General features: G+C 38.0%; 1 protein-coding gene across 1 annotated transcript; it reads right to left on the bottom strand.

Moving 5' to 3' along the window:
- Positions 1-22,310: 22,310 nt before the first annotated feature.
- On the bottom strand, positions 22,311-41,048 carry LOC138898767 (uncharacterized). Its single transcript, XM_070184864.1, has 3 exons — positions 40,629-41,048; positions 23,539-23,686; positions 22,311-22,468 (listed from the first exon to the last, which is right to left on the bottom strand). Exons 1-3 carry the CDS (start codon positions 41,046-41,048, stop codon positions 22,311-22,313), a joined length of 726 nt encoding a protein of 241 aa, XP_070040965.1.
- Between the last annotated feature and the right edge of the window lie 25,340 nt (positions 41,049-66,388).

Here is a 66,388-nt window from a genome sequence, read left to right as displayed (position 1 = left end):
TGCTATAGTATAATATAAGGATCTGCATGGCCAACTCACGTGTTTCACAGACAACTCACGTGCTATATAGTATCAATATCTCACTATCAGGCCCTCGACCTCACTTAGTCATAAATCTCTCCAATCTCTTGGGCTCTCAATAATCATGAAATCAGCCCAAACAATAATGATATGATGTATCAATAATAATAACAAAGACCGAGATAAAATGTGCAAGTAAAAATTGAGACTGAGTACATATAGCATTTAGCAGGCAATTCAACAAGCACGCGACCTTTATGGGTCCCAACAGTACTATCGCATAGCCTAAGCATGATTTCTAACATGATTTACAGTCAAATTTTATCAACACATAGAGAGCATATAGCTAACAACAAATTATTCAACTTTACAGTTTCCCAGGACGGACCAAGTCACAATCCCCTCGGTGCACGCCCACACGCCCGTCACCTAGCATGTGCGTCACCTCCAAAATAATCACATGATACCAAAATTTGGGGTTTAATACCCTCAGGACCAGATTTAAAACTGTTACTTACATCAAGCCGTGAAATTCTTATTCCGCAATTTCCTTTCCTCGTGAATTGGTCTCCAAACGCCTCGAACCTGGTCTTAAATAATTCGTTTCAGTCAATAAAATTCATTGGAATTAATTACATAAGAAAATAATGATTTTCCATAAAAAAATTCAAAACTTATCTCAAAAATTGCATGTGGGGCCCACGTCTCGGAACTCGACAAAAGTTATAAAATCCGGAAGCCCATTCAACCACGAGTCTAACCATATCAATTTTCCAAAATCCGACCCCAACTCGACCCTCAAATCTTCAATTTAAACCAAGAGGGTTTTCAAATTTTCCCAACTCAATTCACCAATTATATGATAAAAACAACCATGGATTCAGGTAATTTAACCAATATTGAGTTAAGAACACTTACCCCATTGTTTCTTCTGAAAATCACCCAAAATCGCCTCAAATCCGAGCTCCAAATCGTCAAAAACTAAAAATGGGACGAAGTCACATTTTCAGAACTTAAACTCACTGACCAGGCTTTTCTTCTTCGCGAACGCGGTCAGTGCCTCGCGTTTGCGAAGCACAAAATATCTCCCGTCCAAATTCCTCCTTCGCGAACGCGACATCACCCTCGCATTCGCGAAGCACAAAATACCTCTGCCTCAATGCCTTCTACGCGGACGCGTTCAACCCATCGCGAGCGCGATGCTTCGTCCCCCCTCACTACGCGAACGCGACACCCCTACGCGAATGCGTAGACCAATTGCCTGGGGTCCTCAACTGCTTCCTCTCTTCTTTGCGAACGTGTAACACCTCTCGCGTTCGCGATGCACACCCAGTCCACCCTTCGCGAACGCGTGCTTCTCTTCGCGAACGCGAAGAGCAAATATTGCCAGCCTCTCAGTTCCTCTTCGCGAACGCGAGGCTCCACTCGCGAACGCGATGAAGAAAACTAGATGGTGTATCAGAAAAATTCCGGCAGAGTTCCAAGTCCAAAATCCAACCTGTTAACTATCCGAAACTCACCCGAGCCCCTCGGGACCTCGACCAAATATACCAACAAGTCCTAAAATATCATACGAACTTAGTCGAATCATCAAATCACCTCAAAGAATGCTAAAACCATGAATTACACCCCAATTCAAGCCTAATGAACTTTGAAATTTCTAATTTCGATAAACGACTCCGGAACAGAGGTATTCCAATTTTTAGAATCGGATTCCGACCCCGATATCAAAAAGTCAACCCCCCATCAAACTTCTCAAAAATTAAAATTTCGGCATTTCAAGCCTAATTCCTCTACGAACTTCCAAATTATATTTCGGACACGCTTCTAAGCCCAAAATCACCATACTGAGCTATTGAAATTATCAAAATTTAAATCCGAGGAATTTACACATAGGTCCATATCCGGTCCACTTTTCTAACTTAAATTTTTCAATTATAAGACTAAGTGTCTCATTTCACTCCAAGTTCCTTCTGGATCTGAAACAACTAACCCGATAAGTCACAAATCAATTGCAAGACATAAATTGAGCAGTAAATGGTGGAACGGGGTTATAATATTCAAAATGAACGGTCGGGTCGTTACAAAACCCCAGTCACGGGTAGATGCCAACTACCCATAACCCCATGAGTCCAAATATGTATTTGGTTTTGACTACGTTGCAGCTCTATCGACTAAGTTGACTCTGAAATGTGTTCCTTTAAGATGGTCTCATGAAGATGAAGAGAGCTATCAGAAGCTCAAGGTTTCTTTGACTATAGCCCTAATGTTGGTAGTAATAATAATAATAATAATAATAATAATAATAATAATAATAATAATAATAATAATAATAATAATAATATAATAATAATAATAATAATAGTAATAATAATAATAATAATAATAGTAATAATGTAACAACCTGACTTGTCGTTTTAAGAATTTAAGCCCTATCTGGCGGCATAAGGCCCTGAGCAGCTTCTTATTATGTGTATTGACTTGCGTGCGTGGTTGAATTCAGTTACTGGATGGTTTGGAGTGATTTGGGACACTTGGTCCCCAAAACGAAAGCTTAAGTCTTAGGATTTTTACCGTAGTCGGAACTGTGTGAAGACGACTCCAGAATGGAATTTTGATGATGTCAATAGCTCCGTATGGTGATTATGGACTTAGGAGCGTGCCCGGAAAATTATTTGGAGGTCTATAGAGGAGTTTGGCTTAAAATGGCGAAAGATGAATTTTTGGAAAGTTTGACGGGGGGGTTGACTTTGTTGACTTTTTAATATCGGGGCCGGAATCTGATTCTACAAATTGGAATAGCTTCGTTATGTCAATTATGACTTGTGTGCAAAATTTGAAGTCATTCCAGATTGATTTGATGTGTTTCGGCACAAGATATAGAATTTAAAATTTCAAAGTTCATTAGGCTTGAATTGGGGTATGATTTGTGGCTTTGATGTTGTTTGATGTGATGTGAGGCCTCGAGCAGGTTCGTGTTATGTATTGGGACTGGTTGGTACGATTGGTCGGGGTCCCGGGGGCCTCGGGTTTGATTCGGGGTGGTTCCGGACCAAGTTTGGGTATTTTGATGTTGTTGGTTGCTGGTTGCTGGTTCTGGTGTTGTTCTTCGCGTTCGCGAAGAAAGATTTTGCTGTTGGGACTTTGTTCTTCGCGTTCGCGAAGAGGTTCTCGCGTTCGCGAAGAAGGTAATTTTGTTGTTCGTCGTCTCACTTTAGAGGCTCATATCTCGCAATTTATAAGGAATTTGGAGATAATCTAAAAATAAAAGTTGTAGCCCTTTATGTCTAGTTTTCAGAAAGGTAAACCATTTGGCATTTGGAGTTGTGTACCAAAGGTTGTGGTGGATACACTACAAGCTGTCTGTGAAGAGTTTGAAAATCTTTGTTGCATAAAGCTAACTTTGGAAGCTTATATTTCGCAATCTATAAGAAATAAGGAGATGAGCAACAAATAAAAGTTATAGCCCTTTGAGTCTAGTTTCTAGAAAATTAAACCATTTATCATTTGGAGATTTATACAAAAAGTTATGACCCTTATACTAGAGGCTGTCTGAGAAGAGTTTGAAAATGGTTGTTGGAGAATTTGTTCATCGCGAACGCGAGGGAAGGGTCACGAACGTGAAGAACAAAACCCTGGGCAGCAGAATAAAGTCCAAATTTGTCTCATTCTTCCATTTTTGGACCAAGGAAGCTCGGGTGAAGCAATGTTTCGAGATTTGTTCAAGGGAAACGTTGGGGGTAAGAATTCCTAACTTAATTTTGGTTAAATTACATGAATCTATTGTTGTTTTTATCACTAAATTAGTGAATTGGGTTGAAAATGGTAGAAATCCTCTAGACATTAATTTAAGATTTGAATGGCGATCCGCTGTCGGAATTTGATAATTTTGGTATGATTGAACTCGTATCGGAATGGGTGTTCAGATTTCGTAAATATTTTGTAGGGTTTCGAGGGGCGGGCCCCGCGCTGACTTTTTAGAATAAAATTTTAAGTTGGTATTTTATTATCCGGAATTGTTTTCGATGAATTTTAATGAAGTGATACAATTAATTTGGATAGATTTGAGTTGTCTAGAGGTCAATTCAAGCAAGAAGACGATTTTGGAATATCGACACAACTTCAATAACGTAAGTGTCTTGCTTAACCTCGAGTGGGGGAAATACCTCTTAGGCATTGCGTATTATGTGCAAATTGTGTAATTGAAAACCATGTACGCGAGGTGACGAGTACATACTTGTTTTATATGTGTAAATTTTATTGATTAAAATCCTTAAACGCCCTTATGCATTAAGTTGAAAATTATTGGCACTTATTAAATCCTCTATTTGTCATGCCTAGATCCCTGTTTGTTGAAATTATTTTTATATGATGATTTGGTGTGATTGCCACCTTGAATTTATGTGAAATATTATTTTCTTTAGTTGTTCACTCCCGGATATCTTTGTTAAGATTTTTGTGCACATTATGGTCGAGCCATGGGCTCCTTATTGTGAAAAATAATGTATTGTTAGTTTCTGTAGCAAGTTGAAATATTTGAGCACTTGATGAGCTATTTATGATATGTGAGCACTTGATGTGCAGTTGTTGAAATCATATTTACTTTGGGACTATGGAACGGTATTCCGGGAGATCCTCCTGTCCTGCATATTTAATTTGGGACTACGGAATGGTATTCCAGGAGATTCCCCTGCCCTGCATATTTACTTTGGGACTACGGAACGGTATTCCGGGAGATCCCCCTGTCTTGCATATTTACTTTTGGGACTACGAGGCGGTACCTCGGGAGATCCCCATGTCTTGCATATTTTTCTATGGATGCACTTGCCGTTGGTTATTTTGTTTTTCTGTGATATGTAAATTATTTTGTTCTTCCGTGATGTATTATTTGATTTTATTGTGTGTTTTGGTATTCCTTGTTGTATTGTGTTGGCTTTGGCTCTTTGTACAAGACTCTGTAGATTTATGTTTATGGATTTTACTGATTTTCGAGAATTGAGTTGTTTCGAATAAAAAAAATTACTATTATGTTTTAATTTAATAAAATTTACATCCAAATTAGTAGTCGTCGGATGCTTCATTTTAATTGAAATGTCATTTTCTTCAGCCAAACGAGTTAAAAAAATAAACTCATTTCTTTGATGATTTCTTACTTGATTTAAAAATTCTAAACTCACTTTAGTGGAAATATATTGATCATATGGATCTTATATACATTGAGGATATTGGCATGTGAATTATCCATGCAGTTGTGATATGAAATGAGGGCACGAGGTGCCGGGAAAATATGATGATTTAATTATGGGCACGAAGTGCCGTGGAGATATGAAAATGGGCTGAGACCCGTATTTTTATGATTTTGAAATGAGTTATCAGATGGTGACTTTTTAATTGAAAGAATTATATTTGAAAGATATTTTATTTGAGGAAAATTATATTTGAAGGAGAGTTATTTGGTAGAATTATATGTGAAGGACATTTATTTGAAAATTTTGATTTAATTGGGTGTACTTGTATTTATTATTTGTTGAGCGATATTAAATGGTGTTTTGTTGTCTTGATGAGCATATCACTGGTTGTTTTATGATGTTCTTATTGTTATCTGCTGCCTACTATCTTGTATATTATATTGCACGGGGTATTAGACTAGTGAGTGTCTTGACTGTACCTCGTCTCTACTCCACTGAGGTTAGTCTTGATACTTAATGGGTACCGACCGTGGTGTGATCATACTACACTTCTGCATATTTTTGTGCAGAGCCAGGTATTGGAGATATCGTACTTGAGCAGAGTTAAAGCGGGACCGTAAAGATTCAAGGTAGAGCTACTTGGTCGTCGCAGTCCCTTGGAGTCTTTTCATTTCATTGTAATGTTAATTTTTAATCAAACAGTATCGTATATTCGGTCCTCGTGATCATACATGTATTCAGTTAGAGTTCGTGACTCAGTACTACCAGTCTTGGGAGGTTGTATATTCTTATTTGTTCCGCTGTTAGTTTTGATTACTTATTTAATTCAAAAACAAAATGGCTTCAAATATGTAATTGAAATTGGTTTACCTAGTATTAGAGACTAGGTGTCATCACCACACCTGTGGCGAGATTTTGGGTCATGACAAGTTGGTATCAGAGCTCTAGGTTCATAGGTTCTACGAGTCACGAATGAGTTTAGTAGAGTCTTGCGGATCGGTACGGAGACGTCTGTACTTATCTTCAAGAGGCTACAAATCTAGTAGGAAAAAAAAATCACTTCTTTCATTCCTTATTGTGCGGCATTTATTCAGCTTGAAGCATATATCTTATGTTTTTTTGGATCCACTCGTGTATAAAATTGCACACTCGTTATCAACTATGTGCCAACGGTTTGTGATACTATAGAGGGGTTATAAGGTTGCCAGGGTTGTTCAACCATTGTTAGAACGTGCCATCCAGATCGAGGATGCGGAAGTATTTAGAGATCATTCAGTTGTGCACATGAGGGTGCAACAGGTTCTGACATCTGGTTAATAAGTATGATCTTAATAAGGTTTAACTAATTTCCTAATCGTCACAATCGTGGTAGGGTCATGAGGTGGATGTAGATATGAAGATAGTTGGTGGTGTTAGAGACTATGTAGTTCATATGGGATTTCTATTTAGCGAAGGGTACATACTAGCATCCAAGGCACTAGAGAAGGCGAAGTTTAACTATCACGAGGATGACATGCGCCAAATAAATGACTTGAGGTATCTTATGACCGGTGTCCTACGATCGATAAGGTTAGTATTGTGGATCATCAGAATGTGTCCTATGGCTTCGCGCCAAGTGAGGGGAGTCCATTATCAACGATCAGATTGCGGGGTCATGTGTTATATCAGTTTTGGCCTAAGATGTATTTATGTGGTAATGAAAGGTTCTACGAAACTTGTATATGATTAAGAGGTGAGATTTCTATGGGATGATATTGAGGCTTGCGGTATTCCTGCGTTCTAAATAATTCTACATTTCAGTACCAGCGGGGTCACAAAAACAATTTCAGAATATTCAGGGTGCTACAGTAAGTTCTTTTAATGCACCACCGGCTTGGGGTTCTTACAGTGGTTATTCCAGTTATTCGCCAGAGATTCAGTATGAGCAACCACGCCCACAGAGGGGTTGTTATGAGAGTGATGATACTAGACACATCAAGAGAAATTGTCCCAGACTTGGGAGGGGTGGATTTCACCAGAGCACTCAAGCTACAAGCTTTATTCCAGTTAATACTCCACGTGCACAGTCTGCTAGAGGTGGAGGACATACGGGTAGTAGGCGCCTAAGAGGTGGAGACCCGACCCGTTAATATATTCGCTATGATTTGGTCGAGGCCAATACACCAGATGGTGTCGTTACAGGTACGATCTTGATTTTGTTATAAAAGGATATTTTCCTTTAATTTAATTCGATTCTGAATATTGAGGTGAGTTCTCCTATTATGCTCTGCTTATGGGTGAGCTTCATAATTTTTATGACCCATTTATATGTTTATCCTTGTTGGGAGATTTAAAGATATGAGCCCGTGTCTATCATTTTATTTTTGTACACCATTGAGGGCTATAAGTCCAAAAAGAAATTTTATTATTCATTATAATGGTTTTAATGTGTTTCGGAATAATTGATTCTAATTTTTATGAATTATATTCCCTATCGATATGGGGGTTCATTATGTGTTGTGAAAACTGTTTATGAAATATATTGAAAAGAAGAAATAAAGAAAATTGAAATTTCAGTTGGCACAATGTGCAAAATACTTGTGATTCGGAGTTGAGGACGAGATCCCCGCATTTTTATATGATGTGAAATATTTAAATCGGGCTACAAGACGCGATGGAAGTTATATAAGGACGAGGTCCTTGTGGTGAAATATTTATGAGTTTAAATTCTTCTTTTGTGAAATTAAAATTTGTACTATAGTATTAATAAGGAATCATGCCTGTTAGGCTTATTTGATAATTCCTTTATCTGTTTCTACGCATATTTATCCATAATTGTAAGGAAAATATTGAGTTTTAGCCCACGAGGTGAGTGTCCAGGCGGCGTTAAATGTGGCTTGTTAAGTCCGGTAAATAGTTATGAGGTCTTCATGCCTCACATTTTGTTGTCATTGTTGTGAAAATTCGAAATGAGGTTTTTGGTTAATATGAGGTTAATTGACGATGTTGTAATTGATTATGAACATCTATTAATACCAGAGATGTGGTTATGGACATACGTATGATGTGTGCGTAGGCACGTGTTGCTACTGCTTATTGAGGCTAATACCGTGCATTGATATGAAAATCAGACTTTTTGAAAATGTTTGGAGTGTAAGAAATTGGTCTTAAAGTTTACAAATATGAATAAAAGAAATAATCTCAAATGAGATGGTGTTGTCGGGCTTATCTCAAATGCGGTAACGTGAGATCAACCGTGAGTATATGTGTAAAAGTAAAATCATAAATTTGGTAACCTCAGAATAATTCTTAGCACGTTCGAGGACGAACGTTTGTTTAAGAGGTGAAGAATGTAACGACCCGACTTGTCGTTTTAAGAATTTATGCCCCGTTCAGTGACTTAAGCTCTCGAGCAGCTTCACAATATGTATTATGACCCGTGGGTGTGGTAGAGTTTGAATTACTGAAGATTCAGAATTTAATTAAAAGAACAATCCTTATTTAGAAGCTTAAATGAAAAGAGTTGGCCGGAGAGTTGACTTTTGAGCAAACGACTCCAGAATAAAATTTTGATGATGTCAATAACTCCGTATGGTGATTATGGACTTAGAAGCGTGTCTGAAAAATTATTTGGAGGTCTGTAGTAGAATTAAGCTTGAAATGGCGAAAGATGAATTTTTAAGAAGTTTGACCGGGGGGCTGACATTTTTATATCGGGGTCGGAATTCAGTTCTGAAAATTTTCATAGGTCCGTTATGTCATTTATGACTTGTGTGCAAAAGTTGAGGTCAATCGGACTAGATTTGATAGGTTTCGGCGTCGAATGTAGAAGTTGAAATTTTTTAGTTTCATTAAGCTTGAATTGAGGTATGATTCGTGGTTTTAGCATTATTTGATGTGATTTGAGGTTTCGACTAAGTCCGTAATAGGTTTTGAGACTTGTTGGTATGCTCGGACGGGGTAGCGAGTAGCTCGGGTGAGTTTTGGGGTGGTTTCAGACCCTTTCTAGACCATTTTTAGTTGTTGGTTTTTGACCACAGAGGTATGCATCGCGATCGTGGACAAACGGTCGCGATCGCGAAGAGCAATTTTGCTGTTTGGAGACTGTGAATCGCGATCGCGGAAGACTTTTCGCGATTGCGTAGATGAAACTCCTGCCGCACTGATCCAACTTTGGAAGCTCATATCTCGCAATTTATAAGGAATTTGGAGATAATCTAAAAATGAAAGTTGTAGCCCTTTGTGTCTAATTTTCAGAAATGTAAACCATTTTTCATTTGGAGGTGTGTAAAAAACGTTATGGTGGATAAACTACAGACTATCCGGGAAGCGTTTGGAAATCTCTGTTGCATAGGGCTAACTTTGGAAGCTTATATCTAGAAATATATAAGGAATTGGAGATTAGAAACAAATAAAATTTATAGTACTTAGAATCTAGTATTCAGAAAGTTAAACCATTCATCATTTGGAGTTTTGTACAAAAAGTTATGACTATTATACTAGAGGTTGTCTGGAAGAGTTGGGGGCTGAAAAATTGTGTGTTTCGTGATCACGAAGAGTAAATACCTGGGCAGTAGCTATATTTCGAGGTTTCAGCCATTTTTAACATATTTAGAGTTATGGAGCTCGGATTGAAGAGATTTTTGAGGCAAATTTCACCAAATGAATTGGGTCAAGTGTTCTATATCCTAAAGTGTTTATATTTCATGAATCTATGATTATATTCATCGTTTAATTGAGATTTTAATAGAAAAAATCGAGATTTTTGTAAAAATCCTCCAAAAACGAATATTTAAGATTTGGAGGTCGAGTTGTTATTGGAATTCGATAAAATTGGTATGGTTGAACTCGTATCGAAATGAGTGTTCGAATTTCATGAAAATTATGCTGGGTTCCGAGGGGCGAGCCCCCCGTTGACTTTTGTTGTCTTTTTGGAATAAATTTTTAAGTCGATGTATTGTTATCCGGAATTATTTTCGATGAATTTTAATGAAGTTATACAATTAATTTGGATAGATTTGAGCAGTCCGTAGGTCAATTCAAGCAAGGAGGCGATTTTGGAATATCGGCATAACTTCAAAAAGGTAAGTGTCTTGCTTAACCTCGAGTGGGGGAAATACCCCTTAGGCATTGAGTATTATGTGCAAATTGTGTGATTGAAAATCATGTACGCGAGGTGACGAGTACGTACTTGGTTTATATGTGCATATTTCATTGATTAAAATCCTTAGACGCCCTTATGTATTAAGTTGGAAATTATTGACACTTATTAAATACTCTATTTGTCATGCCTAGATCCTTGTTTGTTGAAATTATTTTTAAATGATGATTTGGTGTGATTGCCACCTTGAATTTATGTGAAATATTATTTTGTTGAGTTGTTCACTCACGGATATTTTGTTAAGATTTTGTATACATTATGGTCGAGCCATGAACTCCTTATTGCGAAAAATAATGTATTGTTGATTTCTGTGGCAAGTTGAAATATTTGAGCACTTAATGAGTCATTTGTAATATGTGAGCACTTGATGTGCAATTATTGAAATCATATTTATTTTGGGACTACGGAACGGTATTTCGGGAGATCCCCCTGCTCTGCATATTTACTTTGGGACTACGGAACGGTATTCCGGGAGATCCCCCTGCCCTGCATATTTATTTTGGGACTACGAAACGGTATTCCAGGAGATCCCCCTGTCTTGCATATTTACTTTTGGGACTACAAGGCGGTACCTCGGGAGATCCTCATGTCTTGCATATTTTTTTATGGATGCACTTGCCGTTGGTTATTTTGTTTTTCGGTGATATATAAATTCTTGTGTTCTTTCGTGATGTATTATTTGATTTTATTATGTGTTTTGGTATTCCTTGTTGTATTGTGTTAGCTTTGACTCTTTGTACAAGACTGTGCAGATTTGTGTTTATGGTTTTTACTAATTTTCAAGAATTGAGTTGTTTCGAATAAAAGAAATTACTATTATGTTTTAATTTAATAAATTATACATCCAAAGTAGTAGTAGCCGGATGCTTCATTTTAATTGAAATCTCATTTTCTTCACCCAAACGAGTTAAAAAAAATAAACTCATTTCTTTGATGATTTCTTACTTGATTTAAAAATTCTAAACTCACTTTAGTGGAAATAAATTGATCATGTGGATCTTATATACATTGAGGATATTGGCATGTGAATTATCCGTGCAGTTGTGATATGAAATGAGGGCACGAGGTGCCGGAAAAATATGATGATTTAATTATGGGTACGAAGTGCCGTGGAGATATGAAAATGGGCTGAAACCCGTATTTTTATGATTTTGAAATGAGGTGTTACATGGTGACTTTTTAATTGAAAGAATTATATTTGAGGAAAATTATATTTGAAGGAGAGTTATTTGGTAGAATTATATGTGAAGGACATTTATTTGAAGAATTTGATTTAATTAGGTGTACTTGTATTTATTATTTGCTGAGCGTTATTAAATGGTGTTTTGTTGTCTTGATGTGCATATCACTGGTTGTTTTATGATGTCCTTATTGTTATCTACTGCCTAGTATCTTGTATATTATATTGCATAGGCTATTAGACTAGTGAGTGTCTTGACTGTACCTCGTCTCTACTCCACTGAGGTTAGTCTTGATACTTACTGGGTACCGACCGTGATGTGCTCATACTACACTTCTGCACATTTTTGTTCAGAGCCAGGTATTGGAGATATCGGACTTGAGCAGAGTTAAAGCGGAACCGTAAAGATTCAAGGTAGAGCTGCTTGGTCGTCGCAGTCCCTTGAAGTCTTTTCATTTCATTGTACTGTTAATTTTTAATCAAACAGTATTGTATATTCGGTTCTCGTGATTATTCCGTGTATTCAGTTAGAGTTCGTGACTCAGTACTACCAGTCTTGGGAGGTTGTATATTCTTATTTGTTCCGCTGTTAGTTTTGATTACTTATTTAATTAAAAAAAATGGCTTCAAATATGTAATTAAAATTGGCTTACCTAGTATTAGAGACTAGGTGCCATCACGACACCTGTGGCGGAATTTTGGGTCGTGACATTAAGGGGAATGATAAGTGGAGTGATTTGATTATATATGGACCTTTGAAAACTTGTCACTTAAACACAAAGTTTGAATTCGATTCAGTCAGGTAATACTCCTAGCGTTTTAATCTTCATTTTTATCTTGAACTATGGTGGGTAATTAGTTGAGGTGAAAAGGTTGATTATAGAACTTATCATTTATGAAGGGAGACGGGCAAGAAGATATATGCGTTGGATCACAGAATAGTTAGGCTCAAAGGAATGGCCGAGTCCTTATGTAACGGTTGGCCTATTTGGGGCTCTTAAAGCCACTGGGCTGAACTTAAGACTCAAATTCAGAGCCCAATTGGCAAGATTTTTTATATGGATGATCTCTTCACAAAAATTATTCTGATAACTGATAGTACTGCTTGTTTATTGCAATAATAGCACATTTTATTACACATATAGTATTAATTAAAATATAATTATGTAACGACAATTCCTTAAATGCCGCTACAATAGGAATCCCATTTGAAAGCCAAAAGGCCAGCATTAAGGAAACCATTTCCATGAAAATAACCTATATTTAAGGAAATAGTTTTCATCTCTACCAACACTAAAAATATTTCAGATTCTTCCCGAAAAAAAAAAAAAGAGATTCCATATTTTCTCTCTTTCTATAAACCAAAATATACCAAAAATCTCAAAGAAATTTCCCTTTATTTCGTTGATTTATGCTATCTTTCTTCTAAAAGGATAGCATTGTGATTTATACACTATTAAATACCATTATTATGTTGTGTATATTAATATATTAGAATTTTATTGTAATTCATACACTATTAAATAAAATAGGAATTTTTACTTTCCTATACTACATATGAAACTTTATTACCCTCCCTAATCAAGTTTTAACTTAATTACATGGCCATATACAATTTATCAATTATATACAAATTAGTTTTAAATGAGTATCCCTTTATATTAGGAATTGAATAAGTAATCAGTTATTTCACATCCCTATTCTCTCTCTCTCTCTCTCTCTCTCTCTCTCTATTCTTTCCCCAATTTTTCTTCATCTGATGTTCTCTATTTTTATCTTTTCATGTTAAATATATTTTTAATGGAATTCATCAATAGATTTCAATCGTTTTACTATAGAGTTTTAACTTAGCAATTTTCTTTCATGTTGCACAATTGGTATTCAAATTGAAATTATCAATCAATAAATTTTGAAGGTGTTTGACTCTCCACCATTGACAACCATTAAAAAGTTTTGAAGCTTTGAATTCGAATTTGGGTTTTCAAAAACCATTATTTGTTTGGATTGGGTGTTGTTGCAAATAATTGGGAATGTTTTTTGGAGTTTCTATCTCAATTTTGAGGGTGTTTGGTGAATATTAGACTTGATTTTAGCTGAATTTCATATTGAAACTCGAAGAAGAAGAAGAAGAAGAAGAAGAAGAAGAAGAAGAAGAAGAAGAAGAAGAAGAAGAAGATATAATATACAATATACTTACAAAATTATAGTAAAGTTGTATTATAATTGTATGTAAATTGTATTCTGTTGTAGTATATATATATATATATATATATATATATATATATATATATATATATATATATATATATATATATTTTATTTGTATATTATATGAAAGTTGAAAAATAATTGTATAATGTAGGAATCATTGTATAAAATTTGTATTTAAGTTGTCAATACTATTTTTTTTTACATAAAATTGTTGATATGTATCAAAATTGTATTAAGAGAGAAAATTTTGATTGGAATTTTAGAGAGGAAGAAGCACACACCACATACAAAATATATACAAATCAGATACAAAATATACAAAAGAAATATTGTATAAAATTTATATGAAAATTGTATTTAAGTTGTATGATGTTGTAGATATATTTTAACTGGTAAAAATAATGTGTGAAAGTTGTAGATAAGTTGTAAATAAGTGTATACTATATAATTAGTTGTATGAAATTTAGTTTTAGTATGTATGAAAGTTATGTATGCCCACTAGGTGTTTGGTAAATTGTCTAAATGGCCTAAACTATGGAATCGATTACTAATGTTGGTCCCAATGGATGTTGATATTGTAGATTAAAGTTGCTTAGTATAGCAGATTGTTGTAGTGTCATTAAGGGGTGAATTTCAATTTTGGATCGTTGGCATTGAATTGAGGAGACAAGAAGGCATTCAAAGGTAGATACGCACGAAATGGAATTTCCTGAGTATTGATTAGCTTGCTCGACGTTGGGTTCATCTTGTTGAGGTAAGTAACACTTCTAAACTTGGAGCTGAGGGTATGAACCCTGAATATACGTATTATGTGATTTGGTTGGAGGTGACGCACATGCTAGGTGACGGGCGTGTGGGCGTGCACCGTTGAAATTATGACGTAATTGATTCCGTGGAATTTTATAGTAAACTAATCTTGGAATTTTCCTTGTATTGTCATATGTTAAAGGAATATGAGCTGAGAATCATGTTAAAATCATGTTGAGGCTATATGCCAGTATTATTGAGACCCACAGAGGTCATATTGTTGTTGAATTTGTTTAAATTGAAATTTGAAACTCAGTCATGTTCATCCATTTATATCATATCTCAGTCTCTATTGTTATTTATTGATACATCATATCATCTTTTTTGGGCTGATTTTCATGACATTTTTGAGCCCGAGAGACTAGAGAGATTGATGACTGAGTGAGGCCGAGGGCTTGATGGTGAGGATATTTATGGGATCGGGCTGCACGACATATCATGTTTTATTGATTTATGCCATGACTGGCTTGTTATAGCTCTTGGGATGAAGGAGCCCCTCTGGAGTATGTACACACCCCCAGTGAGCGCAGGTACCTACTGAGTGCGAGTGCCGATTGCGAGTGTCGAATGATTTGGGAGGATTGAATGATTGTGAGGCATGAGTCACTGTGAAGATTGAGTGATTGGGAGGACTGAGTGACAGAGAGGATTGAGTGACTGGGAGGACTGAGTGAATTGATGCTCTGAGAGTATGCATATAGTTTTATCACTATATTGTATTGCATTGGCATGCACATTGGCATGTAGGGATATAGATGTACTTTCCTCATGCCATTCCTATTGTGGAAGAAAAGTTTTGGGAAAAATCACAGTTTTCAGACTTACTCATATTTTGGTGATTTCGGTGAAAAAAATTGAATTTTACTATTATACTTGAAAAAAAAAATTATTTTTCCAGAACTGTTGACGAGCCGAGCATCTTATTATTGAGTTATTTTTTGTGTTGCCTCAATTTTATTGTTATGAGATGTTATTGGATATGGGTGTGAACTCTAACATTGGTATAAGCTCGTCACTAGTTTCAACCTAAGGTTAGGTTTGTTACTTATTGAGTACATGAGATCGGTTGTACTCATACTACACTTCTATACCTTGCGTGCAAGTTTTGGATGTTGATGTTGTTGTGCATGGCGGGAGCTAGCATTGAAGATGTACCTGTGATCCAGTCACAGCTGCCTTTTATTTCACACCAGCTTTGTAAATTCAAATCTTAGTAGCTCATGATTTGTACTACCAGCCCTTGGGGAGTGTATTAGAGTCAGTTAAATATTAATTGAATCGCATTGTTATTATTTGGCTTGTCTAGCAGATGAGGTTAGGTGCCATCACGGCTAGTCGAATTTTTGGTCGTGACAATGCTGAAGTTATTTAGTTCATTTGCTAAAACTTCATACCAAAATAAGTTGCAGTTTTGTAACATAGTCTACAGTTTTGTCATGAGTTTTATCCGAAACTTTAGTCTAAACAAGCTGATGTTTTTAGTTCATTTGCTAAAACTTCAGCCTAATCATGCTTAAGTTTTTGACCTGCAGTATGTAATTTTCTAATGAATTTTTTCTAAACTTCATACTTATACATGCTAGTCTTTTTGTTCATTTTCCTAACACTTCACACTAAACATACTGAAATTTCCATTCTGCAGGATGAGTTCGATTTGCCTTGTTATTAATTTCAATGGGAGGTGGACTTTTGATTACAATTACTTGGATCATGATATAAAACTTGTTCTAGTTAATAAACAAGTATCATTCAATACTTTTCTGAAGAAAATTAGTGAAGTTACAGATTTTGATTCAACCAAATATTCACTAAAAATATGGTTTGATATCAAACTAAATACAAGCAAAGGGATGCTTGTAACTTCATATGAAGAACTCAGAACCTGTATACATTTGCTAAAAACTGATTCAGCCTTCAAGAATTGCCATTTTGTCGTCGAAAAAATATAACTACTTTCTGACAGTAGAACTGCTTCAGAATATGCAACATTTAAACCATCTCTTGCACATACAATAGATTCAGAACAACTTGCTAATTATCAGCATGAAGTAAAACAACCAATAATGGAAGTAGACAACGAGCGACAACCTTCTAACATTATAGCTGATCCAGAATATGGTGAGGCCTAACAAGAAGAAGGAAAACTAATAATGCAAATAGACAAACAACACACAATCCAACAAAGTTTTTTGTTATCTCATGCAAACATAAGCAACAACCAAGATGAAGAAAATACAAAAATTATATTGAAAACATCAGATACAATTGAAGAAAATGCTGAAACTTCTACTGCTTCTAAGAAATGAAGAAAATGAGTGAGAAGAAAGCTGAAAGAATCTCTATCATATAAAATACTTAGGCACGATGCATTGCCTGAGGAAATAAAAGTAAGATCAACTTTTGAGAACAAGAAAAGCATGACTAAATTTTTTTGAAGCTTGGAGATAAACCAAAAAGTTGAATCCACTGTTGTTAGATCATGTTCAAAGAGATACGGGCTGAAATGCATCGTGGAGAAATGTGGTTGGATTGTACGTGCTACCAGAATAAAAAATTCCACACTTTTCAGGGTGATAAAATTTCATAACAACCATGAATACTCGGTTGATACAAGAAAACCAGATCAAAAGCATGCTACATCAAATTTTATAAGTGAGCAAATTTTAGAACATGTTCGGGATAAAAAGATTGAGGTTACACCAACCTTTGTAGAAAGTGAAATGAAAAAAAAATTGGAAGTGACATTGGATATCACCAGGCATGTCGCGCTATTTAAAAAGCTATTGCTTGTATAAGAGGAAAATCGGAAGAGAACTACCAGATTCTTCCTTAATACCTACACATGATGGTGCATAGAAACCCAGGGACGTACACTAACATAAAAAGAGATGAGTAGAATCGGTAAGCAAAACAATAGTAACCATCAGTTTGAAGTTTCAAATGTTCCTATATGAAAACTTCACACCTTATGATTTTTTTTTTTTTTTTTGTGTTTCACCTGTACAGGTTTGCTTACATGTTCTTTGCTCCTGTGGCATCAATAGATGGTTGGCGTTACGGTAGACCCGTGATTGCAGTTGATGCAATATTTTTAAATTCAAAATATCGTGGTATTCTATTTGTTGTTGTATCAAAGGATGCAAACAATAAAATCTTTCCTCTATCTTTTGGTGTAGCAAATTCAAAAAACAATGATGCATACATTTGGTTCTTCGGGAAAATGAGAAAAGCAATTGAAGTCCGTCGTGAACTGGTTTTCTTATCAGATAGAAACTAATCGATCGCAAATGGGATTAGACAAATTTATCTTGAATCTCACCATGGTATTTGCCTCTATCACTTTGAGAAGAATTTAAAGCAAAGACATGCAAAAAGCACGATAATAAATCTTTTCCAAAGTGATGCAAGGTCATACAAACGTGAAGATTTTAATCAGTTAGTGTCCCAGATCAAAAGTGTTGACAAGAAAATATACAATTACATAATGGAAGATCCACCAGAGAGATGGGCTCGATCGTGGTTCCCACGACAACGTTATGATATGCTGACAACAAACATGGTAGAATCAATGAATTCTGTATTACTAAAAGCGAGAGAGATGCCTCTTTTAAGAATGTTAGATTTCATCCAAGAAAAGTTGGGAGAGTGGTTTTACAAATGGAGAAAAAAAGTACATGAAACTTTTCACAAAGTATCAATATGGGCAGAAGAAGAGATGAATAAGAAGATAGACTTGGCTTGCAAAATGTTTGTAAGTATATTTATTACCTTCAGAATTTACTTCAGCATGTTTTCTCTGAAGTAATTAACGAATGCATAATCACTTTAGCTTTTTATGTCTGCAGTGATTTACTGCTTATAAATAAAAAAACTTCATACTTTTTCTTTTTTGAAGCAATAATACACTAATATAAAAATTTTTACTTTGTATTCCTTCTTAGGTGTTCAACCTTGATTCAATGTTGTTTAAAATAAATAATGAAGGAATGAAATTTATTGTGGACTTAAATAAGAACTTGTGACTGCTTAGAATTCCAACTTGATGAATTGCCCTGTCCACACGCAATTGCTACTATCACTAAGAGATATTTGCAGAAATCTGATTACTGCTCAAAATGGTATTCAAGGAAAACATGGTTCAAAACATATGAAGGACATGTCAATACTGTGGGAGATCAAAATTCATGGGATATACCACAAAATGTAGAATCTAAAATCACAAAACCTCCCGATGTAGTGATTCTACAAGGAAGAAGACAAAAAAGAAGAGGTATATCCCTGCGACTGAATCAGTACGATTGAAGTCTACCAAATACAGTCACTGTAAACAAATTGGGCATAACAGAACAACTTGCTTGTTTTCTCCAGCACCTCATCCATATTCCAAGAAACACGCTAAAAAATACTCCAACGTTCAATAATCCTTGGGGAAAAAAATCATTCTAAAATAAGATAGATATTCTGAATTTAGACTTTCATTATTGATTGATATATGTGAAATGTGGTTGTTTTCATAGAAATAAAAAAATTAAGCTCTTGGATTGAAAAATACTCGTTTATATATTGCTTGAAGTACAAACCACTCATTTTTGTTGGCGGCTTACAGGTTTGGTTGCATTCTAAAAAAGTACGCAATCACTTCAGCGAGAAAAAACTGTAAGTGAAATACATATCTTTAACACACACACACACACACAAAACACATATATATAATTAAAAAACTACACCTGTCTGCATGAAGTATTTATATTGTAGGACAAAACTTCAGCATGTTTAGTCTGAAGTTTTAGCAAATGAACTAAATAACTTCAGCATATTTTCTCTGAAGTTTCGAAAAAACTCAATACAAAAAATTGTAGACTGCTGGACAAAACTTCAGCATGTTTAGTGTGAAGTTTTAGGAAATGAACAAAAACATTTCAACATGGATAAGTCTGACTCTTAAAAGATATAGTTACAGCCTTATATATGCCTATTAACGACAAATGTTTGCAAAAACTTTCAGCCTATAAAGTGTGACTGTCAAAAGCTATAGATGATAACTTCAGAACAAAAAAGGTTCAAATTTCTACCTTATATATGCTAACTTCTGCTTATAAGGCATGAAGTTTTAGGTTGACACGTACTATATTATTACATTAAAATGAGAATGCATCCTTCAAAATTGAAAAAAATCATACAAAAAAACAAAACAAGAATTTTATTTATATAACATATTACGAGATAAAAACCACACAAAACAAAATAAGAGCCATAAAAAACATTAACAAAAATACAGAAGAAAAACATAAAAAAAAAGATTTAAAAAACTAAGCATCACCATCATCATCAGAACAATACTCCTCAATTTCTCGATATATCTTATCATCATCCGAATCAGAGATAATTATAGGATACCCGGGCAAAAGATCACAAAATCTCATGAGATCGCACTTCAACTTGTTGAATTGATCACGCAACTGATTTTGTTCAATTATTACTCTGTCCATAAGATAAGGAAGACTCTTCAAGCTATTTTCCATCTTGGAATAGTCGTCCCTGATGGGAAACTTAAAAGAATCAAACTGCTGGACAATCTTGTCGAACGAGGTTGAATAACCTTCACAACTGCATTCGAGGTTCAACCTATTCTGGAATAATTCATCGGCAAAAAATTGTGGTCTGTTTCTTTCCCTATCAGCCTTTATTTGCTCCCACTTCTGCATAAGATTGTCCATTGGTACGTTACTATTCCAATCAGACTTTAGACTCTCCCACTTATGCATAAGTTCATCCATTGTAAGCTTCCTACTTCCGCTAGTATCAGACATTGTTTCTTTAAAAAATCTAAAAGGCTATGGATGAATATAAATATAAAGAAATATGATAGAAGTCTATGGATAACTATGAAATTTTCAAGTGAAGAGATAATTAATATAGCCAAAGTGTGCACTCAATCAATTTAATATCTATAAATGCAAAGGTAACTTTTCAGGTCTGTTTGTTATTTTACGTTCAGAGAAATTGAATGTATTAAGATAAGTAGGTGGTAAAAGACAACAAGTAGGTGGTAAATGCAAAAAGAAATGTAACTTCGGCCGAATAAATCCATAGTTTTTCTATAGTAAAAAAATAACTTCAGCCTCAAAAGCCAAAAGTTTTCACATAATCAAATTGAAAGACTTCATTTACTATTTGTAAATACAAAAGTAACTTTTTAGGTAATTTACTATATGATCAGACAAATTAAATGTAAGATGAAGTAGGTGGTAAAAGACAAAAAGTAGCTAGTAAATACAAAAAGATAAGTTTCAAGTTAAAAAATACTAAAAATCCTGAAGTTTTGTCCTGCACTCTGCAGTTTAGCAATGAGATTTTCCCTAAATATTTCAGACTAAACATGCTAAAGTTATTTAGTTCATTTGCTAAAATTTCAGACTGAACATGCTGAAGTTTTCTCCTACAGTACGTAATTTTCTATTAAATTTTGCTTAACTTCAAACTAATCCATGCTAAAGTTTTTTTTGTTCATTTCCTAACACTTCACACTAAACATGGTAAAGCTAAAACTTCATGCTAATGTAGCATGAAGTTGTTTCACATTGAAGCTAAAACTTCATGCTAATGGATGCTGAAGTTATTTAGTTCATTTGCTAAAACTTCAAACATGCTGAAGTTTTGTCCTACAGTCAATAATTTATCGTGAGTTTTATCCAAAACTTCAGTCTAAACAAGCAGAAGTTTTTCAGTTTATTTGCTAAAACTTCAGACTAAACATACTTAAGTTTTGTCCTGCAGTATGTAATCTTCTAATGAGTTTTTGCTAATGCGTTCTGAAGTTAAACATGCTGAAGTTTCACAAAACATGCTTAAGTTCTTGATAAAAGAGACAAAAGTATTTGATACAATCTAAGACAACTTCAGACTAATTAACGTGAAGAGAGCAAAAATTTTAAAGATAGAGATCACATAATTCACAAAAATAATGTATATTCACAAATCCAATTTTGTTTTCACTTACATCATTGAAAAAAATAACAAAAAAAAATTGTTTTTCATTTATAATTTATTCTCTATCGAAAAAGTTCACATAGAGTGTCTTCATATTCTCGATAGTCATGTCCTAGTTGCTCTTCAAGAGTTTCATAACCACTATTTTCTTTCCACTTTCCTTGAGCCCAAAGATTCGTAGCCAATTCTCTCCTGAATGTCAACGCATCACTTTATTTGAATTTGAAGACATCATCTTGCTTCAACCGCATCTCAAGGAACTTAAGAGCAAATATACCACAATCAACACTATAAAAAGAACATGAAAAAAATTGAAGATTAGTTAACACAATAACACAAAAGAAAAAAGGATAAAGATAAGATGCATGATAAACATATGCCAAACACGTACTTTTTTTCCTATAGGGGCGTGTTTATCCACTTAATCGTAAAACTTTCCACAGGATTTTCCTGATAAGTTTTATTGCATGTGGCAAAATTCAAGCATTTGAGCAAGTGTGGGATCAACCGGGCATAATTTTAGACAAGTTCAACCACACGCTCATATAGCGAATTGCTCAAGGAATCTTACACATATAGTTTTAGTTTGAAAGTGCAGAATTCCAAGAAAGTAGTGCATAGATGACTGGCCAACACTTGGCTTAAGTCGAAATGGTAAAAATACGTTTTCAGCAGATGCCCATGAGATACCACATGAAAGGTCAATGCCTCTTACGTAGTTGGCCACCTTTTCAGAAGTTGATTCTTCAATAAACCAGGTAAATTCGGTAAGTTATTCAATCTCCACTTCTTCTTCATAATCCACAACTTTCTCAATCACCTGTTTTTTGACAGCCCGCTTTCTCTTTGATTTACTCTTTTTCTCTTCCATTTTTCTTTTCTCCTCTTTTCTCTTTTCCTTCCTTATTCTAATTTTCTCCTTCTGTTCATCTTAAAGATGACCACTAGCCAACTTAGTCATATACTGATCAAAAAGTAAATTTGTTACTGCATATTTTTATTTTGGATAACTTGGAAGGTGATAGCAATATTTTTTGCGCAAGAAATATTCGCCCCCTTCAATATGCTGCAAATGAACAACAACAAAAGAAAATATGCAAACTTAACCACAATATAATTCAGAGTAAACAAGTAGTTTAGGTAATGAACTAAAAAACTTCAGCATGCATAAGTATGAAGTGTTAGAAAATAAACCAAATAATTTCAGCATGTTTGATTTAAAGTTTAGAAAAAAAACTCATTACAAAACTAGAGACTCCATGACAAAAATTTCAGCATGTGTAGTCTGAAGTTTTAGCAAATGAACTAAACAACTTCTGCATTTTAAGTCTGAAGTGTTTAGGGAAAAACTCATTGCTAAACTACAGACTGCAAGACAAAAACTTTAGCATCTTTTAGTATGAAGTTTTAGCAAAATAAACTAAAAAACTTAAGCATGCATAATTCTGAAGTTTACCAAATTACAGTACAAAAACTTTAAAACAAACATAAGGCTGAAGTTTTAGGAATACAGTTCAAAACCAATTCAAAAAACAAACTTAATAACTTACTTCATCCGCAAGATCAGAGGTAGGGTCCACAAGCTCGGTAAATAATGACTTTGGAATATCGATTCCAGCTAATCTAAATGGCTTGGAATCATATTCCCTAGAATCCGTATTCAACCAGTCTGTAAATCTCTGCATCAATCCACTGTCGTGATTGACATAATGGAAGGGACACCTTCGTGTAGTCTTTCCTGCTTTCAAATCTTGCCCTCTTGCCTTTTGTTTAGGAATGCCGTAAGGAGATTTCAACCAAATTCTCTAAATACGAATCATTTTCCCTACTTTAGCAGGTTTTCTTTTTTGCTTGATGTTTCTGCTGCTCAGTCGCAACTAACTGCTGCGGTTCAGCAGCAGGGGAAAAATCCACAGCCATAAGGGCAGATACTTGACCAACTCCCTATTGTTCATGATGTTCTTGTCTCTCTTCACCACCAACAACAATAGTAGAATTACCTTCTAAACCAGTCTTTTGTGTACTACCCAGCGAAAATGAACATAAATTGAAGTTAGGGATATCACTGGTGTCAAGCAAAACATTAGGAGAATTGGACATCTTCCTTCTCTTAGGATTTGGAAGAAGTTGTGATGCATCAGATGAGATCTGCAAAAAATAAGGAAAATATATACATAAATACAACTGATACAAATATACTGTAACGAATCGGCCGGTTGTTTCGAGAGTTATAACCCCATTTTCCCCATTCCTACTTCTTTTTGGTATTATTCAGCTATATTATGTTATATCGGATTAGTGGGTTCGAGTCCGGAAGGAACTCGGAGTGAAATGAGACACTTAGTCTCATAATTGAAAAAAAAAATAATGAGTTAGAAAAGTGGACCGGATATGGACCTATGTGTAAACGACCTCGGATTTGAATTTTGATGATTTCAATAGCTCCGTATGGTGATTTTGAGCTTAGGAGCGTGTCCATAATATTATTTGGATGTCTGTAAAGGAATTAGGCTTGAAATGCCGAAAGTTTTATTTTTGAGAAGTTTGACCGGGGGGTTGACTTTTTGATATCGGGGTCGGAATCCAATTCTGAAAATTGAAATACCTCTGTTATGTCAATTAGGACTTCTGTGCAAAATTTGAGTTCGCAGAAGTGACGTCGCAGAAGCAACCTCGCAGAAGTGGCTTGGGAAGCCTTGGCGTGTAGTTGCAGAAGCGAGGAAAGGAGCGCACCTGCGAAAGCACAGGTGCGAGGCATGTGACCGCAGAAGCGGGCAAGGTCGCAGGCGCGACACATACACCGCAGAAGCGGGCAAGGTCGCAGGCGCGACACATACACCGCAGAAGCGGGATTGCAAAAGCGAGCCTTTGTACGTAGAAGCAGAAGTAGGCCATCTGGGGCAAGGCCGCATCTATGATGCATCTTCCTACGGAGCCGCATAAGTGGCCAATTCTCCGCAGAAGTGAAAATCAGTGGGCGACAATGAGGTCCATTTAAGACGGGACTTAGGCCGTTTTGGTTCATTTATTTCACTTCTTGGGCGAATGTTGGAGCTTCTTAGACAGGGATTTCCACCTAGCTATTGAAGGTAAGTAATTCCTACCAATGTAAGTTAAATACATAGATTATGGGTAGATTTTAATATTCAAAATAGTGGAAATTATGGGTTTAGTTAAAAAACTTATGTTTTGATAAATATGAGATTTAACCACGAAAAATGATTAGGAAATTAGGTGAAAATGATATATTTGAGTTCGTGAGTTTATGGGTAACAATTATCTCTGAAATTTCCGGAATCCGGGCACGTGGGCCCGGGGGTGCGTTTTAGGAATCTTCCAAATTGGGTTGGGTAATTACTCCAATGGTTAAATTATGAACTTTTGAGTATATATTTATTTATTTATATAATATTTGGCTAGTTTCGGGTTGTTTGGCACCAAGTTGAGGACTTAGAGCGTATTTGTAGACCGAAAGTGAGCTTGAGAACGAGGTAAGTTTCTTGCCTAACCTTGTAAGAGGGAACTCATCCCCTTAGGTGTATCTTGTTGTGTGTTATTTGTGTGGGGAGTTACGTACGCACTAGGTGACGAGAGTCCATGCGTAGCTATATTTAATGAGATGTTCGGGTAGTCTTAGATTTACATCCTGCTTTAATTAAACTATCATATTTTATATGCATATTAATTATCTTGAATAGAGTTGAGACTAGAGATTTTAAAGTTGAAAACTTCCAATTTAGAATTCTTATTTTGGGGAAGAATTGATGAATATTTAATATCTCTGAAAAATCCATGTCCTCTCGCGTCGCAAGTACTTCCGCGAGCGAGGTAAACTTCTCTATTCTCATTGGAGCAGGCCGTTCTCCTCGGCAGTATAATAGATGTATCTATGGTTCGTGCCGTTCGACCCTCGGCAATGCACATAATATATTTTTGGATCGGGCCGTACGACCTTGTCATAAATCATGCGTGATAATACTCGGAGCCTGATTACACTTGATATTTCTTTATGGCTCGAGAGGTTATAATTTATTTAATGACAGAAATTGATTTGGGATTATTAGATGTTGGCTAGAGATTTTGGAATTCATTATCAGTTGTTGTTGTTGTTGTTTGTTGTTGTTGTTGTTTCCATGTCCCATACCTGTTTAGAATCTCTGTATTTTATTGTTGGCCCATAGTAAATGTCGATGTCGACCCCTCGTCACTACATCTTCGAGGTTAGACTGGATACTTACTGGGTACATGTTGTTTATGTACTCATGCTATACTTTTGCACTAATCGTGCAGGATCTGAGGCAGGTGCATCTGACAGTCATCCCGTCGCGCACCCCTGATACTCCGAGACTTAGTGTTGGCTGATTTTCGAGTCCATTCTAGAATTTAGCATATAGCTTCATCTCCCTCAAGGTTCAGAGCACGATCCTCAAGTACTGCTCATGCTCCTCTCAGTTGTTAGAATACACAAATATATCATCATTGAACACAATGACAAAGGAATCAATATACGACTACAACACGATGTTCATCAAGTGCATGAAAGCTGGTGAGGCATTTGTCAGCCTAAAAGACATGACCAAGAACTCATAGTGACCATAGCGGGTCCTGAAAATCGTCTTCCGCATATCTAATGCACGGATCTTCAACTGATAGTATCCCGATCTCAAGTCAATCTTTGAGAATACCCTAGCACCCTAAAGCTCATTAATACGCGGTAGTGGGTACATGTTCTTGACGTTAACCTTGTTCAACTGTTGTAGTCAATACACATCCACATAGAACCATCTTTCTTTTTAATAAATAGAATTGGAGCACGGCAAGTCAAAGTGATATGGTGGATTAGGGATAGGCTGAGTGCAACTCATGAAGTTGTTCCTTCAATTCTTTTAACTCTTATGGTTCTGATGAAACCCTTATCATGCAACTCATGAAGTTGTTCCTTCAATTCTTTTAACTCCACAGGTGCTATGTGATATGGTGGATTAGAGATAGGCTGAGTTCTTGGCACTAGATCAATACCAAAATCAAAATCCCTATCGAGTGGCATGCCTTGTAGGTCTGCTGGAAACACATCTGGAAACTCACTCACTACCAAAACGGACTTAATGGTAGGAGTATCAACACTAACATCCCTCACAAAGGCTAAGTATGCCAAGCACCCCTTCTCAAACATCCATCGTGCCTTCAGAGAAGACACCACCTTACTAGGAACATGATCGAATAGCCCTATCCAGTCCAACCTCGGTAACCCCGACATAGCCAACGTCATGATCTTAGCATGACATTCAAGAATAGCGTGATATGTCGACAATCAATCCATGCCCAGATTCACATCAAAATATATCATATTGAGTAATAAAAGATCAACCCTAGTCTCATAGCCCGTAATAGTGACAAAATAAGGAACAATAGACCCAATCTACTACAATAGAATCAACAACGGATGTAGACACATAAACATGAGTATCCAAAGAATCACGAGACATAACCAAATAGGATGACACATATGAATAAGTAGATCCCAGATCAAATAAAATTGATGCATCTCTATGAAAGACCAAAGCAATTCCTTTAATAATGGCATCTGATGCAACTGCCTCAGTCCTACTAGGGGAAGCATATTTCAACTAAAGGGTATGATGTCAACTTGTGTGAGAAAACTCAATATGCTTAAGACTCTTAATTGCTCATATGTGTACTTTAAGTCTTGATTGGAAATATCTTATATTTGATAACCTATAAATATGGTTGGAAGTGAAATAAGTAAATTGGGGATATAAAGTGTGGCCAACGTGCCAAGAGTGAAAGTTATACTTGTGGCCAATGGTGCCAATGAATGAGATAATGTGAGAAAGATTATGAAATAAGCTTTGATTCAACTATTCTTAAATTGACTTTGAAAGTAGAATTGCCTAAAAGCTAATGAACCAAAAGTTATGATTTCCGGAATATTGTATATGTTGATATTTAGGATGATGATCCATGAAAGGAAAGATATGAAAGTGTAGAATATGAAATACATCTATTGTGCCATGAAAGAAGAATCATATGTATGGCCAAGAGAGCTAATGAAATAATAATGTTGTAAGTGGTTGAAAGTACGGATTAAGTGATATATGGTGTGAAGGTTATGAGATGTACGTATTTGTACTTTTGTTTCCAATGTGTTATAAACCCTTACGTTCTTCTGAGTAAAGACTACGATGTTTCTAAACGTTTTAAATGCTCTTAATGTTGTATGATCACCCATGTTAAGTACGAGTAAGTGATAGTATGAACATCAAATGTGGTATTCTGATATACCTTCACCTGTATATATTGGGGTGAGGCGGCATGACCTCTTTGTGTTGGGATTATGGTATTATGATACACCTCCACCTGCACATACTGGGGTGAGGTGGGATGACCACTTTATGTTGGGATTGTGGTATTGTGATACACCTCCAGCCGCATATATTGGGATGAGGCGGCATGACCGCTTTGTGTTGGGATTGTGGTATTGTGATACACCTCCACCCGCACATATTGGGGTGAGGCAGCATGACCGCTTTGTGTTGGGATTGTGGTATTGTGATACACCTCCACCCGCACATATTGGGGTGAGGCGACATGACCGCTTTGTGTACGGATTGTGGTATTGTGATACACCTCCACCCACACATATTGGGGTGAGGTGGCATGACCACTTTGTGTTGGGATTGTGGTATTGTGATACATCTCCACCGGCATATATTGGGGTGAGGCGGCATGACCGCTTTATGTTGGGATTGTGGTATTGTGATACACCTCCACCCGCATATATTGGGGTGAGGCGGCATGACCGCTTTGTGTTGGGATTGTGGTATTGTGATACACCTCCACCTACGTATATTGGGGTGAGGCAACATGACCGCTTTTTGTTTGGATTGTGATGTGGTGATATACCTCCACCCGCATATATTGGGGTGATGCGGGAGGGTCGCTTTTTGTAGAGGTTGTGGTATCGTGATACACCTCCACCCGCATATATTGGGTTGAGGCGGCATGGTCTCTTTTTATAGAGGTTATGGTATCTTGATACACCTCCACCCGCATATATTGGGGTGAGCTGGCAGGGCCGTTTTGTGTGAGGGTGGTTATAAAGGATCCTGACTTAATATCGATAAATTTGAATGGAAGCTCTTAATAAATTTGCTTGATGTTAACGTCTATCTAACCCATTTATTGTTACCATGATTTATCATATTCATATTGTATTCCCAAGCCCTTGAATAGGGGTATTTGTTTTTTTGTAAGTGAATGCTGTGAACGGTCTATGAGATGCATAGGTATATAATATGACATGTGCACACAAAGGACGGTCTACAAAATATATATGTGTGAAATAAGGGAGGAAGGTGCCACTTTCGTTTGCATTGTTTGTACATGTTGTTACAATTACATTATATTATGTATTCCACGTATAGTTCATATGGCGTAGTTGATCCTAAAAGAAGGATAGAATAATGCAAGTATAATAAGATTTGAAATGTGATTTTATTGGATGTTTGGTAGTTTTTGGATGTACTTTATTTGCCTCCTATTTGAGTTGCCATATTTTCATATGTTGTTTTGACTTCCTAACATACGAGTACTATTCCACATGTACTCACGTCCCTTTTGCCCGGGGCGTTGCATCTTTTAATGGATGCAGGTTTACTTCTACAGGATGATATGGATCATTGATAGGGATCTTCTTCACTACTCAGCTTATGGCAAGCCCGCCACAGTTCTAGTGGGTGTTTGGGTCTAGTTGGTTTTATGTAGATAGGTATCCATTGTCATAGAAGCTCCATGTACACTGTGGGTCATGTAATAAAAGATTTGAGTTTTGTCATGTATTTATGTTCACAGTATTTATAGCTATTTATAGAGTTGTGTAACCACCACGAGAAAGAAAATATGGGCCATTGAGACAAGTGTATTTAATATGAAAGTCAAGTTCTTATTATGTTATGGTAAATCATGAATGAATAATGATGAGAGGTTAATGTAAATTAGGCTTGCTCAACTGGGTTTACTCGGTTGAGCGCCTGTCACGCTCCTTGGTTTTCGGGCATGACAAACTTGGTATCAGAGCATGGTTTAGGAGTCCTAAGGTGTCATGGAGCTGTGTCAGTAAAGTCCCTCTTATCGATGTGTTTCCGGCCACACTTATAATAGGGAGGCTACAACGAGATTTAGGAAATGTTTCTCTTCTTCTATCCTCGATCGTGCGTAAAGGTTCTGAGTTAGTCTCGGAGTTCCCTTGTTAATACCAAGGAATGTTGCACATCGTGTTACGAAATAAGAAAGGCCTAAGGATTAAAGGGATGACACACATGACCGTCATAATGTGTGAGGTACCCAATTGTCCTCGTAATGGAGGAAGGAAAAACGAATGACACGACCAAAGGTAAGAAAGATCATAAAGTTTGCCTCGAGAGTCAAAATTGTTGATTTCATATATATATATATATATATATATATATATATATATATATGGTGCAAAGTGGTATTATCTATATGTTGTTTAGGATTGATTTCTGGGATTCTCTGACAGGTGGATAGGCATAGTTACAGGAGAAACTCTGCCAAAATTTTTAAGAATTTGTAAAGATAGCCAAATATTAAGGGCCCTAAGTAAGTTGAGCTTTTGGATAGGAAGTATAAGACCCATGTAATCATAAGTTCCTACACATAATGGTTTGAGGTAAAACGTTGGTAACTCACACGAATATTAGAGGTGACTTTTAAAACATTCGAGGACGAATGTTCTTAAGTGGGGGAGAATGTAACACCTCGAAAATATTTCGAAGTACTTATGCGCTATTAAGAAAGTTGATGTGCACAAATTATATTATTTTGTGTGTAAACAAAGGGAATATTATATGAATAACATCAATTAATCATGATAATATATGTATAAAGTGCATTAAGAATGATTTATGGTCTAAGAAGAGCACCAAGGCTAAGGCAAGTGGAAAATTTCATGATAGAATAAAGTTTCAAGTGAGTTCGCACAAGACCTAATTTCAAACGATCATATATCTCTATATATGAAGATTTATATGGTGTAGTACCTATCAAATTAAAGCCCTTTGAGTCTAGTTTTCAACTCTTCAAACCGTTCATCATTTGGACATTCCTACAAGACGTTATGACCAAATTACCAAAGGCTGGTAGAATGCGATTTTGCGACCATTATGCGATCGCAAAATGGTTATGCGATCGCAAACTGGTCGCAGAATGGACCAGAACAGCCCAGTTCTGGGCACCAATTTGTGCAACCATTTTGCGACCCGCACACTAATTGTGCGGTCCATTGTGCAACCGCATGGCTGAGTTCGGAGGGTTAATTTTTCTCTTTACATAACCCGACCCTATTTTAATAAATAGGCTTTGGGGCTTATTTTGGGTTGTTTTTCTCAGGGTTTTAGAGAGAGGTAAGAGCATTTTAGAGAGAGAAGGAGGGAACCTAACATTATAATCATCCAATCTTGCACCAATCTACAAGAATCAAGGAAGCTAATCACAAGATCTTCATCTAAAAGGTAAGGTTCCATACCCTAGTTTTCAATTTCGAATTTGGGTAGAAGATGGTTGATTAGGAGTATGATTCTTGGGTATGAGAGTATTATTTATACATGTATGCACCAATAAGATTTTTGGGAAGATTGTTGGTCTACAATAAGTAAAGATTGGGTTGATGAGTGAAGAAAATCTTTAGAAGAACCTTATAGCCAAATTGGCACCCCTAGTGTTTGATAAAATGCTCAAACGAGATGAGACCATGAATATCTTCCTAATTATGGTTCAATTTTGTTATGTATCAAAATCGATTGAGATTTCTAGAATTTTCGGAACATTGTAGTAATTTAAGGAAAGCTCAAAGCGAGGTATGTTGGCTAAACTTCCTTCTTAGAATTGAATTCAATGATGTTCCCATAAGGATCAAGTATGGATGTCTCAAGTTCCCTATTCTATGTTCCGGGTTGTTCACAATAAACTCGATTGTCCCGAATAAGCAAAGTGTTGAGAATTATGTATTCAAAACGTGTTCTGAATGTTCCTATGACATTATCTTATCTTTTGGGAATGTGTTCAAGAATGATGTGTATTAAAATGCTATGTCTTTGAGTGTTGTTTCAACTAAAGGGTATGATGTCAAATTGTGTGAGAAAACTCAATATGCTTAAGACTCTTAATTGCTCATATGTGTACCTAAAGTCTTGATTGGAAATATCTTATATTTGATAACCTATAAATATGGTTGGAAGCGAAAGAAGTGAATTGGGGATATAAAGTGTGGCCAACGTGCCAAGAGTGAAAGTTATACTTGTGGCCAATGGTGCCAATGAATGAGATGATGTGAGAAAGATTATGAAATAAGCTTTGATTCAAGTATTCTCAAATTGACTTTGAAAGTAGAATTGCCTAAAAGCTAATGAACCAAAAGTTGTGATTTCTGGAATATTGTATATGTTGATATTTAGGATGATGATCCATGAAAGGAAAGATATGAAAGTGTGGAATATGAAATATGGCCATTGTGACATGAAAGAAGAATCATATGTATGGCCAAGAGAGCTAATGAAATAATAATATTGTAAGTGGTTGAAAGTACGGAAGAAGTGATATATGGTGTGAAGGTTATGATATATACGTATTTGTACTTTTGTTTCCAATGTGTTATAAACCCCTACGTTCTTGCGAGTAAAGACTATGATGTTCCTAAGTGTTTTAAATGCTCTTAATATTTTAAATGGTTTTAATGTTGTATGATCACCCATGTTAAGTACAAGTAAGCGATAGTATGAACATCAAATGTGGTATTGTGATATACCTCCACCCGCATATATTGGGGTGAGGCGGAATGACCGCTTTGTGTTGGGATTATGGTATTGTGATACACCTCCACCCGCAAATATTGAGGTGCGGCATGACCGCTTTGTGTTGGGATTATGGTATTTTGATATACCTCCACCCGCATATATTGGGGTGAGGCGACATTACCGCTTTATGTTGGGATTGTGGTATTGTGATACACCTCCACCCGCACATATTGGGGTGAGGCGGCATGACCGCTTTGTGTTGGGATTGTGGTATTGTGATACACCTCCACCAGCACATATTGGGGTTAGGCGGCATGACCGCTTTGTGTTCGGATTGTGTTATTGTGATACACCTCCACCCGCACATATTGGGGTGAGGCGACATGACCGCTTTGTGTACGGATTGTGGTATTGTGATACACCTCCACCCACACATATTGGGGTGAGGTGGCATGACCACTTTGTGTTGGGATTGTGGTATTGTGATACATCTCCACCGGCATATATTGGGGTGAGGCGGCATGACCGCTTTATGTTGGGATTGTGGTATTGTGATACACCTCCACCCGCATATATTGGGGTGAGGCGGCATGACCGCTTTGTGTTGGGATTGTGGTATTGTGATACACCTCCACCTACGTATATTGGGGTGAGGCAACATGACCGCTTTTTGTTTGGATTGTGATGTGGTGATATACCTCCACCCGCATATATTGGGGTGATGCGGGAGGGTCGCTTTTTGTAGAGGTTGTGGTATCGTGATACACCTCCACCCGCATATATTGGGTTGAGGCGGCATGGTCTCTTTTTATAGAGGTTATGGTATCTTGATACACCTCCACCCGCATATATTGGGGTGAGCTGGCAGGGCCGTTTTGTGTGAGGGTGGTTATAAAGGATCCTGACTTAATATCGATAAATTTGAATGGAAGCTCTTAATAAATTTGCTTGATGTTAACGTCTATCTAACCCATTTATTGTTACCATGATTTATCATATTCATATTGTATTCCCAAGCCCTTGAATAGGGGTATTTGTTTTTTTGTAAGTGAATGCTGTGAACGGTCTATGAGATGCATAGGTATATAATATGACATGTGCACACAAAGGACGGTCTACAAAATATATATGTGTGAAATAAGGGAGGAAGGTGCCACTTTCGTTTGCATTGTTTGTACATGTTGTTACAATTACATTATATTATGTATTCCACGTATAGTTCATATGGCGTAGTTGATCCTAAAAGAAGGATAGAATAATGCAAGTATAATAAGATTTGAAATGTGATTTTATTGGATGTTTGGTAGTTTTTGGATGTACTTTATTTGCCTCCTATTTGAGTTGCCATATTTTCATATGTTGTTTTGACTTCCTAACATACGAGTACTATTCCACATGTACTCACGTCCCTTTTGCCCGGGGCGTTGCATCTTTTAATGGATGCAGGTTTACTTCTACAGGATGATATGGATCATTGATAGGGATCTTCTTCACTACTCAGCTTATGGCAAGCCCGCCACAGTTCTAGTGGGTGTTTGGGTCTAGTTGGTTTTATGTAGATAGGTATCCATTGTCATAGAAGCTCCATGTACACTGTGGGTCATGTAATTAAAGATTTGAGTTTTGTCATGTATTTATGTTCACAGTATTTATAGCTATTTATAGAGTTGTGTAACCACCACGAGAAAGAAAATATTGTCCATTGAGACAAGTGTATTTAATATGAAAGTAAAGTTCTTATTATGTTATGGTAAATCATGCATGAATAATGATGAGAGGTTAATGTAAATTAGGCTTGCTCGACTAGGTTTACTCGGTTGAGCACCGGTCGCGGTCCTTGTTTTTGGGGCGTGACACCCGCAATAAACCTCTGCAATATCTCTGCATCAGTGGGGAGTATCATAAGTGCATGGCGATACAACTCAGAGAATCTCGCCTCATAGTCGGTCACAGACATCTGACCCTGCTGGATCCGCTCGAACTGACCCTGTAACTTTTCCCTCTTAGAGGGTGGGATATATCTCTCCAGAAAGAGACGTGTGAACTCGTCCCAAGTCAAGGGAGGAGAACCTGCTGGTCTGCTCAGAAGGTAGGACTATCACCAACTACGGGCCCTGACCTCCAGCCAAAAGGTGGTAAAGTCCACCCCGTGGGACTCCAATACTCTCATGTTGTGCAGTATGTCCCTGCAATGATCAATAAAGTCCTGCGGGTCCTCATGTCGCTCATCGCCAAAGGTAGGAGGATGTATTCTGGTCCATCTATCCAAAAGCTTATGCGGCTCGCCGTTCACGGCTGGTCTGGGCTCTGGTATAGTCGTTGCACCTGGCTAAGCCTCGCTCACGGGTAGTGCACCCAGAGTCTGATATAAAGGCAGCAGCATGCGCTGGAGCCTGAGCGGTAGGGTTCTGTGCTCCCCCTCCCTCCTGAGATGTGGCTGGGTCCTCTGGAAATAAACCAACCTGTATCATAGAGTCCATGAACCACAACATACGGCCCATGACCTCCTAGAATCCTGGTGCAGACATGAAATCCGCTGGCGCCGGCTCAACTGTAGGTACCTCGCCCTTCTATTCGATAACAAGATCCTACACTGGATCCACTGATGACATAACTATAGCTACCCTAGGACGCCCTCGTCCTCTGGTAGGAGCTTGAGCCCTCCCTCGGCCTCAAGCAACAGGGGGAGAAGCTCCTCCATGGTTGGGTACATCTTCCGTGCACGTTCTCACTATCTGTGAGATAATAAGAGAAAGATACTTAGCACAACATCACCTGCACGATAGGAGATGAAGAAAGAGAAGTTTCGTAACACCTTATAGCCTCTCGAAGATAAGTTCAGACGTCTCTGCACCGATCCGCAAGACTCTATTAGTCCTGCTCATGACTTGGGAGACCTACGTAAATCTAGTGCTCTGATACCAAGCTGTCACGACCCAATTTCCCCTATAGGCCGTGATGGCGCCCAACGTTGCCATTAGGCAAGCCAACGGTGAACTAGTCATGTATTTGTTCTTTTTAAAAATTTCAAAGTATTTGATTTTATTTACTAAGATAATGATTAGTAGGAATTTATAGAAAAGTAATGCATAAACTAACGAAAGAGTAAATACAGTGAATTTAATAATCAAAATCATAAAGTGTCTACTAGAATATTCCCAAAACCTAAAGTCACAAGTGTATGAGCAATTGGTAGAATATACAAAACCTCCTATACTACTTTCTGGAATAAGATAGATAGAAAATAAATACAAAAGAGAGACTGCGGGCGCTGCAAAACGGGCACAAAGAGTAGCTCACGAATATGCCTCAGGGTAACGGGGCACGAGCTTGAATGACCACCAGATGCACCTACCTCAGATCATACACGGTTAGTGCATAAGTGTTGCGTGACTACATAAACAACATGTACCGAGTAAGTATCTAGTCTAATCTCGAAGAAGTAGTGACAAGGGGTCGATATCCACACTTACTATGGGCCAATAAATAAAGTACAAAAATTCTAAATAGGCATGGAATACATCAATAGTAATAACGCAATAATGAATAGTAAATAAGTGATTCTTTAACTAGATGTCAAAGTAAATGAAATTCGGTCTTTACGAATCATTTATCAAGTTTCAATATAATTTAAGAACTTAAATTAACAAGTAGAGTGCAATTAATACAAGTATTACATGATAGTGTCCTAAAACTACCCGGACATAAGCATAATTTGTAACTACGCACGGACTCTCGTCACTTCGTGCCTACGTAACACCCACAATTAAGCAAGAGACTTACTTCATTCCAAAGTACACTTTTCGGTCGCCAAATCACTCTAAAATCCTCATGTCGGTGCCGAACAATCCGAAACTAGCCAAATATTATATAAATTAATCAATATATACTCAAAAGTTCATAATTTAGCTATTAGAGTAATTATCCAACCCAATTTGGAAGATTTCTAAAATTCACCCACGGGCCCACGTGCCCGGATTCCGAATATTTTCGATTATAAAAGCTATCTATGACATCCCGAACTCAAATATATAATTTATTCCAATTTCCACCACCAAAACCATGATCAAATCCCATTGTTTACCTAAGCCTAGTTTCTTCACAAAATCCCACTAATTTCACAATTTTCATGTTAAATCTACCTATGATTCACGCATTTAGCTAAAGAATATATAGGGATCACTTACCTCTTGATGTTGATGAAATTCCCCCACAAAAAGCTCTCAAAATCTCCCAAGACCTAGTGTAAAATGAGGGAAAAGAAGCTAAGTCCCATAATAAAAGCCCTTGCACCAGTCGCAGGTGTCGCATTTGCGACATCTTGTTCGTAAATGCGATGGTCGAAAATGCGACAAAGGCATCGCAAATGCGAAGACTGGCCATCTCTGCCAAGGTCGCAATTGCGACCAAAACCTTTGCAAATGAGAAGATGGGCAGCTCGCAAAAGCGGCAAAAATATTAGCAAATTTGAACCCAACATCGCAAATGCGAGGTTCGCAAATACAAAAAAAACCTCGCATTTGCGAGACCTGAAGCACCAGATCAAAAACCATAAAAATTGAAGTTCTTCCAACACTCCGAATGCCCTCGAAACTCACCCGAGCCCCCGGGGCTCCACACAAAACATCCTTACAAGTCTAAAAATATCATACGAACTCGCTCGCGTGATCACAACACCGAAATAACATCTAGAATCATGAATAGGATGCTAAAACTCAAAAAACTTCTAGAAACACTTTCGCGCGTCCGATTCCTATCGAATCAAGTCGGAATGACGCTAATTTTTGCGTACAAGTCATAAATGACATAACGGACATATTTCCACTTCCGAAATTAAAATTTGACCCCGATAACACCAAAGTCTACTGCAAACCAAACTTAAAGAACTTGAAAAAAACCTTAAACGCGCCGACTTTCAATATTAAGTGCCGAAACACTCCCGGGTCATTCAAAACCCGATCCGAACACACGCCCAAGTTCAAAAATTATCATACGAACCTATTGGGATCGTCAAATCCCGGTTCTAAGGCCGTTTACTCAAAACGTTGACTCAAGTCAAACTTGGCCATTATGGGCCACTATTAAGGAACTAAGTGTTTCGATTTCAACCCGAACTTTTCAAAACCTAAATCAATCATCCCCGTAAGTCATAAAATAGTAAAGACACATATGAGGAGTCTTATTAGTGGAACGAGCATCTAAAAAGTAAAATCACTGGTCAGGTCGTTACATGCGCTTGACCTCTAGACCAAGAATAATGATGATGATACCGTAAAATGGTCATACATGCCACCAATTTTGATAGAGTACAAAGAATCCCTGAGGATTCGACTTTGCACCAATTAGTCTAGGGTTTCGAATTAGGGATTTTGAAATCCAATTAATAAAAATGGAAATAAAATCTCAGGCTTCATAACCTAGGGACGAGGCAATTGATTCCGCCAGTTGGATTTGAGAGCAAAGACGAAATGGAGCTTCGATTCTAAGGTCCAGGTTCTGGCATTTCAGATTTGGCGAACAAAAGGTAAAATCAGCGGGATTTGTGGATAAGGAAGCATGTAAGGACGATTTGATAAGGAATTTCATGACCTTGAACGAATTTGTGCAAGGTCTGTTGACTGACACTCATGAGGGATTGAGAGATGAAATAGGGAAAGAGGAAAGGGAGGCAGTTGTGAGAGTTGCAAATGAATTAGGGTTAATAGATTGGGGGGGGGGGAGGGCTTCTCCAAATTAAGAGTGAGGGGGGTAATCTGGGCAAATCAATCTTTTAGTTCAACGGTCCTAGTATTTTGGTATTTAAAAAGCTTTTTCTGGGAAAATTTGTTGCCGTTAGATTGTTGTATTTTTGAAGGTGGAGATGATATCCGAATGTGTTTTAAAATTAAAGGGGAAAACATAGATAAATTTTGAGTCGTCAATTTAAAAAACACACGACTTGGGTTTTTTATGTTTGTTTTGTGAGGTTGGGAGACCGGTGATGTGGCGCGAGCAGATTGGTTTAGAGATGAGGTTGTGGATAGACAAGGTGGCAAATGAGGGTGGACCTGGACCGGGTTAATGGCGGATTAGGCTTGTGTATTGGGCCAAGATTAATTTAAAACATAGTCTATCTTCATTTGATTAAAGAATTGCAACCATAACCCTTTGGCTTTTTAACCTTTTTGAAATTAATTTAAATAATATTAATTATTTTTAATAAAATATAGTAAAATTATAACTATCAAATATGCCACTAATTATTGTAATAAATTCTTTATAAAATACTTAATTTTCAAAATTTTAACACTAGTTTTGAATTATTAGCATAGTAATCTAGTTAACTGGAAATTAAGGAGTAGTTTGTTAAATTAATTATAAAGCCTTTGTGATGTTTATTAAGGTTATTTTAATAATCTTAAAATAGTAAGTATATCTTTAATTACATAATGCTAATACTAGATTATTAATTTCAAAACAAATACTTGTTAATTTGCAAAAATAGGTATTTATTGACAGAAAATACTTTCAAAACATTCATTGTAAATTATTAAGTATAAGTAAATTAATTTTAAAAGGGAGGGTCAAAATTGGCCGTCAACAATCCTTGACACAAATTTTGATTAGCACTATCATATGTTATCAATATAAACACTTGCAACTAAAACTCATGACCATTCCCCCTTTGTTTTTTTAAAAACTTTTGGATAGAAGAAAAATTATCAAGCTTTGGTCATAAAAAGTTTAGAAAATTCTCGATTCTTGGGGATGTTAGACAAAATAATGTCCATTATTTAAAAGAACCCCTATCTATTTTGAAACAGTTTCAAAGCTCTGTAAGATGCACATGAAAAGTAATACTCTAACAGAAAAATTAATGAAGAAGTAACCTTCTTGTTGTGAAACCTTGAGCTACAAGTTTACCCTTACACTTCATAGCCTTACCATTTCTGTCAAGTTCATTGTTGAATATGCATAATCGCAGCTTGTTTGTCTTGGTAAAAGATTCCTATATACTCTTCTTTTGCTTGTGGTCAGCTACTATTGCGTTGTTAGAAACCATCATCCATTGTACAATGACTTAGTAGTTTAGCTTGTATGGATGCACGAGTACCAATTTATTGCTTTCTGTCCATAGTAAGTTCTTCATCTACATTTATACTTCCGCTTAAAGAAATATTAGTATAAAAATAATGTATATAGATTAATTCACAATAATGCTATAAATTCATAAGATTTGCTAGCGGTAAAGGCCGATAAAAATACCATCAATCTTACCAACTTTGTCTTTTCCATGATAGTGGATAGACATTTGACCAAAAGGAAGAACATAATCAACAATTAATTTTTCGTCATATCAAATCTCATATGAATTGTTCTCCAATATAGATCCAGAACATAACCCAATTGAAGTGAATAATATTCAATTGTAGAAATACAATACGTTTTGTCTTCAACCTTTTGAGTATTGCATGAATTATTCTTTTCATGTGCAGAAGTAACATCAAGGTTGAATAACTTTCTTGGATTGAATGAAGAATTAGTATTCTTACTAGGAAAGCAAATATCACATATAATTCACTTCAAGAATAATCTAAGACACATATGGGCATAAATCAAGTTTGTACGATATCAATAAAATTGCATGCTTGCTTGTCCTAATATCTTATGCAAATGACATAGTAGAATAACATTGTGACATAAAATTACGTGCAATACATGTAATCAAGCTATTTAAAGTTACTAAGTCATGGATAAAAAAATAATACCAAGTAGAATAGCAATGTGATATAGCTAGTGGACTCAAAGTGTATATAGATGACTAATATGTATATGCCAGGCTATACTTCACTAAACTAATAACTAGATATGTATCATCTAATGCAGCGAGAAGAACTTGAATAAACCTTGGTAACACCAGTCACTTCAGCTTTAGATCACACCTATTATTTCCTTCATCCTCTGTTAAATATATAAGAACTTTGAAGCATCTTTAAGCATGTGCCTCCACCAGCCAATATGCAAACAACATTGATCCTTTTTATTGCTGGACTAAAGAATTCCTGCAAAACAAATTAGTTTGTTTTTGGTACCCACACCTTTTTGGGTCCTTCATGGTTAGTAGCTTGTATAATTAGAGATACATGTAACTGTTTAGGTCTCCAAATAAATTTTGATCTGACTTGACTTTTTGCATAATTACATGCAAATGCCTTATGTCCAAAATTATCACAATAGTGACATGTAATATAAAAAGTAGAGTATTTACAAGCAGGTACCTTAATCGACTTGAAGATTTCCTGAATCGACTTGTTTGAAGTAGGGCGTCTACTAGTAGATCCTTTTTCAGTCAACTTGGAGTTATTAAGAAAATGAATCCCTTTGTTCGGCCGATCAAAATGATGACGAAAAGATTTATACAAATTATTTATTTGTTTGCAAAGTTCCGCATTTTCTTCTTGAAGTAAATCATTTTCAACATGATATTCTTCGAGTAGAATATCCCACTCTTTCTTTTCATTTTTCAAATTGGTATGTTCATCTAGTTGGGTCTCCCAGTTCTTCTTCTCTTGTTTAATCTTCTCAAGCTCATCAAATATTTTTCTCATATCTTTTAAATCCTGCTCTATGATATTTTGAAGTTCATTACATTTATCATAGTCATGGAATCTTATCTTACTTGTTTCACTTGGGGCCATGAAGCAGTTGCTTGTAGATTCCTCACGACCGTTGTCGATATATCTTCATCACTCCGGGCACCAAAGGATTTTTTTTTCTCACTTGTTTCACTTCGTGCCATGAAACAAAGGCTGGAAGCTCCACTTGATCTTTATGTGGTACATCTTCATCACTCCATACACAGAAATATTTTCTCTTCTGATCGCCCTTGGATAGTTTCCTTTCTAGTCCTGGACACTTGGCTTGGATGTGACCATACTTCCCGCATTCGAAGTATTTTCTATTATAATTTTTTGGCTCGCTTATTTCATTACCTTTTTGTCACGACCCGAAATTTTCACCGTCGGGACCGTGATAGCGCCTAACATTTCACTTGCTAGGCAAGCCAATATTAGAATAATTTATTCTTTTTTAACAATTTAAACTTAATTAATGAAGAAGAACTGATTTAACTGCAATAATCCAAATATAAATGCGGAAGCTAAAATCGAAAAAAAAATATCTGCTACAAATTTATGAACCCAGTGTCACAAGTGCACGAGCTTCTAGAGTAATATATACAAGGGACTGAAATAAATACAAAGTTGTCTGAATGAAAATACACAGCTAAATAAAAATAAAGACGGGGACTTCAGGAGTTGAGGGCGCTGAGCAGCTGTACCTCAAATCTCCACAGGCTGTCCAATCCGAACTTTCTAGTAGCCGCCGCTGGGACCGTCTCCAAAATCTGAACAGTATGCAGAGTGTAGTATCAGTACAACAGACCCCATGTAGTGTACTGGTAAGTGTTGAGCCTAATCTCGACGAAGTAGTGACGAGGCTAAGGCGAGTCACCTACACTACAACCTGAACGCAGTATATAATAATGACAGAACAAGGGGAATACTGAACAGAATTAAACAACCAACTTAAAATAATAACCACAACCTCAAGAATAAACCAGTGTCGTCCAAAATCACCAATCTTTAATAATTACGATACAAATACCAAAGAGAAAACCAACATAGCTCATGAAATTGAAACATATAGGTTATTGTAGCGCGCAATCCGATCCTACCGTACATCTCATACTCCTCACTTATTTCCTCATAATAGCATAAATAACAGTGAATATAAATAAAAGTGTTGCGGCGTGCAACCCGATCCCACTATATCACAATAACACAATCATAGTTCATCCTTATGCCCCCAAATAATCCACCCTTATTACACCTGTTGCGGCGTACAATCCGATCCCAGCGTATCACAATAACAAAATCATAGTTCAACCTTATGCCACCAAACAACCCACCCTTATTACACCTGTTGCGGCGTGCAACACGATCCCACCGTATCAACATCAAGTGCTCAGTATACACAGTAAATTCATAATTCAAATCACGGAAGCCCTCCACAATACTTAAACACCAAACCGAAACAAATAGGAAACTTATACGTCATGAAAGTTCACATAAGTATTACTACACAGCAAGACCAATTCAGAGTATACAACAAAAGGTACTGATCAACCAGCGTAAGCAAATAATAGGAGAAACTGAAACTATGCAACGAACAATATCATGAACAAGAGGAAACAATGTCTAACAAGTAGCAATTAGGCATGGGAACACAATTAGAGCATGTAACAATTAAGACGGGGAAAAAGATAATATGAGAAAAGTGGAAAAATAGGGGAAACAGATAAATTGGCGGTGCAAAAGCACTCGTCACCTCACATATATGCCGCTCACATGAATTTCACATAGCAAATAGTCTGAGAGTTCCTAATTCCCTCAAGTCAAAGTTAGACACAACACTTACCTCGCTCCAAAGACCACTCACTGCTCGATCACAGCTTTGCATTTCAAACCAGCCTCCGAACCAACAATATCTAGCAAATTACCAACCAAATGATTCAAAATAAGCCTTAGGGATCACCCACGATTGCAAAAGATTTAATTTAGGTCATTATTGAAAAAGTCAACAAAAGTCAACTCCCGGGCCCGCTTGGTCCAAACTCGAAATTCGTACCAAAACCCGATTACCCATTTACCCCCGAGATCGGTTATGTAATTTGTTTTGGAATTTGGTCTCATTTGAGGTCTAAATTTCAATTCCTCAAAAACCCCTAACTCTACCCAAACCCCCAAGTTTCCACCATGAAAATACTAGATTTTAGGTTAAAAACTTGTAAAGTTTAATGAAAGATTGAAAGAAACTAGTTTAGAATCACTTACCAACGATTTGGGGAAGAAGAAGTCTTGAAAAAATTGCCTCTAATGTTTTAGGTTTTGAAAATTTGAGAAATGAACCAAAAATCCCATCCAAAGTCGTTTTGATCAGTTGCAGGTGTCGCATTTGTGACCTGGTGTTCGCAAATGCGAAGAACCTATCGCAAAAGTGAAGGTTTCCACATTGCTGCTATCATCGCAAATGCGAAGGTTTCCACATTGCTGCTATCATCGCAAATGCAAAGAAAATCTCGCAAATGCGAGCCTGACCATTTCCACAATTGCGACCAAACGATCGCATTTGCGATCCCTGCCTTCCCCAGGCCCACTTCGCAATTGTAAAGGATTGTTCGCAAATGCGAAAATCATGGGGCCCAGCTATTCTTCGCAAATGCGGAACATGCAGAGGTCACAAATGCGATGCCTGGTCTTGCATTTGCGAGATCAGAGGCCTACACCAGAAATTGAAATACCAGCAATGCTCTAAGTCTAATTTTCACTCTCTAGCCAATCTAAAACTCACCTGAGCCTTCGGGGCTCCAAACCAGACATGCATACAAGTCTAAAAACATCATAGGAACTTACTCGCGCTATCAAATTACAAAAATAACACCTAAAACTACGAATTGAACAACAAATCAAATGAAATTTTTAAGAAAATTTTGAAACTTCTATTTTCCCAACCGGACGTCTGAATCACGTCAAACCAACTCCGTTTTTCATCAAATTTCACAGACAAGTCTTTAATATGGTATTGGACCTATACCGGGTTCCGAAACTAAAATACGGACCCGTTATCCAAAAATTCAAACTATGGGTCAGCCCTTTCAAATTCATTAAGCCTTTAGCTTTACAATTTTAACAAAGTCCGATATCTCGGGCTAGGAACTTCCTAATTCGATTTCAGGCATACGCTCTAGTCCCAAATCACGATACGGACCTAGCTGGACCGTCAAAATATGAATCTGGGTTTGTTTGCTAAAACTGTTGATCGAAGTCAACTCAAATTATTTTCAAAGCAAAATTTCATATTTTTCATCATTTTTAACATAAAAGCTTTCCGGTAGCACTCCTGGACTGCGCACGCAAATTGAAGAGGGTAAAAATGAGATTTTTAAGGCTTCACATCAAAGAATTAGGTTCTAAAACATAATATGACCTATAAAGTCATCACATTCTCCACCTCTAAGACAACCGTTCGTCCTCGAAAGACATAGAAAAGTACCTAGGCTGGTGAAAAGGTGGGGATATCTACTCCGCATGTCCGACTTAGATTCCCAAGTAGCTGCCTCGATGGGCTGACCTCTCCACTGCACTTTGACTGAAGGATAACTCTTCGCCCTCAACTGACGAACATGTCGGGCTAGAATATCCACCGGCTCCTCCTCGTAAGTCAAATCCTTGTCCAACTGGACGCAGCTGAAATCTAACACATGGGACGAATGACCATGATACTTTCGAAGCATGGACACTTGGAACACCGGATGAACTTTTGATAATCCCGGTGGCAACGCAAGCCTGTAAGCCACCACTCCCACTCTCTCCAGAATCTCAAAGCACCCGATATACCTAGGGCTCAACTTGCTCTTCTTTCTGAACCTCATCACACCCTTCATGGATGATACCCGGAGCAACACCCGCTCTCCGACCATGAATGCAACATCACGGACTCTACGGTCGACATAACTCTTCTACTTGGACTGAGCTGTGCGAAATCTATCCTAAATAATCTTGACCTTATCCAAGGCATCCTGTACTAAATTTGTACACAACAATCGAGCCTCACCCGGCTCAAACCATCCAATCAGGGATCGACATCATCTACCATATAATGCCTCGTAGGGAGGCATTTGAATGCTCAACTGGTAGCTGTTGTTGTAGGCAAACTACGCAAGGGGCAAGAACTGATCCCACGATCCTCCATAATCTATGACACATGCGTAGAGCATATCCTCCAATATCTGAATAGTGCGCTTAGACTGTCTGTCCGCTTGAGGAGGAAACGCTATGTTCAACTCAACTCGTGTGCCCAACTCACGTTGTTTTGCATACCAGAAATGCGAGGTGAATTGCATACCTCGATTAGAAATGATAGACACAGGAACACCATGAAGACGGACGATCTCGCGGATATAAATCTTTGGCAACCGCTCCGAAGAATAGGTAACTGCCACAGGAATGAAATGCGTTGACTTGGTCAGCCTATCCACAATAACACAAAATGCATCGAACTTTCTCTGAGTCCGTGGGAGTCCAACAATGAAATCCATAGTGATACGCTCCCACTTCCACTCAGGAATCTCTATATTTTGAAGCAAACAACCAGGTCTTTGATGCTCATACTTTACTTGCTGACAATTTAGACACCGACTACATAAGCAACTATATCCTTCTTCATCCTCCTCTACCAATAATGCTGCCGCAAGTCATGATACATCTTGGCAGTGCCCGGATGAATAGAATAACGGGAATTGTGGGCCTCATCTAGAATCAACTCACGAAGTCCATCCACATTAGGTACCCAAACATGACCCTGCATCCTCAAAACTCCATCATCTCCAATCGTAAACTTCTTGGCATCACCGTGCCACACCGTGTCCCTAGGGACAAGCAAATGAGGTTCATCATACTTCCGCTCCCTGATGCACTCAAACAACAAACAACGAGCGACTGTACAAGCTAGAACATGACTAGGCTCAGAAATATCCAACCTCACGAACTGATTGGCCAAAGTTTGAACATCTATTGCAAGCGGTCTCTCACCGACTGGAATATACGCAAGGCTGCCCATACTCACTGACTTCCTACTTAAGGCATCGGCTAACACGTTGGCCTTCCCGGGGTAGTACAAAATAGTGATATCATAGTCTTTCAATAGCTCCAACCATCTCCTTTGCCTCATATTGAGATCCTTTTGTTTGAATAAGTACTGCAAACTCCGATGATCTGTGAATACCTCACATAACATGTCGTAAAGATAGTGCCTCCAAATCTTCAGCGCATGAACAATGGCTGCCAGCTCTAAGTCATGAACAGGGTAATTCTTCTCGTAGCCTTTCAACTGCCAAGACGCATATGCAATCACCCTGCCCTCCTGCATCAATACCGCACTGAGCCTAACACAGGACGCATCACAATATACCGTATAAGATCCTGAACCTTTGGGCAACACCAACACCGATGCTGTAGTCAAAGTGTTCTTGAGCTTCTGAAAGATCGCCTCACACTCGTATGACCATCTGAACGAGGAACCCTTCTGGGTCAACCTGGTCAACGGGGCTACTATAGAAGAAAACCCCTCCACAAATCGACGGTAATAGCCCGCCAAACCCAAGAAACTCCTGATCTCCATAGCTGAAGTGGGTCTAGGCCAATTTTGAACTGCCTCAATCTTCTTAGGATCTACCTGAATGCCCTCTGCTGATACAATGTCACCCAAGAAAGCGACTGAATCTAACCAAAACTCGCAGTTTGAAAATTTAGCATATAACTGGATGTCTCTCAGAGTCTGAAGCACAATCCTAAGATGTTGCTCGTGCTCTTCTCGACTGAGGGAGTAGATCAAGATATCATCAATAAACACAATCACAAAGGAGTCAAGATAAGGCTTGAACACTCGGTTCATCAAATCCATGAATGCTACTGGGGCATTTGTTAACCCAGAGGAAATCACCAAAAATTCATAATGCCTGTACCGAGTCCGAAAGGATGTCTTAGGGACCTCGGATGCCCTAATCCTCAATTGATGATAGCCAGGTCTGAAATCAATCTTCGAAAACACCTTGGCACCCTGAAGCTGATCAAATAAATCATCAATCCTCGGCAATGCATACTTGTTCTTGATCGTGACTTTGTTCAACTACCGGTAATCTATGCACATACTCATCAATCCATCCTTCTTCTTCACAAACAACACAGGTGCACCCCAGGGTGAGAAACTAGGTCTAATGAAGCCCTTATCAAGTAAATATTGCAACAGTTCCTATAATTCTTTCAACTCTAGCAGGGCCATACGGTATGGCGGAATAGAGATGGGCTGAGTGCCCAGAGCCAAGTCAATACAAAAATCAATATCCCTGTCGGGTGGCATCCCCGGTAGGTCTGCATGAAACACCTCTAGAAACTCACGAACAACTGGTACTGAATCTATGGAATGAATCTCCGCATAAGAATCGCGAATATAAACCAAATAAGCTAGACACCCCTTCTTGACCATACGCCGAGCCTTCATATAAGAGATAACACTGATGGTAGAATGGCCAGGAGTCCCCTCCACTCTAATCGAGGCAACCCCAGCAAGGCTAAGGTCACCATCTTAGCGTGATAGTCCAATATAGCGTGATAAGGTGACAGCCAATCTATACCTAAGATAACATCAAAATCGACCATATCGAGAAGTAAAAGATCTATACTAGTCTCAAGACTCCCAATGGTGACCACACACGAACGATAAATACGATCTACAACAATAGCATCTCCCACAAGTGTGGACACATACACATGAGCACTCAAAGAATCACGAGGCATAACCAAATATGAAGCAAAATAGGATGACACGTAGGAATAAGTAGAACCCGGATCAAATAGAACTGAAGCATCTCTACTGCAAACTGAAACAGTTCTGTGATAATAGCGTCAGGTGACTCAGCCTCAGCCCTGGCTGAAAAAGCATAACATCGGGGCTGGGCCCCACCACTTTGAACCATGTCCCGGGGACGACCTCTAGCTGGCTGGCCTCCACCTCTAACGGCCTGACCTCCACCTCTAATAATTTGGCCTCTACCTCTGGCTGCCCAACCCTTGCCTCTGCCTGGCTGAGCAGGTGGTGCAGCCACTGGTGCCGGAACCATGGCACAAGAACCTTGATACTATGGCATGACGCCCAATAATATCGGATAGGTCCTCATGATATGCCCATAACCACCACACTCGAAACATCCATCTTGTTTCTGTGGTGGTGGAAATTGAGACTGACCCGAACGGGCAAGATGACCACGGTAGTAACTCCGAATAGGGGGTGCACTAATAGGAGCTGGCGGTGCACTGTGGGGTGGCTGTCCAAAATGAGGCACATAAGGACCACGACTTCCTGAAGCACTGTTGGATGCCTAAAGCACTAAATGAAACGGTCTGGGAGGATGGCCTCTACCAAAAGCACCCCTACCTCTAGATGAGGCACCGCTGAACCCACCGGAATGACGAGGTCTCTTGTAAGACCCCTAACCGTCCTGAGCAAGAACCATCTCGACTCTCCTGGCGATATTGGCAGCTACCTGAAAAGAAATGTCACTGCCAGTATCCTTAGCCATCTGCAATCTGATAGGCTGAGCGAGTCCGTCAATAAACCTCCTCACCCTCTTTCTCTCGGTAGGAAGCGAAAGAAGAGCATGACGGGCCAAATCTACAAAATGGGTCTCGTACTGAGTAACAGTCACACTGCCCTACTGGAGACGCTCGAACTGACGACGATGCGCCTCTCTCAATGTGATAGGGAGAAACTTCTCTAGAAAGAGGTGAGAGAACTGGTCCCAAGTAAGGGCAGGCAATCCAGCTGGTCTGGTCAACAAATAATCTCTCCACCATTTCTTGGCGGAACCTGACATCTGAAATGCAGCAAAATCGACCACATTGGTCTCCACTATACTCATGTTCCGTAGCACCTTATGACAGCTGTCAAGATACTCCCGGGGATCCTCTAAAGGAGCACCACTGAAGTGAACTAGGAAGAGCTTGGTAAACCTATCCAATCTCCACAAAACAGAAGACATAGCTGACCCATCACTGGTATGTGCCGCAACAACCGGCTGAACTACTTCGACAAGATGAGCTGTTGGAGTCTGATACTGGGGATCCAGCTACTCCGGAGTGTGAGTAAGTAGGAGTCTATGCTCCTCTTCCAGCCTGAGAAATAGCTGGTGCCATGGGGAATGCGCCAGTCTGTGCCACACTCTCCATAAAGCCTACCAAACGGACCAAAGCATCCTGAAGCACTGGGGTGGCAATGAACCCCTCCGGGACCTGAGCTGGTCCGACAGGCACAACCTGGCCTGGAACCTCCTCATCAAACTCTACCTGAGGCTCCACTGTTAGTGCTGGTGCTCGAGCTCTAGGCTGAGCTCTTCCCCTGCCTTAGCCTTTGTCATGACCTCGGCCTCGACCTCTGCCCTTCGTAAGAGCTGCCACTGAGGGCTCTGGCTGCTGCTCAGCTGAAGATGCGCTACATGTTCTCGCCATTTACGAGAGAACATAATAGAAGGGTCGAATCAACAATGATAGAATAAAATCGTACGATAGAGAAGAATAGAAGTGAAACTGTTCCTAACTCCATAGCCTCCGAAAGATAAGTATAGACGTCTCCGTACCGATTCTCTAGACTCTACTAAGTTTGCATGTGACTCGTGAGACCTATGTAACCTAGTGCTCTGATACCAGTTATCACGACCCTAAATTCCCACTGTCAGGGCCATGATGGCACCTAATAATTCACTTGCTAGGCAATCCAACGTTAGAACAATTTATCCTTTTTTAACAATTTAAACTTAATTAATGAAGAAGAACTGATTTAACTTCAATAATCCAAATATAAATGCGGAAGCTAAAACCGAAAAAAACATCTACTATAAATCCCTGAACCCGGTGTCACAAGTGCACGAGCTTCTAAAGTAATACATACAAGGGTCTGAAATAAATACAAAGATGTCTAAATGAAAATACACAACTAAATAAAAATAAAGACAGGGACTTCAGGAGCTGCGGGTGCTGAGTAGTTGTACCTCAAGTCTCCGCAGGCTATCCAATCCGAGCTCTCTAGTAGCCACCGCTAGGACCGTCTCCAAATTCTGTACAGTGTGTAGAGTGTAGTATCAGTACAACTGACCCCATGTATTGGTAAGTGCCGAGCCTAACCTCGACGAAGTAGTGACGAGGGTAAGGCGGGTCACCTACACTACAACCTGAACACAGTATATAATAATGACAGAAAAATGGGAATACTGAACAGAAATAAATAGCCAACGAAAATAATAACCACAGCCTCAATAATAAACCAGTGTCCTCCATAATCACCAATCTTTAATAATTCAGATACAAATACCAAAGAGAAAACCAACATAGCTCATGAAATGGAAACATATAAGTTGTTGCGGCGTACAACCCGATCCCACCGTATATCTCATACTCCTCCCTTATTTCCTCATAATAGCATAAACAACAGTGAATATAAATAAAAGTGTTGTGGTGTGCAACCCAATCCCACCATATCACAATAACACAATCATAGTTCACCCTTATGTCCCCAAACAATCCACCGTTATTACACCTGTTGCGGCGTACAACCCGATCCCAGCGTATCACAATAACACAATCATAGTTCACCCTTATGCCACCAAACAACCCACCCTTATTACACCTATTGCGGTGTGCAACCCGATCCCACCGTATCAACATTAAGTGCTCAGTATACACAGTAAATTCATAATTCAAATCACGGAAGCCCTCCACAATACTTAAACACCAAACCGAAACAAATAGGAAACTTGTACATCATGAAAGTTCACATAAGTATTACTACATAGCGAGACCAATTCAGAGTATACAACAAAAGGTACTGATAAACCAGCGTAAGCAAATAATAGGAGAAAATTAAACTATGGAAAGAACAATATAATGAACAAGAGGAAACAATGTCTAACAAGTAGCAATTAGGCATGGGAACACAATTAGAGCGTGTAACAATTAATACGGAGAAAGAGATAATATGAGAAAATTGGGAAAACAGGGGAAATAGATAAATTGGTGGCGCATAAGCACTCGTCACCTCACATATATGCCGCTCACATGAATTTCACATAGCAAATAGTTGGAGAGTTCCTAATTCCCTCAAGTTAAAGTTAGATACAACACTTACCTCGCTCCAAAGACCACTCACTGCTCAATCATAGCTTTGCATTTCAAACCAGCCTCCGAACCAACAATATCTAGCAAATTACCAACCAAATGATTCAAAATAGGCCTTAGGGATCACCCACGATTGCAAAAGATTTAATTTAGGTCATTATTGAAAAAGTCAACAAAATTCAACTCCCGAGCCCGCTTGGTCCAAACCCAAAATTCGTACCAAAACCCGATTACCCATTTACCCCCGATCCCGATTATGTAATTTTATTTTGGAATCCGATCTCAATTTTAGGTCTAAATCCCAATTCCTCAAAAATCCCTAACTCTACCCAAACACCAAAGTTTCTACCATGAAAACACTAGATTTTAAGTTACAAACTTGTGAAATGTAATGAAAGATTGAAAGAAACTAGTTTAGAATCACTTACCAACAATTTGGGGAAGAAAAAGTCTTGAAAAAATTGCCTCTAATGTTTTAGGTTTTGAAAATTTGAGAAATGAACCAAAAATCCCATCCAAAGTCATTTTGATCAGTTGCAGGTGTCGCATTTGCGACCTGGGGTTCGCAAATGCGAGCCCCACAAATGCGAAGAACCGATCGCAAATGCGAAGGTTTTCACGTTCCTTCTATCATCACAAATACGAAGAAAATCTGGCAAATACGAGCCTGACCACTTCCGCAATTGCGACCAAACGATCGCATTTGCGATCCCTGCTTTCCCCAGTCATTCGCAATTGCGAATGATTGTTCGCAAATGTGAAAATCATGAGGCCCAGCTATTCTTCGCAAATATGAGAAATAGCTTGCAAATGCAAAACCTATAGAGATCGCCAATGCGATGCCTGATCTCGCATTTGCGAGATCAGAGGCCTACACCAGAAATTGAAATACCAGCAATGCTTGAAGTCCGAAACTCACTCGAGCCCTCGCGGATCCAAACCAGACATGCACACAAGTCTAAAAACATCATATTAACTTTTCGCGCAATCAAATCGCAAAAGTAACACCTAGAACTATGAATTGAACACCAAATCAAATGAAATATTTAAGAAAACTTTGAAACTTCTATTTTCACAATGTGACGTCCAAATCACGTCAAAACAACTCCGTTTTCATCAAATTTCACAGACAAGTTATAAATATGGTATTGGATCTATACCGGGTTCTGGAACCAAAATACGGACCTGTTATCCAAAAAGTCAAACTATGGGTCAACCTTTTCAAATTCATTAAGCCTTTAGCTTTCAAATTTCAACAAAGTCCGATATCTCGAGCTAGGGACTTACGAATTCAATTCTGGGCATACGCCCAAGTCCCAAATCACGATACGAATCCACTAGGACTGTTATAATATGAATCCGGGTCCATTTGCTAAAAATGTTGACCGAAGTCAACTCAAATGGTTTTCAAAGCAATATTTCATATTTTTCACAATGTTAAACATAAAAGCTTTCTAGAAGCACGCCCGGACCGCACACGTAAATCGAGGAGGAAAAAAATGAGATTTTCAAGGCTTCGCATCACATAATTAGGTTTTAAAACATAAGATGACCTATCGGATCATCACACTTTTCTAGAACTTGATTTGCCTTTTCTATTATTCTTGCTTCTTCGGGTCGTGTTAGATATAACTCTAGAAAATAATGCAATATTATCTTGATGTTAGTCTCCTCCTTGTTCATCTTCACTTTGAGACTCAATAATAGTTGATTTAGAAGCAACACTCTTTTTCTTCTCTTCATGTCCGTGCCTTTTGAGATCGGTTTGCTCAAAGTTTATAAGGTCTCCACGAAGTTCATCATATGATAATTTATCGTGATCTCCGTATTCAAGAGCCATAAATTTTGGTTGCCATATAGTGGGTAAGCTTCTTAGAATTTTTCTAACTTGTTTACAACTTGAATATGGTCTTTCAAAGGATTTTAGATCTCCAACTATTTTACTAAATCGACCAAACATGTCTTCAATGAATTCATCATCCTTCATTTGAAATAGTTCATAATCATGAATTAGAAGGTTTATCCTTGCCTCTTTTACTTTGCCGGTACCTGATAAGTGGGGATTTTGACTGCTTATTAGCACCTTTTTACTTTTGTTTTAGTCTAAAAGTATTAATTTGTTTTCCCGAAACTAATAAAATTGTACAAATTGCAGGAATGTTAGAAGTTTGGTCTCCCATGATGAAATCCAAGTCAAAAAGGAGTGTTCTGAAGCCCATGGCAATAAAGGGCGCAGAAGCAAAGAAGTGTGGTCCGCAGATGTAACGACCCGACCGGTCGTTTTGAGCTCCAGCGCGTCGTTCAGAAGTTTAAGTCCATGAGCAACATCACTTCAGGTATTATGACTGGTACGCGTGGTCGGAATTGAAATTCGGAAGTTCAGAATTGATTTGAAAATAAAATTTCCATTTCGGAAGCTTTAAGTTGGAAGAATTGATTAAGGTTGGATTTTTGAGTAAACGATCTCGTAATCAAGATTCGAAGGTTCCAATAGGTTCGTATGATTAATTCAGACTTGGGCGTATGTCCAGATCGAATTTTGGATGACTTGGGAGCGTTTCGGCGCCTATCGTGGAAGTTGGCATTTTGGATGAATTTCATAAATTTGGGTTGAAGTGCATTTCAATGTTATCAATGTTCGTTTGGGATTCCGAGTTTGGGAATAGCTCTGTATGGTGATTATGGTATTGGGAGCGCGTCCGGAAGTGGATTCGGAGGTCCGTAGGTCATTTTGGAGTCATTTCGATAAGGCTAGAAATTTGAAGGTTTTTGAGAAGTTTGACCGGAAGTGGACTTTTTGATATCGGGGTCGCAATCCAATTCTGGAAATGGAGTAGGTCCGTAATGTCAAATGTGATTTGTGTGCAAACTTTGTGGACAATCGGACGTGATTTGATAGGATTCGACATCGGTTGTAGAAGTTGAAGTTTCAAAGTTCATTAAGTTTGAATTGGGGTGCAATTCATGATTTCGATATTGTTTGATGTGATTTGAGGTCTCGAGCAAGTATGTGTTATGTTATGGGACTGGTTGATATGATTGGATGGTGTCCCGGGGGCCTCGGGTGTGTTTCGGGGTGGTTTCGGACCAAAACGAAAAGATTTGTTGCTGCTATATCTGGTATCTGGTTTTCTTCTTCGCGAACGCGAAGGGAGTCCCGCGTTCGCGAAGAGGAACTTTGAGGCTGCAGGGATTTGGCCTTCACGAATGGGAAGGTTGAGATACGAACGCGGTGAAGAACTTGAGGAACCTACGTGAATGCGAGTGGGGAGTCGCGAACGCATAGAAGGAAAGGAGGACTGGCCTGAGGATGTTTGGCCTACGCGAACGCGAGGCTGGGTATGCGAACGCAAAGTTGTGAGAACGGAAAGCTTCGCGAACGCATCGTGAGGAATGAGAACGTGAAGAGGAAATTGGGGGCAGTGTGTCTTTGGCCTTCGCGATCGCGATGGTCTTTCCGCGATCGCGAAGAAGGGCGGACCCGGGCAGTGAAGTTTTATATACGAGATTTGGCCATTTTCCTCCACATTTCATTTTGGTTGGGCAATTTTTGGAGCTTTTAAAGAGGATATTTCATCATCTATTATGAGGTAAGTAATTCCCGCGCATTGTGAGTTAAATACATGGTTTACATATGGATTTAGACATGGAAATTTGTAGAAATTATGGGGTTTTGGTAGGAAACCTAGAAATTGGTATTCTTGGAATTTGATCACGCTATTGGGCATGAAATAGAGAATAAATTATATATTTGAGTTCATGGGGTTATGAGTAAAGTTTATCTTCAAAACATTTCGAAATCCGGGCACGTGGGCCCGAGGATGATTTTATCAACTTTTTGAACGGAGTTGGAAATTGTAATAAAATGATTAATTATGAGTATTAGAGTATATTTTGATTCGGTTGCATCATATTTGACTAGTTTTTGAGCGACGGGCATCAGTTTGAATTGTCGGAGCGGCTTTGGAGCCGGTTATGAAATTTCGGACCAAGGTAAGTCTCCTTTCTAACCTTGTAAGAGTGAATTAACCCCATAGGTGGACTAAATTATTATGTGACGAGAGTCCGTATGTAGCCACTAACTATGCCTATGTCCGAGTAGTTTTAGGTTTACATTATGCTTTGTTGCCATTGTTGTTGAATTTATGTTTATTGCTTTCCTTGAAAGGAAGCGATATTGAGTTAGCTTATTAAACGTTTCGAAAGGAGTTGAAATTGAGGAAAAGTTGGGAACTTAAAGGTTTTCATTTGAACTTCGTATTTTTGAAAAGAATTGAGGAACACCATAATAACTTAAGAAATCTATGTGTAACCGCGTCGCATGTATGTTTCACGAGCAGGGTAATTTCCTTAAAGAGCTACAAGTTGAATTTCCCTTATTTTGAAAAGAATCAAGAAAGAGATATGATTTTAAATGTTAAATTTATATTAGACCGCGTCGCAAGTATGATCCGCAATCAGGGAAATTTCTTAAATTTATATTTGACCGCGTCGCACGTATGATTCGCAAGCGGGGTATTTCCTTCTTCTACTCTTATGGGATCGGGCCATTAACCTCGGCAGGATTTATGTACCACACTCTCATGGGAGTGGGTCGTTCACCTCGGCAGGTTAATAGATGCATCTATGATTTGCGTCGTTCGACGCTCGGCAATGCACGGTTTAATTTTATGTTGGATCGGGCTGTACGCCTCGGCATTTCCTATATGTACATTATCCTCGTGGAATCATGCGTAACATTTGGCAAGAAGCCAGTGTATCTGAGGGTTTTTTCCTGATTTGAATTATGACAACCACCTCTTTGATGAGATCCACTACATCTATATATATATGCTCCGGTTACGGAGGGAATTCACTAGTTGAGAGCTTGAGTAAATTGTAAAGAGGGAAATTGTACCATGTATTTTATACTTGTTTGTTTCTTATATTTACTCTGTCTCGTATTCATTCACTTCTTTACTGTACCTTATATTTTTGATGGCCACAGTAAGTGTCGGAGTCGACCTCTCGTCACTACTTCTTCGAGGTGAGGCGGGACACTTACTAGGTACGCGTTGATTTACATACTCATACTACACTTGCTGCACGTTTTGTGCATGTACATATATGATTAGTGGCCTTGTGGGTGGAGAGGCATGGTTATTATAGTGACTTTGCTGAGCTTCATCTTATGTACGACCCGCAGCCAGCAGAGTCTTCTTCAGAGTATTGTACTTTCTTTCCTGTCCAAATTTGTATTCCGGACACTTCTTGTATTTTATTTTAAATTCCTAGAAAATGCTCATACACTTGTGACACCAGGTTCTGTGATGATTATGGGATGTTCAGTATTGAAATTGGAAAACATTGTTATTATTCTATAAATTCATCTTCTACTAGTTAGATTGAAGTAAATTTTCGATTTCAAAAATATTAAAATGAGAAATTAATTAACTATTTAGTGTTGGCTTGCCTGACAGTGGTGTCCGGCGCAATCACGACCTTTAACGAATTTTGGGTCGCAACATCAGAAGGATTTCTGCGGCCGTCGAAGAAATTACGGACTGCAGAATTCAATCTGTGGCCGCAACCCAAGCTAAAGAGCCCAACAGGATTTTGACAAATGTACATACCGCACATGAATTGTGAGGCCGTAGAACTGGGTTTGTACTAACAAATAGTTCCAAGTTCAAAGAGTATGCAGAAGACCAAGTCCTGATGCCATACTGAATTGCGGATCCCACAAGAATTGTGCGGCCGCAGAAGTTACTTCGCAACCACAATCCAGAAATGTGCAGCTGCAGAATCCCATCTCCTGCCAACTGAAGAAATCTACGGTACGCACATGGAATTGTGCGGCCGCAGAACCTCCCAAGGGGAATTTTTGTCAGCGAATTTTGGCCCACTATAAATAGACGAGTTTCATAATTTTGGGTCAAGTTTTGAAGTTTAAAGCTGTTGTAGCCGTTACCTTTTGACATTTTAGGAGTTTATGATTATTTTAGTGTTTAAACATTATACTTCATCAATTTAATCTTTAATTATGGGTTTTATTTGCATTTCTTCTATATTTTCTTCAATACCCACTATGAGTAGCTAGATTTTTACTAGGGTTGTCACCCAACCCTAGTGTGTAAACCAAATGGGTATTTAATTTAATTCCTTTTTATGATTGGGTGTTGATTATTTAGCCTAGTTCATGCTTCAATTTTAGAATTAATGGTTGCAAACATTGATTTATGCCTTTTTGACTTAGTCTCTACTTGAGAAAGAGGGACCTACTCTAGGATAACTTGGCTAACGAGAAATTGGAATAATTGAGAGATCTATTAGCCTAATTAAAGGGTTCAATCTAGAGATAGTAAGAACCCGACTTGAGCACATATCAACTATTTTGTTTGATACCCATTTGGGTCTGTGAAAGCCAAATTGGGCAAAATCACTCTCTGGCCGAGAGGTATTGAGTGGGTAATATAGAGTTGAGAGCTATAATATGACCCATTCAACAAAACAAGTATTAACGTCTCTATCCCATTAGGCGAACACCTAGGTTATGGTCACATCCCTAGGCTTTTAAACTATTTGGAAAAACACCAAAAACATTCATTTCTAGTTTATTTTCCTTAGCTCCAAATTGTTAGAGTAATAGTAGAAGTAGAAATCAAAACTCTTTGTGGAAGTGCAAATTTAGTTAATCCATTCACTTTCTTCAAATATATACTCCTAGAACCCTTTATAACTCTCTGTGGATTCAATCCCAACTCATAGTAGGGTAATTTATATTGCATACGATCATATCATAGCTCTTATCGAGGTGTGTTGTGGACGTTATCAGTACCTTCATAGGTTACTTCAAGTTTATCCCATATTTCTTTTGGAATATCTTTTTTTCCTTCCGTGTTACTACCTTGTGTGAAACAATTTTAGGTACAACCATGGCGGCAAACACTGATATCGGAAATATGCCTTTTGGGGGATGTGGACGTCGAGTATGAGCAAGTTGAGGAGGTACCTCTTGAACCTCAAGCCGACCGAAGAGGTCGGGTGATTCAAGACAATGTACCCGTTCCACCCACACCTCCACCACGAGCGGCTCCACACTAGATATTACCCAATAAAGGATATGCTAGTGCAATAGTCCCTCTTCGTATTAGGGTAGGCAACTTCCAAATCACAAATGTGGTGCTCACTTTGCTTGAGCAACAGGATTTCTTCACCGGTGCTCCAACTCAAAATGCGTACAAACATTTGAAGGGGTTTGTGGATACTTGTTGGGGAGCAAACAAATAAATGTCTCCGAGGATGCATTTAGGCTAAGGCTTTTTCCCTTCTCTCTACGGGGGAAAGCTTTAGATTGGTTGAAACGATTACCGAACCATTCCATTCACACTTGGGATGAGTTGACGGAAACGTTTATTGCTAAGTTCTTCTCTCCCGGGCATATGGCTGGACTTTGAGATGAGATTTTGGCATTCAAGCAAGATCCAAATGAACCACTGCACGAAATATGGGAGCTATATAGAACTATGGTCAAGGAATGTCCCAACAATGATATGACTGAAAACATGATTCAACAAACCTTCTATCGTGAGATTAACACAACCAACTTGTCACGACCCAAAATCCAACTAGCCGTGGTGGCACCTAGCCCAACCCGTTAGGTAAGACAATTTGCAAATATCCTATTCAATTAATATTTAACTGACACTAATTGACTCCCCAAGGACTGATAATACAAATCATGAGCTTCTAAGATTAGAATTTACAAAATCTGGTTTGAAATAAAAATATGTCATCTGTCTAAAATATACATGAATAGATTTAAAAATTCTAAAGCTACCTAGAATAAGAGGCAGTTGTGACTGGATCGTAGATACATCTTCAGATCCAACTCTCGTCGTACGCAACAACATTAGCATTAAAAATCTGCACGCAAGGTGCAGAAGAGTAGTATGAGTACAACCGACCCCATATACTCAATAAGTAACAAACCTAACCTTAGGTTATAAGTAGTGACGATCTTATACCAAGGTTAGAGTCCACTCCAATAACCAATAACATCTCATAATAATACAATTTAAAGCATCATAAGTAATAACTCAATAATACAATGCTCAGCTCGTATACAATTCCGAAAAATAAATATTTTCTTTCCAAGTATAACATTAAAACTCAAATCCTTTGCCAAAAATCACCAAAAATATGAGTAAGTCTTAAATCTGTGATTTTTCTCAAAACTTTAACGATAGATAAGAAATTTCATTATCATATGGCATGAGAAAAAATACTTCCATATGCCTACATATCAAGTATGCATGTCTAATGCAATGCAGCATAGTGATGAACTCATGTACTCATACTCTCAGAGTACTCAATCTCACTGTCTCGCATTTTCACTCATCACTCTCAATATTCAGCACACTTACTCACTCGGCACTGCACAAGGCAGATCCAGCCCAAATATAAATGACAACTTGCACACAGTCACTCAGTAATGTATATGGCCAATCCAGTCCAGGGAAGATCCATCCCAAATATATATACATAATAGCTAACATTCAGCCACTCATTACTGTATAGGGCCAATCCAGCCCATGGAACACCATCCCAAATATAACGAAATAAATAAGGCAACTCCATGCCCTGGGAAATCCATCCCAAATATAATGTGATATGCGATCAATGTGGGGGGTGCAGAATTCAGAGGGGCTCCTTCAGCCCAAGCGTTATAATAAGCCTATCTGGCCAGCGGCGTGCAACCCGATCCCATAATAATAAAGCCTATAAGGCATGTTGCGGCGTGCAGCCCCGATCCATATAATAATAAAATATATAAAGCCAATATAGCCTGCTGTGGCGTGCAGCCCATTCCCATAAATATTCTCACAATCAGACCCTCCACCTCACTCAGTCACCAATCCCTCTAGTCTCTCGGGCTCACAATGGCATGAAACTAGACCAAAATGATGATATTATGAATCAATAAATAGCAACAGAGACTGAGAGATGATATGAAATGAATGAACATGATTGAGTATGAAATTACAATTTAAACAAATAATTCAACAGCAATACGACCTCTATGGGTCTCTATAATACCGGCATATAGCCTCGGCATCATTTTTAACATGATTCTCAACTCAATTTCTCTAACACATGAAAGTACGTGGAAAATCACAAGATTATTTGACTACACAACTTCATGGAATCAATTACGTCATAATTTCTGCGGTGCACGACCACATGCCGTAACCTAGCATGTGCATCACCTCCAAACAAATCACATAACACGTTTATTCAGGGTTCATACCCTCAGCTCCAAGTTTAGAAATGTTACTTACCTCAAACCGTGCAATTCTCTATTCTAATATGCCTTTGCCTCGCGAATCAGCCTTTAAACGCCTAGAATCTAGTCACAATTAATTCGATACAGTCAACACAAATTATAGGAATCAATTCCATATGAAAATATGAAATTTCCCCATTAAATCCGAAAATCCAACCAAATATCGATAGTGGGGCCCACGTCTCGGAATTCGAAAAAATTTACAAAATCTGAACCTCCATTCAACCACGAGTCCAAACATACCAAAATTACTCAAATTCGACCACAACTCGGCCTTCAAATCCTCAATTAAAGTCTATGAAATTTTCTACCATTTTCAATCCAAAACACTAATTTGTTGATAAAAACAACAATAGATTTGTGTAATTTAACCAAAACCGAGTTAGAATCACTTACCCCAATCCATATGGTGAAAATCGCCTAAAAAATCACTTCAATCCGTGCTCCCTACCTCCAAATGTGTTAAAAATGGCCGAAACCCCCGTTTTAAAATCTGTCCAGGCAAGTCGCATTTGACACCCGAGACTTATAAATCGCATTTGATACCTGCGATTTGCCTCTGCCCCAGAAAAACAGCAATCTTTCTCGACACCAAAATGGGCATAACTCTCTCATGCGATGTCCGAATTTGACGATTCTTTTTGATATGGCTCCGTAATTTCAGTACGGATCTAATGCTTTAATCAAAACTGAATTTGGAGCTCATTTGCTTAATGTGGTACCACTTATGCTTGAAGAAACAATGTCGAAAGATTCTAGAAATATCCAAATTAAATTTCAGGCATATGCCCAAGCCCAAAATCATCATCCGGACCTAGCGGAATCATATAAACTCCAATCCGAGGTCGAATACTAAAATGTCAAATTTGGTCAACTCTTTCAACTTAAGGCTTCCAACATGGAATTCATTCTTCCGAACATATTTTGAAATACCTAAAAACAAAACCGACGATTCATACATGTCATAATACATCATATGAAGCTATTCAAGACTTCAAATAGTTGAAAGAGGCGTAAATGCTCAAAACGATCGATCGGGTCGTTACATTCTCCCCCACTTAAACATACATTCGTCCTCGAACGTGCCAAGAGTTGTTTCTTAATCTCCAAATCACTGTTCTACCTTACCACACACATACTCGGGGTGATCCCACGTCACCTCATTCCATATAGGCCTGAAAACACAACATAATTGTAAATCATTACTTTAACCCTAGACAAAACTTAGAACCTAACTTCCAACCTCCAGAATTTTCTACAAGACCCGAGTCTCACATCTACACACTGTATAAGTTTGAACAAGTTATATCAAGCCATAACCATAACCCTAGATATAATTACATAACATACTACACAACTCGCATACTCGTAGCACCATTCCTGATCACAGTAACTACTCAAAACTAACCCGGTACCAGTATTAAACCCCATATCAAACATAACTCGTTCCAAAACCTTCGTACACTGTTAATAATGAAAGAAACACACGGAATCTCATAACCCCTTATTAGATCAATAAGTCATGGAGCTCTCTCTCCCCAACCAGAACCATAATCACTTTCTAAGCTGACTTTCAATATTATCCTCCCAAATATATTGTAATCAAACCTGATAGTACCCATTCTAGGTCCAATGACCTTATATTATTAAACACAACTATCCCACAGACATGCCAAACCAGTATAACTCAAGCTACAACTGTGCAATCCATGTACCAAAAAAAGAAAATGTCTCAAACAAGAGAAACGTTTTGCAAGTTCAACAAGCACCACAACAACCGCAATGTTATGAGCTCATCATATATAGTAGAACCAAGACACACGAATCTAATAACGGTAACCAGCTCTCCTAGATCTCACATTAACATCATCCATACGGACAACTCATGTGCTATAGCATCAATATCTGGACCCGCACGGATAACTCACATGCCAATAATATCCGTCTATGGATCCGCACGGACAACTCACGTGCCAATAACATAATCTGCCTGTCATGGTCACATGCCTCCAGTCTAATTATATCATACATGAGCAATCAAATAAGTACACATGTATATGATAAATCAAATAAGATTCACATTCTCCTGGACTGGTATAAATAATACGCCATAGAGTAGGCATGTGCAAAGTGTGCTAACACAACTCAAATCGGCAAGTTAACGTAGAAATAGTAACTACCTAGTTTATTCAGGGAATTAGCCTCTTTGTAACCTCAAGTATTTCCCAGATAGTTCTCAACAAAGGTACGAATACGAGAAACGTTATAACTTTATGCTTAATAGTCAACTCTAGGCATATCATAGCCTAAGAATTCTTGCGAGTATGAATACTTGCCACGATGCCCGCACATGGGCTCAAACCTCACATATATACGCACTCGTAGCACGTAGCTATCACAAATAATTAACGCAACTAGTTCCTCCACCGAGCTTAAATAAAATACTCACCTCAAACAGGCCATAATTTTATGCTTCCGAGAACTCCTAGTCTCTAAATTCATAGAACACATGAATCACCGTAACTGGTCCCACTCATAGGAACACTACCGGACATATGAGTCCCAATGTACAAGTTACAACTAAAGCTATCGAGCCTAAGCTGCGGTTTAAACCTGGCCTAAAGTCCTCTATACTAGCCCATCACCAAAACACAAAAAACACATCTCGTACCTCATTGATAGAATCACAAGCTATCGATGCACAGCTGATACCGAGTGTTCACATATGTGTACAAGTGAGTGGAATGAATTCAAAGAGGTATGCTTGAAGCCGAATCAATGTTGCACGACAAGAAAAGAAAGATGGAAAATTTATCCTAAATGCCTTGTAGCCTCCCAAAGATAAGTATGGACGGCATCATACCGATCTGCAAGACTCTACTAGACATTTGCTCATGACTTGTAGAACCTATGAACCTAGGGCTCTGATACCAACTTGTCACGACCCAAAATCCAACTAGTCGTGATGGCACCTAACCCAACACGTTAGGTAAACCAATTTACAAATATCTGATTCAATTAATATTTAACTGATTCTAATACACTACCCAAGGATTGGTAGTACAAATCATGAGCTTTTAAGATTAGAATTTACAAAAAACTGGTGTAAAATAAAAATACGTCATCTGTCTGAAATATACATGAACATATTGAAAAATTTTAAAGCTACCTAGAACAAGAGGCAGCTATGACTGGATCGCAGGTACATCTTCAGATCCAGCTCTCGTTGTACGCAGCAACATCAGCATCATAAATCTGCACGCAAGGTATAGAAGTGTAGTATGAGTACAACCGATCCCATGTACTCAATAAGTAACAAACCTAAACTTAGGTTGAAAGTACTGACGAGCTTATACCAAGGTCAGATTCCACTCCAATAATCAATAACATCTCATAACAATACAATTTAAAGTAGCACAACTAATAACTCAATAATAGAATGCTCAACTCGTATACAATTCCGGAAAATAAACATTTTCTTTTCAAGTATAACAGTAAAACTCAAATCCTTTGCCAAAAATCACCAAAAATATGTGTAAGTCTTAAATATGTGATTTTTCTCAAAACTTTAACGACAAATAAGAAATTTCATTATCAGGGGGCATGAGAAAAAATACTTCTCTATGCCTACATATCAAGTATGCATGTCTAATACAATGCAGCATATTGATGAACTCATGTACTCACACTCTCAGAGTACTCAATCTCAGTGTCTTGCATTTCCACTCATCACTCTCAATATTCAGCACACTCAGTCACTCGGCACTGCACAAGGCAGATCCATCCCAAATATAAATGACAACTTGCACACAGTCACTTAGTACTGTATATGGAAAATCTAGCCCAGGGAAGATCCATCCCAAATATATATACATAATAACTAAAATTCAGTCACTCAGTACTGTACAGAGCCAATCCAGCCCAAGGAACTCCATCCTAAATATAAAGAAATAAATAAGGCAACTTAATGCCATGGGAAGTCCATCCCAAACATAAATAAATAAGGCAACTCCATGCCTTGGGAAATCCATCCCAAATATAATGTCATTTGAGCCCACTGTGGGGGGTGCAGACTTCGAAGAGGTTTCTTCAGCCAAAACTCTATAATAAGCCAATCTGGCCTGCTGCGGCGTGCAGTCTGATCCCATAATAATAAAGCCTATAAGGCCTGCGGCGGCGTGCAGCCCCGATCCATATAATAATAAAATATATAAAGCCAATATGGCCTGTTGTGGCGTGTAACCCGATCCCATAAATATTCTCACAATCAGACCCTTGGCCTCACTTAGTCACCAATCTCTCCAGTCTCTCGGGCTCACAATGTCATGAAACTAGCCCAAATTGATGATATGATGAATAAATAAAAAGCAACAGAAACTGAGAGATGATATGAAATGAATGAATATGACTGAGTATGAAATTACAATTTAAAAAAGTAATTCAACAGAAATACGACCTCTGTGGGTCTCAATAATACCGGCATATAGCCTCAGCATCATTTTTAACATGATTCTCAGCTCAATTTCTCTAACGCATGAAAGTAGGTGGAAAATGAAAAGATTATTTGACTACACAATTTCATGGAATCAATTACATCATAATTTCTTCTGTGCACGCCCACACGCCGTAACCTAGCATGTGCGTCACCTCCAAACAAATCACATAACACGTTTATTCGGGGTTCATACCCTCAGCTCCAAGTTTAGAAATGTTACTTACCTCAAACCGTGCAATTCTCTATTCCAATATGCCTTTGCCTCGCGAATCGGCCTCCGAACGCCTCGAATCTAGTCACAATTAATTCGATACAGTCAACACAAATTATACGAATCAACTCCATATGAAAATACTAAATTTCCCCATTAAATACGAAAATCCACCCAAGTATCTATAGTGGGTCCCACGTCTCGGAATCCAAAAAAATTACAAAATCTGAACCCCATTCAACCACGAGTTCAACCATACCAAAATTACTCCAATTCGACCACAACTCGGCATTCAAATCCTCAATTAAAGTCTATGAAATATTCTACCATTTTCAATCTGAAACACTAATTTATTGATAAAAACAATAATAGATTTGTGTAATTTAACCAAAATCGATTTAGAATCATTTACCCCAATCCATATGGTGAAAATCACCTCAAATATCGCTTCAATCCGAGCTCCCTAGCTACAAATGTGTTAAAAATGGCCGAAACCCCTGTTTTAAAATCTGTCCAGGCAAGTCGCATTTGACACCTGAGACTTATAAATCATATTTGATACCTGCGATTTGCCTTTGCCCCGAAAAATATCAATCTTTCCCTACATATAAATGGGCATAACTCTCTCATACGATTTCCAAATTCGACGATTCATTTTGCTATGGCTCCGTAATTTCAATACGGATCTAATGCTTCAATGAAAACTGAATATGGAGCTCATTTGCTTATTGTGGTACCACTTATGCTTGAAGAAACAATGTTGAAACATTCTAGAAATATCCAAATTAAATTCCAGGCATACGCCGAAGTCCAAAATCACCATCCGGACCTAATAGAATTATCAAAACTCCGATCCGTGGTCGAATACTAAAATGTTAAATTTGGTTAAATCTTTCAACTTAAGGCTTCCAACATGGAATTCTTTCTTCCGAACATATTCTGAAACACTTGAAAACAAAACCGACGATTCATACACGTCATAATACATCATATGAAGCTATTCAAGACTTCAAATAGTTGAAAGGGGCGTAAATGCTCAAAACGACCGGTGGAGTCGTTACACAACCAATGTGTAGTGAATCAACATGCCGGTGGGAACTTTATGACTACGTCTTATGCGGAGGCATGTGAGATTTTTTGATGAAATGGCGGAAACGTCATCGACTTGGCAATCCCGGGACAATGTTCCACAAGGTGATCCGAATATGATCCACCTTTACAAA

Source organism: Nicotiana tomentosiformis, chromosome 9 (genome assembly GCF_000390325.3).
Source record: "Nicotiana tomentosiformis chromosome 9, ASM39032v3, whole genome shotgun sequence".
Taxonomy (NCBI): domain Eukaryota; kingdom Viridiplantae; phylum Streptophyta; class Magnoliopsida; order Solanales; family Solanaceae; genus Nicotiana; species Nicotiana tomentosiformis.
The sequence above is the reverse complement of the archived record's forward strand: the minus strand, read 5'-3'. Positions and strand labels throughout refer to the sequence as shown.

Coding starts and splice junctions, on each gene's coding strand:
- LOC138898767 (XM_070184864.1), bottom strand. CDS start 41,048: ATGGCCCCAAGTGAAACAAGTAAGATAAGATTCCATGACTATGATAAA. Junction 23,687..40,628: donor AAATCTTCAAGTCGATTAAG/GTACCTGCTTGT, acceptor TATTTTTTGCAG/ATCTCATCTGATGCATCACA. Junction 22,469..23,538: donor ACAAAAGACTGGTTTAGAAG/GTAATTCTACTA, acceptor GTCATCTTTAAG/ATGAACAGAAGGAGAAAATT.